Source organism: Enhydra lutris, unplaced genomic scaffold (assembly GCF_002288905.1).
Source record: "Enhydra lutris kenyoni isolate GAN:26980312 unplaced genomic scaffold, ASM228890v2 scaffoldscaffold7, whole genome shotgun sequence".
Lineage (NCBI taxonomy): Eukaryota > Metazoa > Chordata > Mammalia > Carnivora > Mustelidae > Enhydra > Enhydra lutris.
The window spans coordinates 17,326,931-17,399,019 of record NW_019154091.1 but is presented as its reverse complement, the minus strand read 5'-3'; the positions used below and the strand labels follow the sequence as shown (position 1 = coordinate 17,399,019).

Below are 72,089 nucleotides of genomic sequence, written 5' to 3'. Positions count from 1 at the left end.
TCTAAGGAACTGTAATATGGCTATCCTCACTGATTCCAACTGGTTGTCACTAAATGACATTATAACAAACACTACTAATCATTAAATCTGCTCACTAAGTGACATTTTAAGATAAACCATTTTAGAAAAATAGAGTTTTTATCCAATAAAAGAATGATTATGAATAAAATACCACTTACTGAATTATTATAGTTACTAGTTTATCACCACATCTATATAATATAATGGTAAAGTGTGGGCCCTGACATCAGTTTGTTTGAACTTGCACCATGACAATTTCCTCATCCTTAAAACAGGAATGCTAAGACAAGTACTATACCTACCTTGAGGAGTTGTTGTTGGGTTAAAATGTTGAGCATTTAAAACAATATCTGGCACAAAACAGTACTTAAAAGTCTTTATAATTGCCACTTACACACAGACATAAAGAAGAATAATTTGAAGTAAGATATTAAAGTCACTAGTATCGCAGTGCATGGCCTAACTAGCTCACCTTATAAGAAACCTACTCTTAATAGTTACTTAACTAAAGAACTTTGGGGAGCCTATTATCCACAGAAAACTTTAACCATCAATGTCCTTGGTTCCTAGGCCTCCATGGCCCTGGGCCAACCCTGTACAGCTTTGGTATTTTGAAAGCTCTTTTTCCTCCAGCTTTTTCTCTCTCTTAAAAAATTTGTCACCTTATTAAAACTAAAGTATTTCTTTTAGCTTTCCAAGCCAAATCTAGAGAGTAGTTTATGGACTGCAGCCATAAAACTCTTTTGACCTTTGAACTTTTCTAGATATTTCTCTTTTTCTACTGTTATAATATTTGTATCAGGTATTCTGTAGAATCAGATAAAGTCAGGTTTAAACTCTCAGTTCCTTTATCACACATAAGTTGTGTGACCTTAACTCTAAGAACAAGTTAACTCGGGAAAATGGATAATAATGTCTATCTCATTGAGTTTGGGTGAGGAAGAAATGAGTAAAAATATAAAGTATGTGATATATTGCCTAGAATATAATAAGTACTTGTTTATATTATTTTTGTTGTATGTTTTATGTTGCTGTTGCATAATTTTAAATAACTTTAAAGTAGAATTGTCTGCCTTCTCTGTGTGTCAGATAACACCAGAACAGCATACTTTCAGCATCACTCCAGTCATCTCAAGCAAAACTGTCTTAGAGAACTTCCTAAGTTCTCTTCCTTTTCTTTTAGGTCTTTCTCCTTTCTTATAAAAGGCCAAGACAGTCTTCTGCTATATGGCATTCTAATCTAAAAGTTAGAAGAGGTCACATTCTTATTTTTAAAATACCATTTACAAAATGAGTATGCAAATAAGTTCCTCATTTAGACAATATTTAGACAAAATATTTGATTTCCTTAAATGACTTTGGTTTTCTCAACTAATTTTTCCATTTGATACTTAAAGGATGCATAATAATAATAATAATAATAATAATAATAATAATTTTACTGCTATAACAATTTATAGCTTTACACATTTATTTTAATGAGCTTTTCTTATTTATACTAATTATTTTTCTTTGACAGCTAATATAAATAAGACTCAGAGTTTATTTACTCTGCCTTTGGCCCAAAAAATTTAGCAAGGAAAAGCCACAACTTGAACCTATGTTTTCTTATTCCAAAGCCAGTGCTATCTTTCTTCCATGCACTAACATATAATAGCTTAACTGTAACAATAGAACATAATTAATGTAGTTCTTACACATTTACTAAATGATCACTGCTCACTATATACCTAGTTTAGGTTCCCGGTTGCCTCCTCCCAATAATTTCTGCATGTTCTAGGACGTAATCCATTTCCAGAGTTAGCTAGGGATTGAGAATCTACAGTACTCCTGTAATTGTGCATAATTAGCCCAAAGTCAATTTTTTCTTTAAGTATATCTAAATTCTCTTGAATATAATGCCTTTTAATATGGTACTTAGTTTTCTGAGTATGGAAAAATGTATTTATTTTACAAGCGAAGCAGCTAATGTAGTTAAAGTGCATGAGAAAGGCTTCTCAGAGGAAAAATATTTGATTTGTACCTGGAATGACATTTGGGATGTAAGTAAGGAAAGAAGTAGAAGAAAGCCATCTTAACAAAAGCAATGGATAAAATATGAATATATGTTTGTTGAACATTGAATAGTATGTCTGGACCAGAGCTTGTATACACTGAAGTAACGCAAACTAAGATTTAATTAAAGATGAAACCTAGTTTCAGGTAAGCTTGAAAGTAAAGTAGAATTTTGAAGGGCTTGTTCCCTTGCGGGGACGAAAATCTCTCTCAGTAGTACTAATCAGACTTCCTTTAAGATTTTATTGACCACAGCAGTATCATACTGATTTTTTTATGTTTATTGTTTATTCTCCTTCTCCCCTGCTAGCATGTGTGTTCCCGGAGGGCAGGGAATTTAATGTAGAATCCTAGGTACCTAGAACAGCTCCCTGGCATGCAAGCCCTGTAATATGTATGTAATGAATGAATTAATGGATGGATGACTGACTGACTGAATGAATGAATGAATACGCTTCACTGTGAAGCAGGAAATGCCAGATAAGTGCTAGGAAGAGAGTATTTGACATTTTACTACTCCATAGTGAGAGGCAGGCTGTTCTGACAAAGAAGGAGAGTAAAAGATTAACTGTTTGATAGACCTCAACAGTATCTGTCAAAGCTTCTAAGAGCACCTGATCTGTCCAGAATCCTGGTATGTACAATCTATCCAAACACTAAGGGTTCTCTTGCAAGTAAGTCTTTCAAACAACCGATCGTGAGATTCAGATTCCCATGGATCCAACTGACTTGAAGAAAATCCTGTCATATGTTCAATCAAAAATATTTATGAGTACTCTTGAAGTCTCAGTGCATCACACAGGTGAGAGAATGCTGAGCAACAACAGTGTATCTGGCCTTCATGGAGTTTATGATTTATATAAACATATGCTGTAACAGTCTGGGTCCAATCAGAAGACAGCTATCATACAGTAATTTAAACAGGGAAAGTTTAAGTCTTATTATCTGTACTGAAGTATTATCCATTTCGGCTATGAAATATAAAGAAATATATGGTACCCTAGGGCTGAGGGAGAGCACCCAAGGAAGGACAAACTTGGAAGGGGTTCAGACTTCCTTGGAGAAGGTGTGGTTCAGCCACCAGATTGCAGACAAGTCCCCTGGTTTGGCTAGACCAAAGCTGGTCTGGAGTTACTGGGCAAACAATAGGCAATTCTCTGGAATAGAGGAGGGGGAGTAAGTAATGAGCAATTGGTAGCATAGGCATGCAAGGAGAATGGTTCTGATAAGGCAGAAGGTGGTTTCCCTTTGATTTCCCTGTGGAGAGGATAGCATGCAGATTATTGCTCAGATGAAGCTGGGGGCTTGTAGAGGAATCATGTTCTGGGACAGTGGCTCAGGAAGGCTGCATCAGAGGTCCTGAACCCACAAGGCCAACTCCATCCCCATCTATGCCAGAAATTACAAAACCCTTCTTCTAGCAGTGTTCCTTCAGCACCCTCTATTGAGAAAGCGTAACATTTTTTCTCACTTTAAAGGAGAAATGCTTAAATTCTTTTATCACAAAACATAATGAAAAGTATAATTATTGCTTATAAATTGATAACAGACATATATGCATGCACTAAATTACTACTTGCTGAGTATAATAACTTATATAGGTATATGAATTATCTATATTTTATTAATTATAGGATATAAATTATTATATATAATTATATATGTACACATATATTTATATATGCAAATGTATCATATATAATTATGTGAATTTTATATATTTTATATATATATAAAACATCTTTACAAAAGTAAATTGGACTCACTGTTCTTCTCTTCAAAACAATCATAACTTGGACCAAATTAAGGCCTAGTATTATTTTACTCATGGCATCTTAGGCTGGGAAATATGCTTGGGTGAGGAAAATTGTAAAAAATTTTCACAATTGAGAAGAATTGAGGAAAAGCATAAGAAGACCTCAAATTGTTAAGAGAATGTCATTCCATCATTCTTTTTTGCTTTCTGCTAAATTTTAGAGGCTACTTCCAGCCTGTAAAACTATGTCATTAACTAGGGAAAATAATTAACTAAGGAATGACTTTATTTTTTTTTAAGATTTTTTATTTATTTGTGAGAGAGAGAGACAGAGAGAAAGAGACCATGGGGGAGGGACAGAGGGAGAGAATCTTGAATCAGACTCCCTGCTAAGGGGCAGAGCCCCATGTGGGACTCCATCTCACCACCCATGAGATCACAAGCAGAGTAGAAACCAAGAGTCTGACACTTAACCGACAGAGCCACCCAGGCATCCCAGGAATGACTTTAATAAAGTGTAGCATAGCCCTTGCTAAACTAGAAGGATGAAGTCCAGAGTAAAAAATAATTAATATGCCAGTTGCATTTTTTTTAAAGATTTTATTTATTTATTTGACAGACAGAGATCGAAAGCAGGCAGAGAGAGAGAGAGGGAAGCAGGCTCCCTGCTGAGCAGAGAGCCCGATGCGGGGCTCGAAGGCAGAGGCTTTAACCCACTGAGCCACCCAGTCGCCCCTGCCAGTTGCATTTTTAAACACAGTGAGAGAGAGTGTGGCATTGATAAGAGTATATGTTAAGAGACAGGGAAACAGACTTCTAATCCTGTCATGGCTCCTTACCAGATTGTGACCTTAGTTAAATCCTTTATAACTCCTTTGTAAATCTAGTAGGTAAAAGGCAGCCTGAAATAAAGGAAAGAAATTTCGAGTAGGCCAGATCTGAATCTGAATTCCATTTCTCACACTTTTGTTTTTGTGAGCTTGGATGAGATATTTCAGGTTCTGTTTGTCCATTTAGAAAATATCATGAAAAATTAGACAAATATATTCTTATTTATTTTTGCCCTCACGTGAAAAAAGATGGAAAAAGAAAAAACAAATATAAAGGAGACCCAAGAGTCCTGATAGCTTTAGAATTCCATAATTCCACAAATAGAATGATAAAACTTTGTGACAATTTCCCAATTAAAAAACAACAAAAGCTATTATTTCTGGTATTTTATAGTATGAAAATCATGTTTGTAACTGAAAATTTTCTCCACACCATAATATTTATGACACTGATTTCAAATGTTTTCAAATTGTCTCTATTAGTTTAGCTAAGTATACTCAACTGAGATGGGAAAAAAATGTTTTCCTTTGAATGTTTTCCAAAAAAGATCAGAAAACCCCATCATTTATAAGAAATGACAGCTATTTCATAAAGTCAAGTTGAATCTTAAAAAGCTAGAAGGGATTCTGAAACTCAACATGCCTATTGTAAAAATTTGGCTTAAGGATATTGTGCTATAAATACTTAGTAGTGGGTATCTTGATGTCCTACTACCTTTTTTTATTAATGTGAGAAAAGACAAAAAAAAATTCCTAATAAGGACCCAGTCAGCATTTCATAGGGTGTACTTGGAAATGATCTTTAGCTTAATCCTTAGCTAGATGTTTACTTTTTAGGAAGAAGTTGTTTGTAAATTTAATATTGAAGACACTAAAGAGGAAACTAGGTATAGACATACAGCTACAAGATAATTTAATGAATAGGTTATCCTGAAAGTAATTAATAAAATCTATGATGTTTTGTACCAATGTAAAATGTTATGATAGGAAAAACAAAGGAATAACATGTTAGGCAGCTGTCCTTTATAGGAAAAATTTCAGTTTTTTCATTTATAAGACTTTGTGAAGGGTGGCCTTGCTTTTAAATCTGATTGTTTTCATGCAGAATATGAGAGAACCAGGGCTATAGTCCCTTCTGAAGTATGTTTTGAAGATAACTCTAGTATATTTATAGTCCAGAACTAGAAGGAAAGAGAGGCAGTATCTTTTTTTAAGGGTTCTGTTTTTGAAGATGAGGTTAATATTAATAATATTTTATTTTAACTTTGAATGAATTGTACCTTGGAAGTGATTTGTGGCAGTCTTAGTCAATGAACATTTATTGAGTACTTAATATATATTAGGTAGGATGCTATTTTATAGGTATAATTTCAAATTTAATTTAATTCAAATTAAATATCAAAATTCTAAACTTTTAAAAAATGCAGGTCAGCCTCTCTACCTTAGAATTATACTTAATATAGCAAATGTTTTAAAAAATGTAGGTTAAATTCCACATATGAATAAAATCATGTGGTATTTGTCTTTCTCTGACTGACTTATTTCACTTAGCATAATACTCTCTAGCTCCATCCACATCATTGCAAATGGCAAGGTTTCATTCTTTTTTATGGCTGAGTAATATTCCATTGTAGTATATACCACATCTTCTTCTCTAATTAGCATTTTGACGTCTTTGACAGCTCTGCTACTTCCTACTGATCCTTTACATTGTGTCACTTAAATTTACAAATCAGTGGATTTTCTCACTGGATGTCTAGAAATGTTTTACATATAACTTATATTCTGTCACATAGAGCAGTCAAAGGTGAGTAAAAGTTACATTTAATCATGTACATATTTGTATTTTTTTCAGCATAAGCTGAAACTATACATAAAAAGAATAAATTGAGTTTTGGTTCAATTGTCCATTAATTAGCACGTTGGTTTTACTTGTACCTGGCCTTTAAAAAAATCTAGATAGTTACGTCATTCTGATATATTTCTTCATATACTATCTTGAAAAAAAAACATGTAGTCTCTTGTATTCCATATCAAATTTTGCTAAGTTCAAAGGAGACACTACTCATTAATATTACTTTATTAACATATGTGTTCATGTAAAGCCAAAATCAACTCAAATATGGGAGTATTCTTTGAACAACTTCAAAACTTCTGGTAACAACTCATCTACAATGCCTTGAGGGGTAAACAGAGAGACAGTAGCATAAGTAAAGGGTAAGAAAGTCTGAAAAAAAACTTTCAGTAATTCTTAAATTTAAAAAGCATGTTAGGGTTTATGAAATCATATAAAAATATAGGCGGGCATAGATATGGATACACCTATAGAAATATCTTTCTCTTATATTTCCTCACTTACAAAAATTGAAGACCATATTGTTTTTCATTGATACATTTTATTCATTTTTAGTTTCATAGGCCTTATTTCCAGGTAATGGACAGTTCTTTCCATTCCAAGGCATAAAAAAACAGATATGCATCTCACATTGGCTACCTAATACTCATAATAATTTTGAGAAGAAAAAGTAATATAACTGTGCTCAAGCAAAAAATTTTGTTAGGCTAAATGCATAATAAAGAGCTGTTAAATATATGCACTTTTAATTATCTGCTATACAAAATGGCATAAGTGATAGTGTTCTATCTACAAAATCTTCTAATAAAATAATTCCATGATACCACTGTCTATGCTGATTATTGCAAAAATTCATTGTAAAAGAACTAAAAACTGTCATATTGTCCATTTAAATTATTCAAACTTCCATCCCACTACAGATGATATATATTTTCCAGATAAAAAGAAGGTGAAGATAAGACTTTATAAACAATTATGACCAAGTTGAACTTTTTTGGTTCTATATACGAAATCTGGCTTTGCTTATCTTCTTCTTCTTTTTTTTAAATCTGAAGTGTTTGCTTTAAAGTAATATGTCAATAAAAAAGCTAGAGCTGTATCACATAGAATTTTTAAAAATTTTTGTTCAGCAAGAGTTGGTCTCTAACGATGTAAAGTTGTAAATTTTAAGGCCCTTTTTATTATTGCTTAAACCATTAACTCTGACTTTTCTTGGTTTCAAGTTTTTTGACAGAAGCCTTAAAAATACAAATTTGATAGGTCTTTTTTTTGTTGTTGTTCCTGAACTTTGACAATTAATCAAACACTTCAACACTTTAACTCTTAAAACATTCCCACAACCTGAACTAGATAATTAAACTCAATTATACCAAGACCATATTTACATGGTTGGTGATCATCTAATACATATGTATTAAAAGTCTGGTACAAAGTAGGCACATAATAAATAACTGTTGATTTAATGTCCTTCAACAGCTTAATACTGAGTATTTCCAAACCTAAGACAATTTAATGAAACAGTCAACAATGATTCCACAGTTACACAGTTAGTAACCACAGAACAGTGTTTACAGATCTAAAACAGTAGTTTCACCAGCATCTGACATTATCCAGAGAATGACAAATTTCAACTCTACTTGTGTGAGAAAACTAGTTGTCCATATGTCAATTACATTTATTTGTTGTAAAAAAACAAATAAAAAAATACATTTTTAATATTTTTTAGGACAGGATCCATGTATGCTCTATTGATATTAGATTAAAGCATCATGTTTCTAACTATAGTATTCTAGTTCTTGTGCTTTTCCTTCATGTTCATTTCCTTTTTTAAAATAAACTGTGATACTCTGAATTTGGGGGGGGGTTGTTATTGTTGTTGCTTTCAAACCAATTTCTTACACTAGCTAAATTGGTGAGTAAATAAATGGGTATGGTCAAATGTGAAATGCATTTGTCAAATGAATGAAACTGAAGTGCCATAATACAATAAATCCTCAGGCTAGTGATGTTTATTGTTGCCAAATGTCTCCCTGCTAAGAATTAATAAGCATGAAAAGGGATAATGAAAGTTTCCATGAAAAGTTTTTGGGAAATCTATCCACAAGTCTTCACTATCTGGGAATGTGGAAATAAGTATTTGTTTTATACAAGTTCCATATGAGGACTGTAAAGATGAAATTATTAGAACAGAGTAAAATGGAAAGCAGCTACAGTGTGATAGTTACTAACATGATTTGGCACATGGAAGAAAATTGACAGGGAAGGTCCACCGTAAGACAGAAGAGAACAGTGTGTGCTATAAAGTGGGCACTAAATAAAGACATGTTGAATGACTGTGTAAATAAAAGGACAACTTTAAGATTTATTTATTTATTTGAGAGAGAGTGAGAGAGCTCTGTAAGGGGGCAGGGTGGAAGGGCAGAGGGAGAGGGAGAGAATCCAAGCAGACTCCCTGCTGAGTGCCAAGCCCTAGGTGGGGCTGGATCCCAGGACCCTGAGATTATGATCTGAGCCAAAATCAGGAGTTGGACACTTAACCGTTTGAGCCACCCGGGTGCCCCTAAAATGAAGATTTTAAATTAAAGCTTTCAAAGACCCCAAGTGATCTCAAAAATCTGATTTAGGTTTTAAATGTTTAAATTCCAAAGGATAACTGCTTACTGATAAACATTTGAAGATTTACTTAAAATGCATTTTTTAAAAAGATTTTATTTATTTGACGGAGATCACAAGTAGGCAGAGAGGCAGGCAGAAAGAGAGAGGAGGAAGCAGGCTTCCCACCAAGCAGAGAGCCTGATGCAGGACTCAATCCCAGGACACTGAGATCATGACCGGAGCCAAAGACAGAGGTTGTAACCCACTGAGGCCCCCAGGCACCCCTAAAATGCATATTCTTGCTAAAAGTTTACTTTGGCTAAATTAATTAACATGAAAAAGTGGGGGGTAAGACAAGATTATTAGAAATTAAAATACAGTGTTACATAAGAACTAGGTTATTTCAAAGGAGTATACATATCAATTAAGGGTAGAAATTACTCTCAATTATTAGCTTCATTTATGCCATTGTTCTTTAATTACAAAGAACCATGGACACTTGGTTGTAAATATAATAAAATTGAATAGAGTCCTGAAAAGAACAATAAAAAAAAAAAACTATTAAAGGAGATGGGAATAGACCTTACCTGAATTGACAAGAGTCAATTTGTCCCTTGTCATATGTCCAATCATATGTCCCTTGTTAATATGATAAGGGACATATGATCTGATTTTTAGAAGAAACAGTGTGCAGTAGAAAATGGATAGCTGGGTAGCTTTTAGATTGTTAAGTCCTCAATGAGTTACAATTTTTATTTCCTAGTCAGTTTAGAAATTTAAACACTCAATAAGTATCTACTAGTGTAGTAGGAAGCCATAAAATTGCATTAATCAAAGTTACATAGAATAGTTACAATGGAAAGAAGAGTTTTAGTTAATTTAAAGGCCACATGTCAGAAAGCAAACCCAGTTCTGAAAAAAAAATCACAATATCTATTTGTATTTTACAACCAAAAATAAATCACTCAAAAACATTCCTCTAGAAAAAAAATAATATTGAACAATATTAGTATGAGAACCACAGAAGTTATAGAAATAAGACAATATTTTTAGCACCACATTTTATCCATCTTTGTCTGTATAGAGACAGCCACAAGGTATCTTCAAGAAGAAATCAACACAATAGTGTGTTACAAATAGTAAAACCTGGCAGACAGTGCATACAATAAGGAGGCCTTAAAAATTCTAGATCAAATATGAAGCATAGCTAATATAAAATTAAGAAATAGGCAAAATACAAAAGTAAAAATCTGTACAGTATCTATTAAAATAAAATTCCTCACTCTATTTGATATGTACTAGCTTCTATGCTCATTAAGTACTGTTTTTCAATAAATACATGTAGCCAAGGCAAATTATATGTGTCTGATTTAGAAATAGTAGGCATCATGATTTTTACCAATAATAACAAATACTGTGGTTATTTTCTATCAAATGTACCAGACCTAACTGATTTTCTTTGTGACATATGTGTCACTTAAATATTGGGTAAGATGAATAATTGTAAATGTCATTGTCCAATTGAAATACTGAGAAACAGAAATTTTATTAATAGTTTTATAAGTTATAGAAAAAAATTATAGTCACTGAAAAAGCTTGAAAACAATTTGAGAGACAAGCAAAATCACCATGATTTATTGAGGAAATCTGAATATAATACAGAAAACTTGTTATTTGTTTTGTTTTCATTTTCAGCATTAGACTTTAAACTAACTGAAGTTGACTGTAAGTGGTCATTATAATTCAAGGTTGGACATAGCAATGACCTTAAGAAGCCTCTGTTATTTGAACACTGTGATAACTACTTCAACCTCAAACTTACCCAGTGTAACTCATTCATAGCACTTAAAGTGATGTAAACGCTTTGCTGCTAAAAATTTGTTCTGGTCACTTTCATTAAAATGCTGAATTTTTTTTTCTCCATGCTTTACTTGTGCTGTATCTGCTGTTAAGCAGTACAATATGGGAAGGACTTTGAAAGGATTTCTATATCCAGATACACAGTGTTGGGTGTATTGATGAAAATCCAATGACGTATTACTATACATCATGAAATTTCTATTTTGACCGGTTTAACGAAGTTTTTTTTATACATACCAGAAGAGTCATTCAAAGCATTTTACATATTAAATTACTTATCAAAACACAGCATATATAGACCTTGACATTTGTTAAAGAACCAAGGATTTAACCAAAAAAAAATTTTAAAGGACCAGAACAAATCTTTAGCAGAACACAGATTATGTGGCAAAGAAGTGACTTATTGGAAGATAGAGTATACTTATCAAGACATACTTTCAGCATATATGTAAGAAATGGATTGGATAATTTGTATGATCACCTGCAAATATGCAGCAGACTGTTGTTAAAGAAACATAAAATCTATAACAATAATGTTGCAGGAAAGAGACAAAAACTGTAAAAGTCCTTTAGTCATTTTTTTTATTCCAGGAGCCCATCCGTAGGTCTAGCTCTAATGTCAATTTTTTGAGGAAAGATTCTCTCGCTATTGTATTTTCATGGGGGTAAGTAATTTTAGAATGATTATACATTGACTGTATTAAATTGCTTCTTTATTTTCTTTTTTTCCATTTCTAGAGTAGTTACAGGACAAGGTAATAATAGCTTTACAATAAATGCCAATATGTGGTTCCTTTATAAACGTGTTGTTTTACTCCTTGATTTATGTTCCATGTATTTGGTGGTTCAAGAATTTATATGACAACACAAAGCGTCTCACTAAATGCAATGCGAGAATAAGCTATATTGATTACTGCCCAAATTATTTTTGTACAAGTAACAAAAAAAATAAAATGAAAGCTTTTAATCTCATCAAAATGTATTTTTTAAAATTATATGTATGCATAAGTATTTATGTAATTTTAAAGACTAATTTCCTATAGCATTTTCATTCCACTGAAAATATACTTCAAAATTACTATACAAGTGTTTTAAAATATCACACAATATGTATGTGATAAATTATTTGCTGAAGGGGGTACAAGAAACAATGAAAAATTTATAAGCTGCCCTTTAAATGCCCTTTAAATATAGGGTTACATTGTAGAAAAGTACAAAAAGGCTTGAAGACTCATCAACAGCTTCAAAATAACAGAGACAGCAGAGCAATAATAGGAAGAAAACTTGTACCATACAGTAAATTTGTAGCCAAATGAAAAATCCTTTAGAATGCAGAAACACTGTTAAGAATGAGGATTTGGTAAAAGCCATGTTTTAATGCAATTCAATTTATTTCATTTTGATATAATTATTTTAGAAGTATATGAAATTATAAATATTCCAATACTTTGTACAGAAAGTGTCTCCCTCCTTACATATTATTTGCCATCTTTGATAAAAAGCTTATATTAAGAGTAAAGGCATTAAATAATACATCTTTATACTATTAAGATAACTTTCATAGAAAATATTAACCAATAATGAACTATATGATTGGATTATATTTTAAAGTGCATACTTGTACATATTATCTTGGTTAATGCTTGCAAGGAACTTGATTTAGCTTTCTTTATTGGAAGAAAACATTTGTGTCAGCCATTTGTAGAAATCTGCTTACTTTTTTTGTTTTTGTCTAAAATAAATATACCTGAGGTCTAAATGTGTCCCAGTAGCTCTTCAGTTCTCAGACCTCCCTGAGGTCTTCAACCTCAGCTTTCTCCCCAAATCATGTGTTCTGCTGCATACATACTTACTACCCAGGAAAGAGTTTATTCATTAAAGAATTTTTACTGCTGGGGCAACGTGAGGGTTTGCTTTTACTGTTCTTGTTTTCCAAAATAGAACAAGAAGACTTTCCATTCTGTTATTTGGGGAAAAAATACATTTTCCATCTGTAATAGCAGGTAGAAAGATGATAAGTTTTTAGGAGACTTTCTTACATTTTTTTAGGCCACTATTTTATCATTAGGAAATTCTTTAAAAAATGGAAATTCTTGCTTTTCTGAATTAGTAATATTCCTGTTGCTTGAAAGAGTTCACGCGGTTTTGCAAAGTACTCTGCCTGATTACAGGGAGTAGCTTCATGCAGGCTAACTCTGGCCAGCACTTGGAAGCCAAGTTTACCTGACATAGTCTTCATCCCTCTGTCTTTGACTGCCTGTAAGTGCCAGCTATGAAAGTCTCTAAACTTCTGAGCTATGTTCTATCTCTAACTCCATTACAGAGTTGAGCCTGGATCCCTAGATATTACTCTCTGTCTAGCATACCCCCTCTTAAGTCGATAGCTTTTTCCCCTGCCTTTCACTATATTCTTTTTGTAGACTAAAAATAAAATATGCTACCTTTATAGAAGTGCATTAACTACCTTGCCTTTGTTTTCACAGTTTTAGTATAAAAATCCAAAAAGAAGTATAGTGTTTTTTTTAATTAACATATTTACCCCAGAGGTACAGATCTGTGAATCATCAGCCTTAACACGATTCACAGCACTCACCATAGCACATACCTTCAAAGAAGTACAGTTTTAAAAGGGCTTTTTAAATATAAAATGGGTTTTACAATCAATATTTACCATCATGCTGCACCAAATTTGAAATTAAGGCAAATTTCCACAAATGATCTAATGTTTCCCAACCTTTCTATTTAGACATTTTTAAAAAATATTTTAAGTTTTAGTTGGAAAAGCAGTAATTTAAAAAAAAAATTATATATTTCCCCTCCTAAACTTATTTAAAGCACAATAGCATCGCAATGGAAAGTAATGTGGTTTGAAGCTTTGCCTCAAGACAGTACTATAGGAGCTCTGAAATTCCTCACTCTGCTGCTTTTCAAACCCTTTCCCCACACACCCAGCCCTGTGCTTGTTTAATCCTCAGGAGATTTAAAGCAGATGATCATAATTCTTTATTAGCATTTTTAATATGGCATCTTGGGATCTTGTTGAGTAAAACATTCTTAATCCACCATCCTATTCTTTCAACAACTATTTATTTAGACTCTAACAATTTTTTATATATTTTTTTCTGGATAAGTTCTAAATTGTTGACTATAACAATTTCTTCCATTTTATAGCACCTGTTTACAAAGCACTCTCATAGGTCTTACCACAATTGCAATATAACCAGAAAGTCAGTACCCTTCACAATAAACTGTGCAATGCACAGATTGTTTTCTTCACTTATAAAACTAAGGCTTAGAAAGGTTGTAACCTGTTCGGAGTCACAGAACTGGGTTTTATGCAGCCAGGTTAGAACCCATGACTATCTTTAGATTCTAGATATAATGTGTTTTCTGTTTTACCAAGAATTCTTTTTTCTGAAGAAGTCCTTAATTCAAAAGAACTATTTCTAAAACTAATCATAACATACTCATTTATGAAAGCACAGTGATAAAAATTTAAACTATTAAAATATAAACAAATTTAGATATCTAAAACTAGGAAGATATATAATCTCAGTCTTGAGATACCAGTTTTGATTTGTAGGTAGAAGAAAACATATCTATTTTTTTCAATCATTTCCTTTTATTTGAACAAAATGTATTTTATACCAAACTTTGATAATTTTGCAAACAATAAGGAAACTCAGTATGCTTTTTAAAAAAAATTCACCATATAGTTCTAAAATGTGTGTTGTTGACAAATATATTTCTTACTTTAAAATGTAATTCTACTTGAATCAAGTTAAGTGAATGTGTCCATTTAATATCACTGTCTAGGTTTTTCAGTTAAGGGAATATTTGCACCCGTGATAACAAATACAAGACCTTCTAAGAAAGAACGTATATCATTCCGTGACTATCCCATACAACTCAGTGGTGGATGGGGAAGTGGCAAAAAGAAGGCGAAAACTTCAAACTAATTCTTCAAGCTTCAGCATTCAAAACATATGGCACACGGTTTTCTCAAGAGATCTCTGGATATCTGGTCATGTTACCAATTGAACACAAGGTTTTAGAGTACTGCATTTAATTTGTATTATTATACATATTCCACAATTTTGTTTGCTGATGGAGTTATCTGATTTCCAATCTATAAAATACAGTTTTGCTATGGTCCCTTTGTTTACGAGGAATGGCCTCCAGAATTAATACTTAAAATATTTGAATGGAATTTGCATATCCAATTTCTTCTTTTATTTAAAGATTTTATGACATATGTATTAAAGATGGTTTTTGTTACCAGTAATAAGTTGTAATACCACACACATATTGTAAGAGAATATAACTATAGTTTATTGACACTGTCCATAGTATTAGTGAATAATTAATACATTGATAAATTTTTATTTGACCAGATTATTATCATTGGATATTTCAAAGATAAATTGATATATAAAATATTTAGAGTAGACAATGAAAATGGCCTTCATTTTTTTTTTTACTTTAAGTCATCTTAGAGTTAAGAAAATATACTTTCTGTTTAAACTAGAATGAAATATCAGTTTAAATATTTATGTTGTTATGTATTTTATCATTTTAATTTTAGTTAAGGTGCCTCAAAATTTATTTAAAAAATATTTTCGAAGCTCCATCTTAAAATTTTATAATATTAATCTATTTTAGTTATAGACCAGTTTTATTAAATTCTTACTATTTTGTGGTTAATATTCTGTGATGTCTTAGTAAATACAATGTGCAAAATACTGTATTTACCTCTCCTGCTCCTTAGGATTTTTATTTTCCTGAGTCTGGAGCTTTTTTCACCAAGCTAGGTTCTCCAGTGACTTCCCAGTGTGATGCTGTGTAATAGGATCCACTAAACTTTGGTTTTTTCCCCTTTGTTTTTCCTACTCACTACTGAAGTATTTAATCTAAAAATGACTAAGCAGATTTAGAGATGCATTTATTTGGTTCATGCCCCCTATCGACTTTTAGAGCTCTATTGCATTTCAGACCTATAAATCTCTTTTAACTTGATTGAGATAGAAATATTAATGAACCTTGAGCTGTCAGTCAAAGGAAACAGAGATTCATATGTTGTGGCCTAGAAATTGAGCTTCGGAGCATAAGCTCCATGTGTAGTTGTTTTATGAACATGCTGTTATGTCGTCCTTTTCCTAAGAGCATCCGCAGACCAGCAAAACGTAATGATGGAAAATGTTTTATCTCAACTTATTGTGAACCCTGCAAGAGAAAACCACATCAAAGCTGAAACTGATGGGGTTTTATGGTTCATATGTTCAAATCAATGAAATGGAAAGGTTAGTATGAAAAGTGAAATGTTTGTGATTAAACTGTTTTAGTGCCTAAAAACAATTTAGTCTATAGTTTCCTTATTCTGTGATTTGTGTAATTGTTTCATGATATTAATTCTGAGGAAGATGATGGGTGCTGATGCTTCTTCAATTTGTGGATGATAATTGATGAAGATGTCAATAAAATAGTTTCCTAATTATGGTGTTAAATTGGAAGTTCTTTGTAGTTTTGTTTATTGTGTCTGGCCTTAAAATGTTCATTTGCAAAATCAGAGTTCAAGCATCATTTTTAACATTAATTTATTTGCATTTGTGAAGAGACATTAAGGCAAATATTTGTCTTTTAAGATTTGGGAAGGCAAAAATATGAGCCTATATTGTTGCTCAGCTGACTGAATTTTGGATTGATAGTGATGGACCCAGGCAATGTTACTATTCAAATGCACAACCCCAAATGACATTTTGTATTTCCTGAACCCTTCCCAAATCAATTCTCACCTTCCTACCTGTCCCTCACCCCAGTGCTATCACAATCACCAGGCATTTCCAGTGAGAATGGCAACGTGAATCCCTGATCACAAAAAGACTGGTAGAAGTGTTGAGCAATATTTGGAGATTCCAGAACGTTTTGATATGAGAGTTAACTACATTGGTTTATGGAGGTATCATCTTCCCAAGGTCCAGTCTGCCAACATCTTTGTGCATATAGTGCATTATAGGAGAGCTCATTAGGTATTTTGAGAAGCATTCCAAAGCCTAATTTCTTGTTGTGCTCATAAATTAATTAAAGGTATAACCACTACATTAAAAAACAGAAAAGTCAGAATAGTATAACAAAAGCCAAAGCACTGTTAAAGGCAACGTTCTACCTTAAAGGCAAAAGGGAGAATACACAAAGATTCCTGGAAATTAGTTTTTAGTTTTTCTTTTTTGGAGAAAACAATGGATAATGTGTTTTAGCCAGAAAGAATAAGTTGGAAGGCACAGACAGGGATTAAAAGGTTTTTACATGAAAATTGCAAATGAACAATAAATAGTGGTGTTTTAAGAGATCTCTGTCTAATTTTAAATCCTCACATCATCAACATAAGCAGCTTTGGATGTTCCATGTTGTGATTATGCTGTTATTGAATTGGCCATTGTCATGATTTTCTCTTGGTTGCTTGTAATTTACTCATATTCTCTCATTTTTCTCAAAATCTAGGTAACATTGAGCCAAAGTTCAGACTAATAAAATTAAATACGTAGGGTATATTTTAACAATATCTTACTGGTAGTATGCTATAGTTGAAGGAGCTATAATAAGTTTCTTTAAAAAGAGAAACATTTTTGCTTATTTTTTGAAAAGAAAAATAAGCTGGTAAGGTCCCCCCTTATTATTTCCTTTATTACCATATTTTCTACCAAATGCAGCTTCTATCATCTTTAAGGCCCAGAAAATAATTCACCATCTGAATTTAAGGTTTACATGACTCTACTAGGAGAAAGTGAGTAATCCAGTGAATACTCTAACTTAGGGGAAGAAGAACCCCTTCTCATTCTTTGGAATAATGGTTGCCAGGGCTAATTTCTAACTCATCACAAAAAGGAGAGGTAATTCTGTCTTTCCCCTACTGAATGAAATCCATTATCTACCATGATATCTTTGCTTACCTAGATGCAGCTGTTTTTGTCACTGAATCTGTGAGATTCAGAGAAAGCCTCTTTCCAGAAGCTAAAGAACTGTATTCTAGACCTATGGCATCTACAACCTTAGCCACTAGCCACATGTAAGCTACCTGGTACTTTAAATACAGTTAGTCTGAATTAAGAGATGATGTAAATGTAAAACGCACAGTGGATTTCGAGCATTTAGTATGAAAAGAGAATGCAAAATTGCCCAATAATTTTATATTGATTGTGTTAAAATAACAGTATTTTGGCTTAAATAAAATATATTACTGATTTTTTTGTATTTTTTAAGATGTAAGTACTAGAAAAATTTGTAATTACATGTATATTGAACATAGTATTTATATTGGATAGAACTGATCTGGAGGCTCTTCTCTGAGGTAACTTAGGTAGGGTGTTATTGATGCAGAAAATAATTGGTGAGATGGTAGATAAAATATAGTGACCCCAGAAAACAAGGCACAAAATTTCTAGTTTGTAAGAAAAGAAAACTTTGATTCTGCTAAACAGAGTGAATATTATGAAATAAAAAGGAAAAATAACCTCACTTGTGGTTCTAGACTTTAAGATAGTAAAATTAAATTTAATTCAGTTAAAATTAACATATATATATATGTTCATTTTGTTTTTATTTGTTTTTAATAAGAGACCATCTTATAAAGTCAAGTCAAAGTCTTTTATGTTACTGGTGGCAAGCACTCACCTTGTAGTCTATGTTATCTCAGGTTATACATATGTACAGCTGTTAATTTTCAAATGGCATGATTTGATCTGTGACATAAATAAGGTCTTTTAATGGGAACAATATTATATTTGGCATCTTACTGTATTATAAATCCAGTTTTATTCTAATACATAAAACATGAAAAGCCACGAACATACATAAAACATGAAAAGCCACTAACATTTGCATAAATGAATATGATACATCTGAAAACAGCACATAGAGTGTTTCTAAGTTCTAGAAAGCATATAATCAACATGTGCTTTATGTGGTTGTGCCTGACCACCATTTTTCCTTCCTCTCCAAATATTATGCCATTCATGTACTGTTCCTAGGAGCCAGAATTTCACCTGAGTCAAAATTGAAGTGAAACATTTCAAGTGACTTTTCACTTATGACATATCCCTACCAGCACTTTAGAGCGAGAGACCCCTCTAGTAGATCTGGACCAACCACCTGCAGAAAGGACCATAAGGACTCTAGAGCTCCGTGAAGAACTCACGGAGCAGCAGGAAAGACTGCCATGACTGGTAAGTTCTGTTCTACACTGAGAGCTTAGAGTAAGGGCTTCTCTGGCCCTTGTCTGTCATCTTTGCCTTCAGACAGTAGCTGGCCAAGGTGCTACAGGAAGGACATCCTTTCTAGGGAAGTTATGAGAAAGTGAACTAATTCAATTATATAACAACCTTTTTATTTCAATGTTTATTTTTACCCTGACTGAGCATATCTTCATAGCATCCTTACATTTTAGGTATTGGCATAACCACTTTTCCAATGCAAAAGGAAAGATGAGAAACTACTTCGTCTATGCTTTCTTTATGGAAGTCTGAATGCATCTACCAGGGGTAACCAAGAGAGTAAATGTAAAAGCTTTTTTTTTTTTAGTGTCATTGTGATTTCCTAAAAATAATTTTGTCTTGCAAAAACTGTAATAGAAACTTCAAACTTGTTTATGGTCCTCATAGAATTGTTCTAGATCAGCATTGTAGAGTACAAATAAAATGTGAGCCACATACATAATTATAAATTTGCTGGCAGTTCTTTACAAATGTAAAACATTGATAAAATTAATGTATTTTATTTAACCCAATACCTCTGGTACATTTTTTTCATCAAATAGAATTATATGGACATTATCTTACAGGGGAAAAAAACAAAACAAAACAAAACAAACTTCAGCTATCCTAGCCCCTAAAATTAACACGTTTGGGGAAAAATAAAATGGTATAAAAATAAGATGGTTTCTGACTGATATGTATCACAGACATAGTAGGGGTAGATCTGTTTCTCATCTCTCTCTGAATCATTCAGATTTTGTCTAGCCATGGACTTTCTATTAACTTTGAAATGAATCCAGTGCTTAGAATTACTCAATATAATACATAAAAGAAAGTAAGAAGTCAGCACAGCAATTTTGTTCTGTTCGGTACATGCTCTGGAATGAAGCATACAGAAGAAAGTGAAGAGAACATATTCTTTGTAATCTGTCTTATGTTCTTTTTAAAAAGATTTTATTTATTTATTCGAGATAGAGAATGAACTGGACAGGAGAGCATAAGCCTGGGGAGGGGCAAAGGAAAAGGGAGAGACAGATTCCCTGCTGACCCTGGAGCCCCACATGGGACTGGATCTCAGGACCCTGGGATCATTATCTGAGCCAAATCTGTCCTATGTTCTAATCCTCACTCTGATATGTCATCTTTAAATTTTTTTTTAAAAAAATTTTTTGATTTATTTATTTGACACAGAGAGAGAGAGATCACAAGTAGGCAGAGAGGCAGGCAGAGAGAGAGGGGGAAGTAGGCTCCCCACTGAGCAGAGAGCTGGATATGGGGATCGATTCCAGGACCCTGAGATCATGACCTGAGCCGAAGGCAGAAGCTTAACCCACCGAGCCACCCTAGGTGCCCTGATATGTCATCTTAGACAAGTAGACAAGCTCTCTGAGTCTCCTTGCTTATCACTAAATTAGGCTTATAACTCCTAGGGTGCTATGAAGTCAGGTGACAAAGTATATGAGAAACCCTTGGCTCAGTACTTTGGGTATCATAAGTACTCAATAAATGCTGACTTGGCAAAGAAAATCTTTCCAGACCCATCTTCCAAAATTAAGCCAAAAATTGGATTGATTCTGCATACCTTATTTAGCAAGTATTTCTATGAAATAATGGAAAATATTTTTAAAAGATCTTTAAAACTGGCTTCTCTAAATTTGCCTCAAAATGACAGTAGAATTTTATTTTTCAAATACATATATATTGAAAAAAAAACACTTTCATATTGAGTATTCTCCACCGAATGTATACAGAATACTTTGGAAATGTAAAAGGCATACATTTCTAAAAGCATGTAGTTTATTTCTTCACATGGACAAGTAAAACATGTATTTCTAGAAAATAGGTTAATACGCCAGAACCAGAACTCTGTAGGCAGTGCTCTATACTCCAAAATGGAACCATAACATGTTTCCATTATCAAGTCCCAAAAGGGATGCCAGGTAACTGGCTAGATGGGCGCACATGCTCTATTCTCTCATATTTCTCCACTTCTCATCCCCTCCCCATCAAAGGGAAATATTGGCTCATTGTCTCTCTAGGAAGACAAAGAAAAGCATAACCATCCCTTGGTTTTATCTCTTTTTTAATCTTTATTCATTTTTTGATTAATAAGAAACTTTTTTTTTTTTAATCTTCATGAATTTAAACTAACTTCAAAAGATGAGTGTTAGCCTAGATCCAATAAACAACAGTATAAGGAACTTCTATTTTAGCATCCCAAAAGGGACAAAAAATGTTTTGAGTATGCGAAATATTAGTTTCAAATGAGAATGGACAGGAAAAGAGTGCTTTCACATTCTATTTAATTGGCCTCAAAAGATGAATTGATATTGAGGAAAGCATTTTAGGCAAAGGATACAGACTGAATAGATACCTGGGACAGCTAACAGTGACATGTCCAGGGATTGGAAAGAACAATCCAGAGACTGGATTACTGGACAGAAAAGGGAGAGCCTGGTGAGAGAGACAGAGAGAGACAATGACATTGAGAAATGTCATTGGGAAGCAGGATTGGATAAAGTACCCTGAGATCTGTCCTACCTGTAGATTTTAGATGGAAAATGCTGTGTGATGGTTTTCAAAAATAGGAAGGCAATGTTATTATTACCAATAATTACTGGGATAACCTCAAAACAGACATGATCAGGGAAAAATTTAATTTGATTCAAATATGACATGATAGCAATAAAGTTACTTTCACCAAAGTCTGTTGAGAGTTGGTTTCACATATGCTGATATACTTCAATCTGAGCGAGGCTGCTTCTGAGTATAGACATGGGCTGTACTCTCTGCAGAAGCTCCTCCCACAGGAACATGGATACGGACAGTGGTAATCTGAACGAGCTGCCCTGCTCCAGGGACGGTGCTGAGACTTCTAAGTCTAATAATGGCTAGAAAAAGCTAGAATTCCTACTATTTACTCTGAATATATTAGAATCAAAGAACAATGAAGGTCTCTGTCCTAGTTGGCTTGGGTTCCTATAACAATACCATAGAGTAGGAGGCTTAAACAAGAAACATTTAATTCTTACAATTCTGGAGTCTTCAATTCTGAGATCAGGGTGCCAGTATGGTCAAGGGGCCTCTTCCTGGTTTACAGGTGGCCATCTTCCTGCCATATTCTCTCATGGTATGGATTGAGACTTCCCATCTCTTCATCCCTTTGTAAGAGCATTAGTCTCATCATGAAGGCTCCACTCTCAGGACCAAAAATAAAACCCTAATCACCTCCTAAAGGCTCCACTTCCAAATAGTGTCACAATGGGAATTAAGGTTCCAACATACGGATTTTGAGGGGATCATTCCGTCCATAGCAGTGTCTTAGAAATCATGTAGTTTATTTAATTGATTTGTATCAATTGTATATTCTTTTTTCAATTCATGGCTTACAATAGGAATATTCTAACAAGAGAAGCTGAAACTTTAAAAGGTAACTGTATTTGTTTGAGGTGTATGCAAATAGATGGTTATTAATAGACCGGGGAACAGGAAAACTTGTTAGAGGTAATACCTATGTTTACAACCTGATGGAATTGTAGTTTGCAGCAGCACACTTGCCTCAAACTAGTACACACATGTCAGGACATAGAATCCTTGTGGAGATTTGTTTCTCATGTGTGATCCTCTCTCTCTCTTTCTTAAATAATCGTAATTGCATGTTTCATTTTTTCAACTTAGTTGAATTTTCTTTTTTTAAAGTTACATTTCATTCTATAACACCACTCATTTATTTTTGTTGTGTCCATAATCTTTATTAAGCTCTTTCCCATTCTGAATTTAAAAAGTCATAACAGTAAACACACAGTGCTTCTAATATGGCCAGGCATTCTCCCTAAAGGTTCTAGATACATTAATTCTTTTTATATTTACTCTCATCTGTTGAGATAGGTACTAGTCCTAGCCCCCTTCTAGGGAAGATGATACTGAATCATATAAGGTTACATACCTTCTCAGCATCACACAACCAGCAGGTGGTAAATGTGGACCTAAACCATGTGAATCCGAATCTAGTCTGTATTTTCCCACAAGAAACAAATACACACACACCCATTACCACAGACACTGTGTGTAACCACCTAGCCAAAGCTGTTATCAATAGGTAATTGAAAAAGCTATCTAAATAATAAAAATATGGGCAGGCCAGAATGATACTATGGTAATCTGACAGAAAACATTTGCTTTCAAAACGTAGTCTTTAATTTCAGCTCATTATTAAAGGAAAATATGGAAAAAGTTATTTTTTTCCTTAGAGAAAATTAATCCTAATTTGGAAATTAATAGTCCAGTAATTTGGGGGTGATGGAAACTTCAGAGAGATAATGATATGGTAAGCATGAAGGATGCCATCTGGAAGCTTTGATCTGCAAGAGACTTATAGAACACAGATTTACCTATGTCAAATCTCTTGCCCAGAGTATGCAGCTTTGGGAATCTGCTCACTTTTTAGTCACAGAGAACTTTCATTGTTAAAAATCTTGCTTTTTGCATTAAAAATCTTGTCTTCTAACTGAAGCCCATCCATCTAGTTCTATCGCTGAATAAATGTAATCAGACTTTTGCACATCTTCTCTTAGCTAAAAATCACTAACTCCTTTAACCATTCTTTGCATGACTTTTCCAAATCCTCTTTGACTCACCCACTGAATGGCTAGAAGAGCTCAAAATGATCAGTTTCTCTAGTTTCCAGAGCACTTCTCAGTTCTGGAGATTTCTGCATAACACAGTGTACAGTGGGGATTAATCTTTCTCTGTGTGTGATGCTTCACTTCTGCTAATGTAATGTAGGAGAAGTTTGTTCTAACTACCTTAGCAGCTAAATCATGCAGTGCACTTAAAATATCCTCAGATATTTATTGTTTGGTCCCTTATAAGCTTTGCTTGCCCTCTTCTATATTTATTTTTTAACCTTAATTTGAAACTTTATGTTTGTCTCCATTTGTTTAATTCCATCATTCCACTGTCTCCAAAAATATTTGCTTCCCAATCTTTCTTGTATTCTAAATCTTTATCCCTCCTAAGAATACCTACTTATATAAAACTTCGTAAGTGCAACACCTGTGTTTCAGCTTTTGGAGAAAATATTACTAGAATTAAGGTCCAGCTTTAATAAATAATACTGGAAGGAAATTTTAAAAATGATGAATAGGATTCTTGTGTTCACTGCTGGAACTAAAAAGTTGCATGAGATACTTCAGAGAAGAGCTGCTATCCTATACCATTTGCCTCAACTTTGATCCAGTAGTTAGAGATACCCAAAGAAGTTTGTGTAGCTCAAATGAGACACTGCTCATACATCTATTTCATTTCATGAAAAATAAAAGTACATTGATAAGATTTTTAAATTCATTTTGTCAAGACATATTACTTTTTAAACTCTCAGACAGTATTCAATGTTGTATTAACATTAGATAGAATGCAGAATTAAAGGACATAATTAAAACAGAATAATCACTTAGATTTTGCTTAATTCAAGTATTGAGCAATTCTTAATGTAGCAAAAGAATGACGGTAAACCCCTCTCCCCAAAAGTAGCCCATGTGAATCAAAGATAGCACATAAGAAATAATTTCATTAATGTTAATCAGAAATGAACTTTATTGGAAATATTTAGATTCTCTGAAAGTAACTACATGAAAGAGATTACCCTCAAGTCAGTTCCTTTTAAAATTAAAATGCTCCTTAAGAACGGAGTTTATTATATGAATATATTTTGCATGTGTATATGTGTCTATATTGCACAAGTGGTTGAAATCTTACAAAGACTCTAAGTAAACTGTTTAAAGCCTTTCTTTCTTTCTTTCTTTCTTTCTTCCTTTCTTTTGTAACTTGAAAAAAAAAATGCTCCCTTAAGTATTTGAGAGAATAGCAGTAAATTTTAATTGCTTTTTATACTTGAACTTTATTAATAAATCGTGCGTTCATGAGGTTTGTGATCTCAGACAGCAAACTGTGAAGGTAAGAGTTTAATTACTCTGACTTTATCACAAAAGTCCATGTGATGTTGGGAACTGAAAAATGACGTAATCCGTTGAGCTCCTGGGATTCCTTTTTTAGCAGCCGGCTCCCCACGCATTGGGCGACACCCTGCTCTATAGGTAGTGCGTCAGCTTTGTTTAACAAAAAGGATATCCAAAAATCCGGTAAAGGTTAAGAAATGTTTGCTGTAAAACAAGATCCTCAAAGAGACTAGACTGTTGCCTGTTACTTAACGCGTTCACTGAGAACCTCTTGCGTTCAGGCTGAACCCTGGCTTTCCGCAGCCAGGACAGTGAGCGGCTCATTTCGCTGTGGAGGACAGGTAGAAGAGTGATGTGTGCGTTACTTTACACACTCACACACTCACACACGCACACACGCTGTCAAAGAGTCCGTTACAGGTCTTCTGCTTTATCCCCTAAATCTGCAGCAATTTGAGATATGGATTAATTCTGATCGCCAACTTGTAAAACAAAAAGGGCACTGTCCTTACCAGGGGACGGCTGGATGATCTATTTGCCAATATAAATATTTGGATGGAAAGCTTAAAATATGTTGTTTTTCCAAGAGTTAGACTTTAAAGGAGGGAAAGCACCACTGGTGAAATATTAGCAGCAAATCGGTTAACCACTAACTTCTTTCTGTAGTCGTGGAGGCTCTTTTAAGTTTACCGGAGAAGCGAAACTGCGTTCTCTGCTCAGAATAGACTCCCCCATACTTGCACTATCCACCACAGCGTCCTCCCTGCTCGTAGGTAACTTCGCGTACAGCCTTGAGTCACATCAGGGGGTTGTTTGGTGACGCACCCTTTACCCCCAGAGGCCTACCAGGGCGGTCCCTTGCGGCGCCCCCACCTCCCCGTGGTGGTCCCACGCCGAGGTGCGCACCAGGTGGCGGCCCACGGGTGCCCCGGGACGGCTGGACTTGCCTCCAGGAGTTTGCTCCGCTCACAGACGAGGCACAAGTTCCTGACAGGAGAGCTTTGGCGTGAGGTCGGGCCGCGGCAGCCACTGGGCGAGGGAACTGGGTCTGGGACGCGGGTCTGCGCCGCAGGGGCGCCGCTCGCAGCCCGGGGTGGTGCAGGCATCCCAAGGAGGGGGCGGCCGGCGAGCTCGGCTTTCCTGCTGAGAGCCACAGAGAGCATTTTGTTCTCAAAATCTGCTCGCGACACTTTGCAAATTAAAGTTCACTTATCAAAATTCACATCAGGAATTTACGTTGCCGGGTGGGGCGAGCAGGACAGGTTGGAAAGGAGAAGTGAGTGAATATCAGTCTTTACCTTTCTCTATGGTTCTTTAATTTTTCCGAATAAAGGAGTCGGCCCCCACCCCCACCCCCGCCTGTCTCTAAATAAACCAGGGTGTAATGAACATCTCTGTATTTTTCGTCTTTCTTTCGAATTTGCAAAGCACCACGGCAAAGAGGTTGAACTAGATTGCGAATGGTTGTCAGCAGCTTACAAGGAGGTGCTTTCTAAGCGCACAGCGTTGGCTTTGTGCAAACTGTCCTCCTGACCTTGTCGAGAGGTAAAGGGTATTCGTGGGCGCAGGAGAGCCGCAGTAGGTGGGGGTCTAGCCCGCAGAGAGTCTGCTACTTTCTGTTTGAACCTGCCTTGATTCCGTCCATTAATCCGTATTACTCCTACCCTGGTGGGGTTTGCTTAATGACCGTGGACTTTTACACTTATATTGTATAATTCCAGTCCAAGGGAGAAACATCCGTCAGGTTATTTTTGCCTCTGTCTATACTGAGATGTTCTTTATGTCTGTACCTGAAACGTGGATACTTAATGCGTGGGTGTGTATGCGCAACATCTTGAAGAGAAGCGGCTCTGTCTTTAAGACTTATCAACATAATCAGGGAAAATAAGGTATATAAAATGCAATGGATAGAACCTTAAACAACTAACTCAAATATAATAGTGGAAGATGTGTTAGAAGTAAATGATTAATTACTAGTAAAATCTAAGTTTATGACCTGACTACAGTTTAGCGTAATTATAAACTATTTAAAGGTATATGTGTCACAGAGGAGATCTTACTTTAGTGATCCTTTATTTCACATATTCAGAATTTCCTGGAGCAATGACAACAGCCATAGCGAGGAACAAAGGTGACTAGACTATCGAGGTTGAATTAGGATGTTTTTATATTTGTAAAATGCATTTCTATAGCAAATGTAAACAATGTCATAGTAAATGTAAACCATCACATATGTTAGATAAGTCAAAATATTTCCTCGTGGGGGAAAATACTCAGATTTTTATATTTAATTTGGATCCTTTAGGAGAAGATAAGTCAAATCTATTTCTCTATTTAAGAAAAGGGCAACTATGTGAAAAACTATTATTGAAACAAGTTGTAATTCAAAGACAAGCATATCTCTCTGAAAACTCATGTGAGTTTCTGAAATACCAAAATACTTAATGTTACTATTGCAATTGCAGGTAAATTTAATCTATTATAGTTGAGAGCTTTGTAATAGGACACTTGACAGACTGACAGGTTTGATTAAAATTCGAGTAATTGTTTTTTTCAAGTTGAAATACAGAAGCTTCAAAAACATGACAAAGTTATACATTAGTCTGTAGGTGTGTTTTCTGGAGTAGATGATGATGGATTGGGACATGTATTTAAAAGAAAAGCTTAAATAGTTCTTCGTGTATGTATATATTTTTATTCTGAGGGAAACCTCTTGAGCTGCTTCAATGCAAAATGTATTTCTGTATCTGTTATGTCTTTAGAGCTCTGGGAAGGCTGAAGATGAAGCCAGGGAAGGGAAACAGCAGCAGAGCATACACAAACACGAGGCCACCTGGCTTCTTGCCATCATACATGACATTCAATTATTTGAATACTTTTTCATGAGACTTTTCCTTCCACTCAGCTTTCCCTCCCCTCTCCAGACCCTTGCTTTTCTACATTTGGCATAGTTCATCTGATTCAGCACGCATTTTTCCTCATTGTACTTAGTAATAGGTCTCAAACTCTCACCACAAAAAGAAAGTGCTAAGACTAAAGTCCTTGCATACTATCTTGACATTCCCACTATTACTCTATAAGTGTGACGTTTCTTTCAATAAGCTGAGAAGGAAAGGAACTAGAGTGGTCTACACATTGCTTCAACTGCTGCTTTGATGTATGTACTCAAAATATTTTTCATTTCCCAGAATATATTCTCATGGGGGAGGGGAACATTAACTGCAGCTTTTAGGCTGTGAGAATTTCTTTTAAATATAAAATAAGTAAAAAAAAAATAATAATAAAATAAAATAAGTCAAGCTGACAGATGGCCAACCTCTTACCTGAACTTGACTTATCTGAATTTACATATGTGTGTGTCCCTGTCTGGAGGAGTTAAATAGTCACTTCAGTGGGCTTCTCAACTAGTTTCAATGTATTCAATTACTTTACTTCTAGGCTCTACTGGGAGCTAAATAAAGGAAAAAAAAAAAAAAGCCCACTCCAAATTGCTGTGTTTGGGGAGTTGGCACCTCACAACAACAGCAACAACCACAAACTGATTGCAGGAATGTTAGATGTAACTTCAAATCGGAGCACTGGAGACCCTTCACAAAATAGCCTTTCCCCTGTTAGCAACTGATCCTACCAGAGGAATGAGGAGAAACCCACGTTTTCAAAGAGGTTGCAATGCAATCTACAGTAGATCCCTTAACCCTCATCCTTTTGCTTTCTGGACTAGGGTACATTACTTACTGACGCCCCCCGCAGGCACTGCGTCGCATCTGCCCCCCACCCCCCACCCCCCACCAAAGCGATGTGAAGAAACATCAATGTCTTCACAGCACCCAGAGACCTGAAGGTGATGGGATTCAAAGATGTCCTTAATTTTGTTAGGCTTTAAAAGAAATTGATAGTTCCCCATCTCTGTCCCTTCCCTACCCCTCTCACCGCACTCCCACCACTTCCAGCGAGGGCTGGTGCCCACTGAGAAAGTTCAGATTTGAAAAAAGCAGAGGAGAAGTGGAGGCACAGCAACTTTACTCTTGTTAGATCTGACCGACATGAAAGACGGGGAGCAAAATCCTGAGCTTAGAACCCAGGCTCAGAGTGCAGAAAGAGATCACAAGTAGCCTCAAAGACAGAATAGAACGGTGGAGCAAAGAAGGGAATGGTAGCCTGGGGGCGATAGACTGCGCCTGCGCAGATAAAATCCCAATTAGAACCTGACTTAATAAACTGGGTCTTTTTGCCAGCCGATGGTTCCTCAGGACACTGACCCTGCGGCCCTGAGCAAGCTGACTGGTTGGATTTGCAGAAAGGAAGGATAAGGAATGAAGATTAGGGGTGGCTTTAAAAGCCCGCTGAGGAGGGAAGAGTTATGCCGGGTTTGGGTAGAAAGTATTTATGGAAGTGCTACGGTCAATTTCCAGGAAGGTTATCCTCAAAGCATCAGGCAGAAAAAGCTCAGGTAGATCTCACAGAAGGAGGGATAGCCTCCAATCTTATTTTGTCCCTCTTCTTGTGACTTTGAGAAACGATTTAATTATTATTATTTCAATTAGTATTATTTTAAGTGCATTATTAATGCTCCAGGGGCTAAAGCTGTGTCATTACCATAAACTCCATCTCAGCCTCTCAAAATCTATTTAATGCAACTTTTGGCAACCAGAGACCCGACATCTTGCCAAAAACTGCAGATTAAGCATTCGTTATGGGAGTTTGCCATTAGCTGTTCCTTCTGTTATGGGCACAAGTGGTTACATGTCCCCAAACACAGCATTCCGTGTAATAGATTTGCGTTTGCAGGAGGCTCCAGGGATATTAAGTGTGGTTGGTGACACCTTGCACCCATCCCTCCAACCACCACAATCAAAAATGGGTTTGAGGTGTGGGATAGGAACCGTTTACTAAGCAGCTATCCTCCTTGGCTTCCCTGTAGTTTTTCTTCTATGAGCTGTATCTTTATTGGTACACAAGTACCCCAGAGCTTGCATCATATGTCTTTCATTTAAAATACATCGAATGTTTTTCAGGAAATTTAGCGTTCTTAAGACGCATATTTATAAACAAGCTGACAGAGCTCTGCGACGTAACTAAGTTTAAGGAGTTGTTTTGTGTTTCCTCAAGTCAGCAAGGCGTTATTCTTGCTGCTGGGAAATTTTTAAAAACCTATTAAATGACCATTTCTTTTATCTTCATGTTTACTACAGAAGATCAGACTTGCACAATATCTCTGAAGGTTAGGTACAGAGGGGACTAGGGGAGAATAAAAAATCATCACCCCACGCAGAAATGAGTGGATAAATGGACACCCAACTTTCCGGCAAGGACAGCTAGAGAACTAGCTAGAAAGTGCCAGGGAAGAAGCGCAAGGCTGCTACTCTGCCTTAAGTGTGGTTCTGTCGCCTGGGGTAACCTCCTGCCAGCATTTCCTTGTTGGGTTTTTGTTGTTGTTGTTGTTGTTGTTTGTTTTTGTTTTTGTTTTTGTTTTTTCCTTCCAGCCTTTGGTGCCAGGGTTGTTCTTGCGTCCCGATTCAGTCTGGCTATCTCCTGGAGCTCAGCCCCGGGAAAGTTTTTTGACCGCGCCCCCTTGAGATTTAACAGTGCGCTGTTGGTGCCGGCCGCAGGGCTCGGGAAATAGTAATAAGAAGACAGCAAAAGCTGTGTAATTCCAGGGATAGTGTCAACTCTCGAGAACCCGACAGCGCGCTCAAGGCCACGCTGAGCGCGGCGCCACGTGAACGGAGCTTGTGCCCCCAGCCCCCTCTCGGGAGAAAGGTCCCGGGCGCAAAGAGGCTGCTCCTCCCGGCGTCCGCTCTGGCTCGGTTCGCCCAGGTCTGGATGTTCCAGGCCTGCCCGCTTCCAGGGCCGTGCTAACTAAGAAGCCCCGCAGAGGTGCGCAGAGCTCCAAGGTGGTTCCTCCGAGGCTGCGGGCCTGTCCTGGCCTCGAAGAGGGTCTACCAGGGAGTCTTGCGCCAGCCAGGGCCGCAAGAAGCTGGACATTTCCAAACCCATCGGAATGCTTGCCAGGGTTAGATCTGGCTTCACTACTCTCAGAGTCGGGGCTGCCCAGCGTGTCCAAGGCCGTGGGGTCGTTTCCAGGCTGGCCTAGGGAAGCGCCACGGGCGCTGCGAAGGCCTGTGCGAGAAAGGCTGTCAGGACCCTCGAACGCAGTCCTTCCTGGGAAGGTGCAGTGCATAGTCCCAACTTGTGGGAGCTTTTCACCGTATTTGCCAACTCAAGAGCCCGTTGCAAATGGCTGCCTTTTCGTGCCCAAGGCACTGAACATATTTCCCTTAGACGCCGCGGGCTTCTCGGAAGCCAGAGTCAATCCCAAAGCCACTCATAGGGGATGTCAACCCCGCAGTGCTGCCCTGCCCTCAGGGAGCGGCCAGCTCCCCGCCCAACCTAGCATTCCCCACCACCCTTCCCCTGGTCCAAACCCAAACCCAGGCCTAGGCCGTGCCGGCGCCCGAAACGCCGCCTCGCCAGTGCGCCCAGCTCCGCGCGCGCCCCTCGCTCCCGGCAAGCGCAGTTCACAGTAATTCCACCCCACCCTTTAAAACTAAGTGTTTGAAAAACCGCGCTGAAGGCCTTCCTCTTTCCTAAGCCTTGTGTAACGAGCGTCCCTCTGGCCTATACTAAAGGCCCTTTGGGGGAGGCTCTTTTCCTAACAGGTTTTCCTAAAATCTGGATCGAATGATAAAATCGTGGGTCAAAGGGAGCGTTGGGAGGGGAGTGAGGAAGTAGATTGGTATTGGCATATTGCTTTCAATGCGTCTGGCTCCGCTTTCCTCTCCTATCCATTGCAAGCACGTCCACAAGCCGCGGCGTTCCAGAAAGAAAGGAAAGGCCAAGGCTCGTGAGCGCTGAGAGCGCCGGGACGCGGAGCTCCTCCGGGTTAGAAGCAGAAGCCGCCCCTGCACCGCGGCCGACCCAGGGAAGAGCTGCCAACGTAACTGGCTTCTTGCGATTCGGGTTAATGTGGATCTTCCACATAAACGATTTACGGATGAAATAAAAGCCCCTTAGAGTAATACTTCCTTTCAAGTTCTTAAGACGCCTCTAAATCTTTCTGGTAGTGAGTGGCCGGCGTGGGGGCGGGGTGGGGAGCGGGTGTCGCGCAGCCGGCCCGGAAGGGCGCAGAGAGCAGCGAGTGGAGGGTTAACTGCTTTGCGATCTCACCAAGCTCTTCCGAAATGCCAGTCCGCTGTCGCGGCGACAATGTTTCTGGGTGTCGGGGGCCTCGTCCCTCCTGGCATTTGTCTGAAATGGAGCTGTCTGTCTAACCTAGGCCTGGACGCGCCCTGCCCGGGTAAGTGGGGGAAGGTGGGGGTGGGGTGAGGGCGGAGGGGGACCCTGGGTGGAGTTAGTCGCCTGCCTATTTTCATATTCATTAGAACTGGGAGGTTGCCCGTTGAGCCCAGCTGAGTTTCAAGATATAAAAGCAACTTCGGGTGCCCCCTTTCCATCCCGGACGTATTAAAGGGCTCGGAGCCGGGAAGCTCCCGGTGCCGCAGCGCTCGCTTCCCCTTCCCTCCTCGGCCCTCCCTTCTCCCGCCCACTTGCTCCCTCCCCCAGCGCTCTCCAGCCTCTGCGCCCTAGGAGCTCCGCGACAGCCTTCCAGGATTATGGAGTTTCTGAGCGAGAAGTTTGCCCTCAAGAGCCCGCCGAGTAAAAACAGTGACTTCTACATGGGCGCAGGAGGCGCGTTGGAGCACGTTATGGAGACGCTGGACAATGAGTCCTTTTACAGCAAAGCGTCCGCGGGCAAATGCGTGCAGGCCTTCGGGCCCCTGCCCCGCGCCGAGCATCACGTGCGCCTGGAGAGAGCCTCGCCTTGTCAGGAGAGCGGCGGTGAGTCGCCTGCCCGAGCCTCGGCCACCCTTCCGCAAACCCTAAGTGCGGGGAAGTGTCGGGACAGGCAAGCGGGGAGGAAGGAAGGAAGGATGGAAGGAAGGAAGGAGGGAGGGAGGGAAGGAAGGAAGGAAGGAGGGAGGGAGGGAGGGAAGGAAGGAAGGAAGGAAGGAAGGAAGGAAGGAAGGAAGGAAGGAAGGAAGGAAGGAAAGAAAGGGGGAGCGAGAGAGTCCGGAGGGCGGAGGAAGGCAATGGAACAGAGAGCGTTTTAAGAAGCGGTGTTCTGGCTGCCGCCGACTTGGAAGGGCAGAGGAAGGACGAGGCGCTAGATTGCCTCCGCGCGGTTCTCTTTTAGCTGTCGAGTGCTGTCCCTTCTGGGTCCCGGACTCCGTCTGTCCAGGACCCAAGCGTAAACTGATAGGGCGGTAAAGAGAGTGTAATTGAGTCAAGACAGCGCTCTTCCTCTGAGAGCCCGACGCGCTGCCCTCGCAGACAGAGCAGAAATCGATCATAGCTTGTTAGAGGATGTCACTGTTGTCACGAATAAGGAACTTTGAGTTCCTTTAGGTGAAAACCCTTTTAAGAAAAGTTTCCCAAGACGTAGCAGTATTTCTCTTTGTGAAATTGGAAGATTGGTGGATTAGCTTGTGTGAAGTTGTGACTTCTGATTCTTTGAGTTTGCAATACAGTACACATAATTTTTTTTTTCCTAAACACCACATCACTTTCAGTAGCTTTGGATAAAGAATTCCCAATATAAGCACTCACTCCCGAACTCTGTATTGTCTATTTTTCTGACTCCACATTAAAAGCCACCTAAGAGCCCTCTCTCGGAATGCTTCTGGGTGAAGTCTTCAACTTTGAACGGCCAAGTATCTCAAAGTCAAAATGTTATCAAAACAAACCATCTATCTTTTCTATCTTGTAACCCAATACAAACCTATTTTTTTAAGATTGAGACAGCTAAAGCAAGTTTACAATTCCAAGAGGACTTTTCCTTATCATTGTATATATTCCACAGTTAAGCTGTAAGGAGCGGGTTGCTTTAAAATAACAAACGAATTAAGTGTGAAATATTTACAACAAGCCTCCCGCCCCCTGTTTTAATGGAGAGTCAAAATCCAGCAAGGTACTGGCTCATAGGATCTCATTTTCTAAATACTTTGTACACAGTAAGTTAAAAAACAAAAAAATCTTCTATCTTTTACTAATTCCGCGTTGCAAATTACTTTTGACTTGAAAGGTTGAACCGAAAATATAGGTGGGAAGGACAGAGAAAATCAGTTAAATCGTTTGTCATTTATTTAGAAAGACACACGCAATTAATTTTTATTTTTGGTATGCTAATTTTTGGCTTTCCAGTTGTATTTCAGACTGCAGTATCTTTATTTTTGGAATTCTTACATGTATATGTAAAATTATTCGAATGGACAGGATTTAAAAAACAAAAAAACAATTCTCTGGCGTCCTAACAACTGCTGGATAGGACTACATCCTATTTTAAATTGTCGGGAATCCAAAATAAGAAGAGAAATAGGTGATTTTTGATACCTTAACAACTTTTTAACAAATAGCACACTTTTAGGTTGAATTTTATTGGAAAGTATTAAGTAAGATGAATGTAGGCAAAGTTCGCTAAATTTAGGAAAGCTCCTGTCTTTCTCCTGAGATGCCCTTAGCCTCACGGCTGCTTCCCCTCCCCCATCCCTAATTACCGAAGTTCCCCTATTTAACTCAGCCCTAGACAAAACCTTATTGTTAATCAGTCATGGCTCTTCTTTATATCTAGTTTTACATCACATCTTTTGCATAAAAGATATTAAGCATTTAAGTTATTTTAGGTCTTAAAGTTCAAAACATTGGTATAATGATTAGAACAGTTGCTAAAATACATTATGAGACAATTTAAAAACAGATAAAAACGAAAAAAGTATGGCAGCTCCTTGGAAATTATTGTTCCGGCTCGGTTCTTTACTTTTTCAAAAACTCTTTCCAATTTCATTACGTGCGTCCATTGCATGTCTGTGTGTGTGTGTGTGTGTGTGTGTGTGTGTGTGGGGCACCATGTGATAGATTTTTGTTTTATATCATATTGCAAGCATGCAATCAAATCTGGAGGAAATCACTGAGAGTAAAACACTCCTAAACAGAATGGAAGATGACATCTTTTATAATCTTTTAATAGATGTTTTAATGTCTCTGCTTTAGGGAAAAACAAAGCTTTTTGTCTTAAAACATATTTTATGACCTAATCATATATATGACCTATTGAGAAAGAATCACAAGTGAGTTTTTACACTAAATAAGTCAACTTAAATCTTATCCTGTTCTAAAAGAAGCACTTCCAGAAACTGACATGAAAGTCATTAATTTAGCAGGTCACTTTTTGAAAAAAAACATTAAAAAAGCAGACATGAATATACAGTCAAAATATTCAACATACAGTAGAAAAAAAACATATCTTAAATATGTAGTCCATACCTTTTGTGTGGAGCAGGAAGATAACTTTTGGGAAGAGTTTGGATTTGGGTTTAGAAAAATTATTTTTAAAATTGAAATTTTTCAATTTTTACAAATTGAACTGTCTTGAGCCATGTAAGTAGCTCAATTTTGTCTGCTGTGAATAAATACATACACTACTTATATTAAATATGGTTCACTTTTCAAAGATTAAGCTCAATTTTTTAAAAAAATCTAGAACATCTTTTAATTTGATCACGTTATTTGATTCTAAATTATGTGCATAATCATTACATTAGCCCTGTAAAATAGAACTGTAAAATCTGGTAAATTATATGACTTCCATGTCACACATTTTGAAATGGCTTTAAACCTGCCCAAAGTGGATTAATAATAGTACAAGATATGATGTTTGATTAATACTGGCATGTTAAATCATTAACAGACTGTCTTCCTGATGCTGTAAATGATTCAACTTAATTTCTTCATTGAAATGTTTCACAATCCTCAGAACTGTTGTTTTCCCCCCTCTGGGTACAGTGAACTATGGGATCACTAAAGTAGAAGGACAACCTCTTCACACCGAACTAAATAGAGCTATGGACAACTGTAACAGTCTCCGGATGTCTCCCGTAAAAGGGATGCCAGAAAAGGGAGAACTGGATGAACTTGGGGATAAATGTGACAGCAACGTATCCAGCAGTAAGAAGCGGAGACACCGAACCACCTTTACCAGCCTGCAGCTGGAGGAGCTGGAGAAGGTCTTTCAGAAAACCCATTACCCGGATGTATATGTCAGAGAACAGCTTGCTCTGAGGACAGAGCTCACGGAGGCCAGGGTGCAGGTAGGAGCCAAATGAAGGCCTTGGGTGTGTGTTGGGAGTGGGAGATACTGTTAGAATAATTCAGCGGTTGCATTTTGTCACAAAAGAAGAAACTGATTTTCCAACTAAAGGTATAGAACAATGTACTATATGCATGTAGGTCTACTAAAATTTCTTTTTCCTTGCAAAGAATTTAATCACTCACACAAAAACCTAAAAGAACACTTGACTTATTACATAGGCATACAAATTAATGATTATTAAAAAAAAAAGAACATCATAAATATCTCTAATTTAAATATTAATTTTTAAAGGGCAAAAACCCAGAATCATAGCTATCTATTTACTAATACATTTATTTTATTTTATTTTTTTCTATTTTATCAGACATTAAGGTTCTTTTTACATTACACACCAGGTATTGGTAAATTCTTTGTGTAAGGGCCCATAGATCTATAATTTTATTAGGTTGGGGTTATAATAAAACAAAGAAAAAAATGAAACAATCTTACAAATTTGCAATTGTTACATATACAATAACTTATTTTTACTACACATAAAGGTCATATAGCTCACTTATAATTTTTCTAGCTCTAATAGTTGTCTTGCCATTCCATTTTAACTTTTAAATGTAGATAGTTTGTATCTTTTTTGCAGAAGCAATAGAAATAATGCTCTTAAAGTAATTTAAAAATATATACTCAATTATATTTTAAGTTATACTCGAATCATCAAATTGGGTGGCACAATATACTAAACTTTTTAAATCATTTAAAAAATTATATTAAGTAAATTTCTATCTCTTAGGCATATTTTATTTTTACTAGAGGTGGTATTCTTAAACAACATTTTATTGGTTCTCAAGTAACAACAATTTCAGGGAATCGCCTGTTTCTTTGTGCGTTTTTACTATGCCAAACAGGAGAATATTAAAGTTTGCAATTCCCATACAGTATAAGAATAGAGAAATGAATAAGATAGTGAAGAATTTTGTCATGAGAGTAATAGTGTTTCTTCTGAAGATTAAGCCATTGCAAGGCCATTTCATCATTAAAGGCAACATTTTGTGGTGTGGGAATACTAAGCAGCAGGATTTTTCTTTAGCTTGTAGAGAGAATAGTTACTTTATTTTAGTTCAGGAAGTAAATATACAGAAAGTTGATGCTAATGAAGAATTCTGAATTGTCAAGTTTTAACATCAGTCCCGTGTGTGTGCTGTTTTATTATTATTATTTTTTTTGCCTTGTGTTCATCATATATTTGCATTAGTTATACTTGTAACCATAGAAAAATTTGTTTACTTATAGAGTGATCAGCTATGTGCAATGGTTGTTTTCGCCTTAACATTTCATCAACCCCTGATTAATTTTTGTCTAAAAACATGCACAGAGAGCCAACCTGAATGTAATTTACTCAGGTTTTCTCTTTCTGGCTTTTCATATCAGAGCAAAAATTCATACCTATGTTAAGGAGATTGTAAAGATCTCTTTTCTCAATGAAAAAAAAAAAAGAAAAACTTCATTACTAAATTCCCTTACTATACTCCTAGTGTCTGTGAAGTCAGGGAGAAAATATTTTATGTTTTGTTTTGTTGTTGTTATTATGGGCCCTAGGCATTGTGTGTAATACACCTTTACCAGCAGTGTTCTAAGAAACCATACTGAACAGGTAGCTCTCATAGCCTTATTTTAATTGCTGGAAACTAAAGTCCCACCTTAAATTTGCAGCACATGCTTGCATATTGAACTGAGGCTTCATATGTATGCATAAGTATGATGGTAAAGATAAAGAAGATTATAATTGATTATGAAAAAGTAAAAATTTTAAGTAAATTTTAACAGTCTGCACTTTGATAATGTGATTTCCAGCTTCTTTTGTAAGTATTTTGTATTCTGAACATAGTTCAGAAGAGCCGAAGAGCTTCCTGACAGCTGCTTGTGAAATGTCTACTCAAAAATATCAAATAACACATACTGAATATAACTTTTTGTGTTTCCCTTTAATCCATTAAAATATTAAGTGAAGATTCTGGAGAGTTCCATGTGTGAATTAGTGATGAGGAAGATGGTTATTATGATAAATATTATTAGTATAGAAATAGAGAAATTTGGATGAGAGCTTAGTGATTCTATAGAGGCTCTAGTAACTCATAGGCTTTCTTGAACGTGGATATATCTTCCCATTTATCTTATTATTTGTGTTACCTATAAGTCTCTTACATGATTTGGAGATTTTTGAGCATTTCTTATAAGGGAAGATAAGTATTATAAATGGTGTAATTTATGTAATAAGCACATTTGTATATTTTAAAACCAGAGTTCAATTTCAGATGGTTCCATTTTACCTATAGTCTTTATCATGCTCAATCTAATATGTGATCTTAATATTTTCTGTTTCTAAATAATTATATTTCTGCCAGTACCATATGTTTGGATGTAATCTTTGTGTTTAAATTTTTCTAAGATTATCTAAGGTATGGGTACAACCCAACACAGTCTTCACTCTGTGACATGTTCTAAAGATAATTGTTTTGACAGATCCAGATATTAATTTGGTTATAGTTTGGCTGGGTTAATGTTATGTGCATAACCCCATACTAAAAAACCATGAATGGCTTCCAGATTTGCAGCATTCTCTGAGAGGAAGATTATCTATGATAATTTGGAGACATAAGGAGTCTTCAAAATCATATAATCTAACTCCTTTTTATTTTCCAAAATGAAAAAAAAAAAACCAAACCCAGAGTCTGAGACATAGTAAATATATTTTTTTAAGTATCTCCTCCCTTTCTATTAATTTATATTGCCTCATGGACATACCACTTACCAGGGTGAAATAGAAAGTAAAACTTGTGGCTACTTTTGTGACATAAATTTCTTTCTTAGTGATTTTGTACACCTGGTTTGTTCTTTCTGATCTGTGTCTTTTAACAACACCATTGCATTTTCAAATATTCCTCAGCTAAAATTCTACTTTTTAAAAAAATTAGGTTTGGTTTCAAAATCGAAGGGCCAAGTGGAGAAAAAGAGAACGTTATGGCCAAATACAACAAGCTAAAAGCCATTTTGCTGCCACCTATGATATATCAGTTTTGCCAAGGACTGACAGCTATCCACAGGTATGGTAAACGTCACAGAATACTGATCGCGAAAAATAGATGTGGTTTGTATATTCCTAAAAAGAATATTATTATTGGCTTTATTATGTCTGATGCAATAGTCAAGAATGAAAATGTTAACCTCCAGAAGACTTTTTGCATGTTTGTTAGATGCTTATTTTACTAAAAAATTATTTCATTATTATTTACTTTTAGAGCCATTTGTTCAAAAATATTTTAGGGTCCCTTCCTTATCACACATTGCCAACAACTGAAGTAGCATCATTCACAGTATAAGCCTTTTAATTAGTCTACATTTTAACTATTCAGACTCATTTCCTTTGTTAACTTTTTAAACAAATAAATAAAGCATTGCTTGGCATGCTGTCTCTGTGGCTAATGTTTTATGAGCCATCCCCTAACCTAGTGCCTGGTGTGGTCTATGAAACCTTCAGTTCCACTTAAAAATATCCCTTTTTCTATGTTGTCTTTCTAGCTTTGTTTCTAGTCCATTGTTTCAGGGAAACATTAGCCTTTGGTTACTTAAAACATCTATAGGATTAGTACTGAAGATCATTTAAAAAATTTACCACTTTTAAAAACACATCCACCCCTTTCTATGGGAGTTCTCATCTCATTTTAAAGAGCATGTAGAAATTCCTTTTCTTCTCGTTATTTCCCTTTAATTTTGAGTTTTTTTTTCTTTCTCACAGTTTGTAATTCATGTAAACAAGATACATTTTATCTTTTTAATTGGACATTCATTTTTCTTATTACTGAGTTACAATATTCAGAACTATATTTGATACATGATAAGGAACACTTGTATTATAAGGAGCGAGATATTTGTTATTTCATTCCTTACTGTTTAAGGATATACATTGTTACAGACCATTTTGAAAACAAATATGTAACATATATGCTGGGGGAAGACCTTGACAGTCCAGTAACCAAATCTTTGCAACCTCAAACTGAAGAGTATTCATTTTCTTCAACTCTAAGTTCATACCTTGTGAGCACAAATTCAGTCCTTTAACTTTGTGCATCTATTCTGATGCTTTTTATGATTCTTAAAAACCTATTTTGAGAGCTTCACCCTTCCAGATAAATTCACCAAATTTATTAATGTATTATCATATGTGAGTAAAAGCCTCAGAGATCACCTGGTTCTGTCCTTCTAAACGTTAGGAAACGAGACCCATGGGGAGTTAAGGAATCAGCCCGTGATGACAGCAATGACCCGTGATCACAGGAGTGTCCTCACAGGACAGCCTGTGAAGGGCTGTTGCAGCTAAGCCTTGCCACTGCAGTCTACTAGAAGAAGACAGGAGCTTCCGGAATAAAGGTCCATACCTGCCCTCAGGAGGACCTTGTTTTTCTTACTCTAGGAATTTATCTTAAAGGAGTTTCTTTTCTCCTTCAGTTTAAAAGTATATATATATATATATATATATATATATATATGCCTTTAAATATATAATAAATATTCTACATATATATACACATATGCCTTTAAATATATAAAAATATATAAAAATATAAAATATATAATAAATATTATATATATATATATGTATATATATGTATATATATATATTCTGCTCCTTATCAACATAGGGCAAATGAGCTTTGATTCACCCAATAGTTTTGAGTGTCCTAGTTGAGTAGTGAACAAAGTGCTGTGAGGAAGTCTCCCTGGTAGGTTCTAAGCTCCATGAGAGCAGGCACTGTGGTGGGTTCGTGATTGTTAACACAGCCATGACCCTTATAGGATTAGGCCATGTTCTGAGAGGGTTACATGGAGTAACTCGTTTCATCCTTATCACGATCTTACACAATAGGTGTTATTGATGAATTATCCTCATTTTCCATATGAGTAAACTGAGACACAGAGAGGGGAGATACTTACCTTCATTAGGGACGAAGCTGGGATCTATCTCATCTCAGGCAGTCTGGCTCCTACATGCAAGATCTTAATCCATCCAATAGACTCTCTCCCAACGGCTGTATTGAAAAGATTGAATAATTAATAAATGAATACCAAAGGAGCGTAAAGCTTAAGTTGCATTATGCAGGTTTTCAGTTTCGCTCAGGGGAGCAGAAACTAAACACAGAACCAGTAAAATAACAATGCATATGACCGAGATGGTGTGTATTGGCAGGTATTTGAAATATTTCAAACTACTTCACTGTGATAAATTTAGAAATAGTAAAGTTACAAATTAATGAACTTTTTTCAAATGGACTTCATATACTCTTACTAGTCAAGTGTGCTCCATCACACCTGACTACAACATACTTTTTTTTGCATCTTTTTATTTCGGTTTTTGTTTTTTTCCTTGGAAACCCCATTTCTGTTTGTTTGTGGGTTTTTTTTTCCCCCCACTTCCCTGTGCCTTGCTGGTGGTTGCCTTATCTCTAACTTACCTTTCTTCTTCAGTGCAACATAAAACATTTAGAAGAGTGCTGGGCACGAACTAAACTCTTTATAAGGGCTTAATGTAACTTAATACACTCTTAGTCATTCTTTTTTCCTAGGATTATCTTGCCATTGTGTTACTTCGCCTCATAGCTTTAGAGATGGTCTGTTAGCACACCGAGGTAACCTACTAGTACTTCCGGTATTAAGTACCTCAAGCAGGAAGGGAGATGGTACAATCAAATTATACGTTTGATAGTCTTTTTCACTCCAACAAAGGATTAATTTAAAAATTTCCCTTCACAGGTCATGGGAATTTTGCACTAATTTTCCCTGTGGTTTTTCCAAAATTTATGTGCATTGGTTATACCAACTCTTAAGTATGGCAACACAGGCATCACATGCTGAAGTTATTGTTTTTGAAGTTATTTTGACAGTATAATTCATCAACAGTAATAAAACAATACTGTAAAATCTATTGTAACTTTTTATATTGGTAAGTCATTAGACATTTGGTTGCCAAAAATACTGAAATCAGAATGTCTCTCACTCCCCACTGTGGGTATTGGATAAAGTCAGGAAAATTCCATCTGAACTTAAAAATATGTAGTTGACTTTTTTTTATTTTGAAGAAATAATTATGCCAAGATCATGTCTCGCAAGCTTCAGCCTAAAGGAAACTTTTTTTTTGAGCATGTGCCTTGAAAATAGAAATTATAATCAGAAAAATAAGAACCAAAACAGAATCCAACAACTTAGTGCAATAAGACACTGAGCTTGGTTACTGTTACTAATTACAGAAAAAAATATTAATTACCAAAAAGTTGGAAACTAGAAACAGGACAGAAATAAAGAACTAACAATTTGGCAGGAAAACAAAAGCATACACAGAAATACATGAAAACAGAAATGGTTGAGAAAATGGTCTCTTCAGGTCTGTTCAATGCAGATAATAATCTTGCCAACTATAAAAGTATCTCTATATAACCTATAATAGGTTTATTTATGAATGTAATTAATATTTTCTAAAGTGTTCTAAATACCTTGTTTCCATTGATCTTATTAAAAAATTAGTAACAACAGCCCTACTGGTAAAATTAATACCTAGCAGTTGAGGGCTTTTTTTAACCCAGGCTTCTTTCGTATGGCCATTAACTCATTGAACTTAAGTCCAGATTTTCTGAGTGCAGCGGTTCAGAGCTCTTTAAGCAGCATCACTGAGCAATGAAATATTTCAATTTTGACCCTAAAAGACCAAATCATGTTGGAAAACAAGCATGCTTTCATTTTTTAAATATATAAAATAATGATATAAAGTGTTTAAAAAAATGTAAACACTTTTTAGACTGTTTTCAGGTATTCTTTTTAAAAAAGTATTTATGTTTCAAAAAAAGATTACAACAGTATTAAGCAAATTATGTATACACTGAATAGATGTGAAAAAAAGTCATTTCACTTCAACATTCTGGAATATCTTATGAACCCCAAACTAATCAATTCTCAGTAAAAAGAGATGATTTCTGGATCTCTGGGGTCCTTAGCAGTTCACTTTCCCTCTCTGAGTCTCAATTTCTTCCTCTGTTGAAAGAAATAGATTACAAAGATTTTGCAGAACACTTTCAACTTAATTTTTTTTTCTTCCAGAGTTATTTGCATTTTAGGCAGCAAATATATGCTAGGTACTGTGTGAGGCATGGGGGTTATATAAATGATCCAGAAAAAATATCTTCCTTTTTGGGCAAGATTATAAACTAGGTGATATTCATACCAAATTCTGCAGACACTTCTTAATGCAACCCACACCCAGCAGACCAAAAGGACCTATGTAATTTTGTCTTAGAGTTGAAAAAGCAAGCATCTATCAAGAGTAGTTTCTAATTTATTTCTAGTTTATGGACACCAAAGCATTTTTTAAAATAATTATTTTGTTGAATAAAATAGTTTTCAAGATCTAAGCATTTTCTGGAGTATTAGAGCCAGCCTTCATTCTTAAAAGAATCTCTAGTTTCATGACCTTAGGTTTGGCTTAGATCACATGTGCATCAACTTTATCATTTACTCTCTGGGTAACTTTGGGTAAGTCTCCTGACTTCCTTGATCTTCAGATTTTTTTCTTTGTAAAACGGAGGTATTATCGGTGCAAGAGTTGGTGGTGTGGAGGATAACTTTTTCTTATTTGTGACGATTATTTTGTGACAATTAAATTGATTTCCAAACAATCGGTACAACCAAGTCATGGAACTTGAGGAGGACCAGGTGTTAATGTTTGACTGTGGGCTTCACAGCCAGGGACTTGTGGGTTCAGATCCTGACTCTGCTACTTAGTAGATTTTAGAACTTTGGCAAATGAATTAACCTCTAGGCATGTTTCTCCTCATTTATAAAATGGGAATACAAGTTCATACGATGTTTGTGAAGATTAGAAACAGTAGTTTCTGCCAAGTACTTAGGACATTGCCTAGTACATAATGAGTGCTCAATAAATAGTAACAACTCTATAATAGCCATTAGTCATTATTGATTCTACAGTAGAGAGGTAGCTAAGGGGTGTGAATGTTCTGTTATTGTAGCATTTAAACTAATCCGATTTTTGAGTAAATTCACTACTTAAAGGTCTAGGGAAGATCAGATTTAGTTAAATGTACTTTCCTCTTTAAATTAAGACAACCAAATATGGTACTTTATGGAATGTTTGAGTGTATTCTTAATCCACCAAAATTATTTTCTCATGAAGAAAATATTTTCATCAAAAATTTTTAAAAGGTTTGAAGTTGTTTCCCACCAAAATTTTCCATAGGGTTTTACTTAGTGTATAGTGAGAATCATAACTAAATCTTTGTTTACATAATATACAACAGGACCCACGCAGTGTCTTGCTTTCTGTTGTTTAATGACTTAATAAATGTATGCCACTGGGAGTTTGAACATACCAAAGATTGGATTCAAGTTATAAATAATTTATATATGTATATTTATTTATATTATGTATATTTATATATATATAGTCATTGGAGCAACTTAAAATACAGATAATGCTGTACAGTATTTCTAGTTTAATAAATTCTGTTTCAAAAATTGTAATTTACAGTTTTTTAAGGAAATGTTAATGTTTCTATAAAATAGTGATTATGAAAATATTGTTCACTCTGCCCCTCTTAAGAGTAGCATTAGCTCTCTACTAATTTTAAAGGTTCCCTTAAGCTAAAGAAAGAATATGGAACTTGTCTCCTTCAGCCACTGTGGTTTAGCAATTGAAAGGCATCTGAAACAGTAAATAAATAACCAAGAATCTTTTTTTAATGTTAGTAATGTAGCTATACTTGATGCATTGTATAATAAATATTCTCATATTTGTGAGACAACCAATGAAATGGTCCCATAGTGATACAGTGAAACTTCTCTTAGGAAGAATGGAGGGACAAAAATATTAACATCATTGGGTCAACAAGTCATATTAATATGAAATTGCTAATATAATTTAATGTATAAAAATATACAAGCTGTATAACAATTTTTATGAAGAATATTTAATATATATGTATAAGTACATATTAAAAATAAGTTACATGTAACATGAAGCAGGTATTGTCAGCATTTGAGTATATTACCAAAATAAATAATAAGGCAAATGCAAAAATAAATTATTGAAGAGTGCTATTGTTGCTTATACATATAAAAACTATCTTACAGGGGATGGAGAAGAACCGGGAGGGAAATTAAGCCTGAGAAGTCTATGACAACGATCTGTAGGTTAAAATCTGCAGCACATGCTGTTATTGTTAATGTGAACTCACAATATATTTTATTTTATTTTTTAATTTATTATTATTTTTTAACCTAATTTCATTTTTTCAGTGTTCCCAGATTCATTGTTTATGCACCACACCCAGTGCTCCATGCAATACGTGCCCTCCTTAACTTAGAATATGTTTTAATTCAGAGGTTCTGCTTGTCATATTTATTAAGCCTCATGTAACCTCTAAATTTAAAAATATTCTGTGCATATTGGATTTATATTTTAAATTATTAATTCACAAGGAAAACTTAGTTTATATTTTAATCTTTGTTTCTTATAATTGTGGATTTTGTTTTAACTGGAGAATTGTGTCATTAAAAATGAATCAAGCACTGTCAACAATGGCTATCATGCATATATTAAAATACATTAAAAAATGTGACAGTTAATTGGAAAATACTCCATGTTGATCATTGTTGCTGAATAATGAGCAAAATAGCAAATCCTATTATTTTATTCCCTCCTTAAGTGAGTTGATTTGAAAAGTGTCATTTTAGGAATATAAAGTGAGATTTCCCACTAGTCTTTTTAATGACCATAACTACCATACAGTTTAAGAATGCATCCAACACTAAAAGAAGAGAAAAAGTATGTCCTTAATGTTTCTTAGGCTTTTGACTTGGAGCACCTATTTCAAATAGTATTTAAATAATGCAAAATTTAAACACATTAATGTGATGTCATTCTGAAAATTTCCAGACATTACCATTTCTTATGAAGATTAGTGCTTTTAATATTTGCACTAAAAAGATATATATATATACTTACTTTTCTGTAAAGCAGTTTTCTCAGATTTTTGTCTCATATGATTGTTATATCTTATAGTGATTTTTTTAATGGAAAATTCACTCTTCCTTGTTCCAAATCTCTGCACATATTTCTAAGATGGAATTTTATTTAAAAAATTAAAGTAGCAACCAATATTTAATATATGACCTTTTCCTGATAAGTAATTTCTAATCACTACATCTTAATGATGCTATATGTTTAAAAGGTATACTTTTGAAATTTTTGAAATGTAAATTGGTTCCAAAAAAATCTTAATAATTTTATATTATCTGTTTTTTTAATGTGAAAATTACAGCTAATAAGTAGGCACTGATGAAAATGTACCCTCATTTCTATCTTAAGTATACCTGAACATACTCAGATAAATCTTTTCCCTTTGTAATTAATTTAATTGGGATTTTTTTTTTTTCAGATGGACAAACTGTCAGTGTTTGAGAATTATTTACTTATTCTCTGGTAGCGAGTGAGACTTACTCACTGGTAGCAAGTTCACTATTTAGAAAAACATTTATAATCTTTCTCCCTGCCAGCAACTTCTTGATGTAGTTACTAGAAAAGTTATTAGAACCCTAAAATCAGTCAACAGCTAAAAATATCTTCAAGTTACTAAGTGTATGACTCTTATTAACATTTTATCACCCTAAATTTTAAAGAGAGGGTTATGCTAATAAAGAATTTAATGGCCTTTTAAAAAATTAAACTGCTTTTGCAGAAAGTCATGTTAGCATTTTTTAAAGAGACCATATAAAAATCTGGTCAATTATAGAAGTGATAATGTAGTAGTAAATCTATATAATAAGTTCAATAATATACAAAGTGGTCAATAAATGTAAACATTCTCTCAAAGAGGAAAACCAAAAATCAACTTTAGGATTTTAATGCAAAGAAGCTATTGCTAAAGCATTATTACAGATACCTCTTTGTGAATCCCTGACCTGTGTTTTTTTAAAGCAACCTTTAACTCCCACAGGGACATGTGTAGGCATATGGTGTGAAGGTAGTATGAGTATAGCATGTGTGTGTGGGCTGTGTGTGTGTATGTGTGTACATATGGATGTTGGTGGCAGGTAAGCGCAATCTATATATAGAAAAGGAGTAAGGTTAAGTAAACTTGTTTTAGTGGAAAAATATTTAGTTTTAGAGTTGCTTTAAAATTAGGGAATGATTGTTACTCATTGATTTCATGTTATTAAGTGTGTCTCTTAGATACAGATTAAATTCCATAGGGTAGTGGCTTCTAAACTGCAGTAACATTAGGAAATAGAATATGTAATGCTGTCATGAAACTGTTTTTTATACATCATGGTACTTTACAGCTAATGCAAAGAGAAACAAACTTGCATTTCTTTTAAAAGGTTTTTTTCAAATATGAAAAGTTGCTTACTATAATAAAATCAGTAAATATATTAGAAAAATACACTAGGTTTAATATATTAAAATTTTGTTTTTAGTTTTGATTATAAAAGAATATATCAAGTTTATAAGGTGAAGGTAAATGAGATTTGTAATTTATCATTCATTATTTACCATATGATTTCAACACATGAATATATATCCACAGTGAAAAACTCTTTGTGTGTTTGTGGTGTGTATGTGTGTGTGTGTGTGTGTGTGTGTGTGTAAAATACAAATACATGTTGACCCTTTCTTTCCTATATATTACTTTTTAATTCCTTGGAAGAAAAATGAGTGTTAAATGAATTTTATTTCTATTTGGAAAGAATCAGACAAAACAACAACAACAACAACAACAACTTTCCTCCTAAATTCAAAGTCATGAAGTAATTAAATTTTAACTTTTCATTTGATTAGAAAAACATTAAGGGGCACATGTTCAAAGTAGAGTGTAGTAAGTCATCCGAACCTCCATTCATGCTAATGGGATACAGTTGGCTAAGTTCCTGGACAATGCTTTGAACGGTACCCCTAGAACTTTCGTAAAACGTTGTGAAGCACGTTAAAACATGGAATGTTTTTAGATTTTCTACTTCTTTTAAATACAATAAAGAGAAAAAATGTAAAGGCAGTCTTTTTTTTTTTTTTTGGCACATTGGAAAGTAAGACATGGATATTATTTAATAATGGTATTCCTGGTTGTGAGGCTACTTACTATTTTGCAGTTAGAGGCCTGAAAAAAAAAAACAAAAAACCTAAAATTTATTTGGTACTGAGCTCCACCATTGTAGGTGTCTCTGAAATAGTCCAAAAAAGAAAAGTAGTGATCCTATTTAGGAAAAAAAATGTATTCTTTCATTCCAAAATCTAATAGCAAATCTATTTCTTCTAATGAGTTGGCGAAATTTTTGTGTGGCTTCTCTGTTAACAAATATATATACAGTTTTAGACATTAGGCCTTGTAGGTTCGAGAACATAGTTTTAACATGACCACTCGCATAAAAATAGAATTGGTGGAGGGGTGAAGGCCCCACAGACTGAGCCTACCTTGACAGCAGATTTATTCAACCACAAGCTCTAACAGCTTTCTTATTTGATGAAATACTGCCTTTGAGGAATGTTTAAGAAAAAGAGACTTGTGTCATAATTGCCTAAGCTATTTGAAGATTTTCACATGAAAGAAGGATGCTACCTCTTCTGTATCATTTTTAAAGAACGGAAATGGAAGTGATAGAAGAAGATAACAGCTCACTTTTTTACAGAGCTCCCCTAAAGGGAATGAAAATTTTTTAAAGAGGTGAGCTTCTTATTACAAGAATTAAATATAATTGAAAGTGTACAAGGGTTTTTTTGCCTTTTGAAGGAAGTTGGACTTCAGTAGTGTCTTCTAATCCCAGGTGATTTTCAGAATTCCTGTAATATTGTCATTGCCCTCATTTTAATACAGATCCCATAAGCCACACCCCATGCTTAATGGGTTGGAATCTCCAAGAAGATGTATCTATGATGAAGAATAAGTACTTGATGGGAAATAAAACTACCTAGAGAAATACAGTCAATAGTGTCTGGGGATGAAATTTTCATAATTGTCAAGATTATACAGAACAGTGATTATGGAGCTCATATCATGAAACAAATTTAGATATATTAGCATAAATTGTCCATAAAATTTTGGTTATATCTGAAAAATGGATCAGTTCAAATTTCATATTCCTCAAGTGTTTTTCAGTCACATAATAAATTTATATTAAGTGCTTATTATGTATTGTGTTAAGCTGAAGGATGAATAAAAAGTTATGAGCAAACATTGGGGATTTTGCTGTCAGAGTATAGAGCCTATGAACCCCCACAAAGCTAAACTTAGAAATAAGTAAATAAATAATTTCAGCTTGTAAGACTAGTTTTTATATCATTGTTGCATTTCTTAAGATTTTCTGGGTTCAGATTTGACCTCTACCATTGGAGTCATTGGAGTTACACATTTTGTGGAAGGTTCTTAAGCTCTCTGTATCTGTAGTTTTACCTTTTACTAAATGGGGCTACTAAAAGCAAAGAAGCATCTTTTAGTGTGTAGAAATGATGAGGAGTCTTCACAGTACATCTAATACCATGCATGCAGTAATTAATTGATAGCCATTAGCTGTCATGAGGATGATTTTGATTGTTGTTATCAGATCTTTAATCACCCAGAAGGAATGCTTCAGAGGAAGCAAAAACTCAGTTCATTGGGGATATTGTCTTTTTATGATTTGGATCTAACTTTCAATATCAAAACCAAATAAAACCCTAAAGTCAGATGAAGACAAGCCAAGAATTTTTAAATGAAAGAAAGATATGGGGTGGAGGAGATAGAGATCAGGAGATAGGACATACCAGTAAAAATGTGCAACATTATCACTACCCAAGGGACTATATGGGTATCTTCTCAAATCCGACTAAAATATTGCTGTAGTAACGTGCTTTACCAGTCTGTTCTGTTAAGAAAACATTTCTTTCTATACGCTAGAAATTCTGTCACCAAAAGTAGCACATTTAACTTGTTTGATCATGTCCAGATAAGAAGTTTTGATCAAACTAAAAATACTTGTTTGTGCCAGGGAAACTGGAGATTAATATGAATTATTATGAATTATATGAATATGAATTATAATAGATTAATATGAATTATTTTAGGGAGATTAATTAATAGATTAATATTAATTCTTTAGGGAGAGAACACTTTCTTAATTTACATTCATAGATTACTTTCCTTGCCTTTATCATCCTCATTTCCTTTTTTTAAACTTAGTTATTAATTACATTTCTATGCATTTGAAATATGAGTAGATGATTTTAATAATAAATTTCAGCAATACTATGTATAAATTGAGGAATCCTTTAACAAACTTAAAATGTAAATAATCTTTCTCTACCGCTATTTTGCCTTTCATTTATTTTTTCAAAAATAAGCAAGCAAGTTCACTTTCATTTCCTGAAAGCCCTTTTGTCAGACATGTGACTGTGGTTTTTGCAGTGTAGCACAATGTTTGATTGAATGTCAGAGGAAAATCACCCAGATCAAGTTAGAAGAGCTAGGTTGACAGAGTAATGACATTAACAGTCCCTCTTACTGGTTTGAGATACATAACTCAGCAATCAGTGGCACCAGTCATTGTATTTTGGCTAAAGTGGGATCCATTTAGTAGAATCAGCTCGAATTAAAACAACATAACCCATGGTGACTTAAAGATTAATAAAATGTGCAAACCATTATATGTATCTATAGATATGTCTCACAGGTTTAATATATTTAAAGCAGCTTATAAATATATTTATATAAATAACTATTTCTGAAATAACACTGAAGTGAGCATTGTGCCAATCTTTGAAGTCCCAACTAACAGATGAAATTAGTCGTTCAGATTTTCTCTTATGTTTGAAACTGGTTAAGCAGTCTTTTCTTGAGTGACAGAGTAACATCTCCACCAGTGCCATGTAGAAGATTCAGTGACATTTTATGCTATTTATTGAAAATCAGTTGTCCTAAAAAGAAGGATTTAAGTGTGAGTATTGTGAGAGTACACCAGAGGTTATATGCAGTAGACTGGGATTTTTATGTAAAAATAAATATAAGCAAACATTATTTGTATATGTGTTAAAAACAATTGAGGATATGATACTAATTATCCTGATTTTAAAAAAGGAAGCCAGATGTGATAAACATAGGTATTACTGCTCTGTTGTAATTCAAATTTTTGTAATAGTATTGCAATTTTAAAGTTTTGTTTTCTAAGGCTCAAACTCTCATTTTCCCTTAGCTACTACTGTTGGCATGATTTTTCTCTGTGCTTCTCAGTAATGCATGTGATCACTTTTTTTTTTCCTTGTCTTAGTTTGAATAGCTGGTCTAAGATACCTCCTATTTAAAACTCGTATTATACTAATTCTACTTAGTGTCTCCTTTACCTGCAAGTAAATTTAGAGAAATTTGTGTCTGTTGTTTCCTAATACTAAGAAATGTGAATTTTCTGCACACAAGTGACAATCTAGTTTTCAGTCTTACATAAAATGTTATATAGTACTTTAATTGTACTCTTATAATATTTTTGCTAGTACCCGCATATTTTTCTCAGTTGTTTTCATTATTTGGTAATGGTCATGTTTTAGAATTTTAATTTATTTTACATGTCATAATTCTGTTGTAACCTCACCATATCATAGATAAATCATAGAAAAAATGTTTAAAATATGTATATATTGCTCATATTCACAGAGCTATATATTTAAGACTATAGGAAATAGAAGGCAATGAAAGACTAAACATTCCCAATAATGAGTTTGATTAAAGAATCTACAGAGTAACTATCAGGAATGGTTTCCAACAAAAGCTGCCACACTGAGTCCAACTGCAGAACTTCAGATATTGCAATTGTGTCATTGAGTTTAGAAAGATAAGCTATATTTAAACTTAAAACCGTATTTTAAACTGCTCTTCTAAACACATGAATTTGTCGTGAATCATGACTAAATCTAGATTTCATTTTAAAAATCATGACTATAAAAAGAATCCTCAAGAGACTGACATGTTTTGAGAGTATTTGATGTCAGATATGTGGGTTTTGGTGATCTATTACAGTATAACAGATTGGAAGAATCTTCCAAATAATTACTTTTTAGTAATCACTTTATGTACTCAGAATGTCATTACAGACCACCCAATGGGAGCAAACAATGAATAGTTGACAAAATTGAGTCAACGCTGTTTAACAAATGTGAGGCAACAAAAGTGAGAATGCGTAAATGTAATATTTGTTGTTTTATATGTTCCAGATTCAGAACAATTTGTGGGCAGGAAATGCGAGTGGTGGTTCTGTGGTTACTTCATGCATGTTACCGCGTGACACGTCCTCCTGCATGACACCTTATTCTCACTCGCCTCGGACAGATTCCAGTTACACAGGGTTTTCAAACCACCAGAACCAGTTCGGCCACGTGCCCCTCAACAATTTTTTCACTGACTCGCTTCTTACTGGGGCTACCAATGGACATGCATTTGAAACAAAGCCAGAATTTGAAAGGAGGTCTTCCAGTATCGCAGTTCTTCGAATGAAAGCCAAGGAGCACACTGCCAATATTTCGTGGGCCATGTAACATACAGTACTCTTTTATTTTTCCTTTAATGGCAAAGTAAAACATTCTATTTCTCATATTTAAAGGATACCACAATAAGCTGCTGTGTGTGGAATTGCTAAAGGTCAAGATATACAGTGAGACCAGCTTAAATGAATAGTTGTTATTATTTAACATTAAAATCTAAGAATGAACCTCTGAAAAGACTAAATAGGTTTACCATCCATCAGTCTCCACAAACTCTGTTTTAGTAGTAAATTTTTTTTCTATTGTACAAGTCGATGAAATACGACCATGCAACTTCTTAAAAGAATAAATGTATTAAACAAATTCCTCTGTTATAGATTGATTTATGTCAGTTCTGTATAACAAGAAATCCCTTGTAAAATAATATCTGATAAAGGAGGAAATGCACTGGGAAAGTGTCAAGATACCAAAGCTGTCAGGTAAATATTGAAGCAGGGTGTTTTGGGGAGTTGACTGTTATTTCTCTTTCTCTGGCTCTAAGACACAATGGGTATATCCCCTGTTGCTGAGAATTTATCTGCAGGCCTAAAAGATTTTTTTACTTATAGATGTTTTAGTGAATTTCCCATGAAATAGAACTCTTCTGAAATGGCCAGCATTTGCATGAAATATTTGGGCATACTTTCCTGAAACCATGTGGCTAAAGGTGATAACTGAAATATTCCGGTGTGATTTAAAATACAGTCATGAGAATAGTTTCTATAAATGCTACCTTTTAAATGAAAAAGTCAGCACCAACTCAGTGAAAAAGCCAACACCAACCGACTTAGCATCACACACTAGGAAAAATGTAAGTTACAAAACCTGCTGCTGCTTTTAAACTAAAAGTATGTCAATTAAAGTGTACTCACAAACTTCTAATAAATACACCAGAAGAAACTTTTTTTTGACATGTCACATTATGCCTTATTAGGAAACATTTTCAGTTAAAAGAGCAGCAAATCCAAATTTATATTTATTTCTTGGGCTTATGCAAGTGCACATGTGTGTGTGTTTGTTTTTTGATATATAAGCCGTAAGCATTTTTTTGCTACTGTGGTTTTGCATAGGGAATTAAAATGTCAGAAGGCTCTCTAAAATTTCTGGTGGAAAAGAAAAGAAAAATACATTGCATCTGGAAAATTGCTAACCCCTTTGATTTACTTCTCCTCCCTTTCCCCTGTCACATTCCAAGCTTTTTCAGATGAGTGAAATGTCAACCTCCTTAAAAGACTCTTAATTCATAAAGGCAAAGTAAATTAATTGAAATGAAGATGGCTCCCATGGCTTGGATCAGAGCAAGTTCTGCTCTTTGTACTCCTTTAGAATCTTCCTTGTGGTTCCTGCAGACTTTAGGGATATGCTTGGAAGCCCTCTAGACTAAACGATAGGAATAAATGAATTCTAAAAACTAAATTTCAGAAAAGGTACTTAAATCCAGTGTCTCTTCCTAGTAGGAAAAATATTTACAGCAGTTAGATATTTTTTGTAATAAAACTTTAAAATCAAGCAGATGATGGAGATGAGTGATGTCCTAAACAAACATCCCTTGACTTCATAATAACTCTGTTCTTTATTACTTTTGGGTTCTCTCTTTTTAGTTTTCTTCCCAGGACAAACTTGTTCAACTTTGGCCCTGAGAATTATGCTTACATGCAGGAGCTCTTGTTAGAGGATTGTTTAGGCAGCTGTTAAATATCCTTCATGTTTTAAAAAAGAAGGACTTCTAATACACTCATGTGTCTGGTCAATAGGAGGTTGGTAGCTAAAACTTAGAGCGAAAGTGTAAGATTTTCTTTTTAAAAATTCCCAAGTTAGTAGTGTTCGTATTCGTTTTCTCCTGCTTTCTTAATTGAAATTTTAATGTCCCTCAGCTAATACATTATATTTTTAAAATGAGGGAAAAAACTCATTTTTGAATCAAGTGTGAATTTCACATCATCCCTTAGTTTTCTTACTACACTTTTTTTCTCATTGTATTCTAATAATTAGTTAGAGCTTCTGTAACTTATTCTTTTTAAATTTTAACATCTTTTTAATTGAGGTTCTACATCTGCAATGCTTTGTATAAATTTAATTCAATCAGCACTTTTTTTTTTTAACACCTACAATGTGTGAAGCACTTTTGGGGATTAAAAAAATAAATAATAGAACCATGGCTTTGTCCTCTATGAGTTCGCAGCCTTCCTGGACTGATGCATCCATGAAGTTTACCCTCTCAGCCATGCCTCACATTTTATGATGGCAATTAAGAATTGAATGCAAATCTTGGTGAGAACATTCTAACCTTTCTTTTTCATTGGCTGGATTTTATTACATATTTAAATAAAGATATAAGAAAACGAACTTTTGGTGCAATGGGAAAGATAAAACTAAAACAAAGAATGCATAGAATGCACTTCCTGAATTTTCTCATGCAATTTTTGAACTTAGTTAATCTCAATTTCATATACTAGAATTCAGATCACTCACAAATCTCAGCTCTGAACATAATCTCAGGGTTGTGGGATGGAGCCCTGAGTTGGGCTCTGTGCTCAGTGTGGAATCAGCTTGTCCCTCTCCCTCTGCTCCTCCCCTGCTCTCTCTTTCTCTTTCAGATAAATAAGTAAATAAATAAATGAAGTCTTTAAAATAAAAATGTTGAGCTTACACACCTAAGAGAGGAAACATTAAGGAGTGTTTTAATTTACTTTTATTTGGGCTCAAATTACTAACAGAAGTGATCCTGGGAGTTTGGGTCCTTGAAGTAGTTGATCCACTTGGACATTTGTTCCCATGCCATTTTCATCCCCTACTTATCCCTTTCCCACTTTTTTTTTTTTTTTTTTTTTTTTTTTTTTTTGCACAGACAGTTTAAGGGATGATTCTTGTACTCTTCTCTTTCTCCTGAGCAATTTGGTTAAGATTTGGTCCTCAGGAGATAAATTTATTGGGGAATTAGATAAGGTCTGCAATTTCATTCGTAAACATAAAATGAAATTTCAGAAAATGGGTTGTGGATTTTTGAAGACATAATTTCCTTGAGAATATTAGTGATTATTTTCTCCTTAAATAACTTCTCATGAAAAAGAAAGCCACTGTAATCTTTGCCCTCATTCTTGACAACTATCCCCGAAGAATAACAGAGTTACTTAACCTATATAACCTTGAGGAAACTCATGAAATTGAGTATATAAATTACTGGAATGTATTAGCTTTGTTGTTTCAATAGGCTGTTGATTTTCTTTTTTTACCTCCAAGGAAGGGAGGAAAAGGCATACCTATGCATTTAACAGGATTCTTACAAAACTGATACGTTACTCTTTCCTTTTAGTATCTTTGCTTTCTTGTCTCATATACTAGCTGCTTATTTGACCTCCATCTGCAATTCTTTTATCACCTCCCTATGTTTTATATAGTGCTGTTTTCCGTATAATGCTGTAGTTTTAGTCTGTCAACAGCTAAACCAATGCTTTGGCTAAAAAAGAAGTGGAAAGATCAACTACAGTGTTTGCATAAACTCTTTGAAATATTTAAATAATTTTCTGAACGTACCAGCAACCCTGGCCTTTGTTTTTCAATGTTTAATTCAAGGAGAATTATAAATGATGGGTATTTTGTTAGATATAATTTTTAATTTTTAATTCAGTCATTTTTTTATTTGCTGCCAAATATTTTGGGAGAAATGTAGAAATGATCTTATTTTTAAAATCCTAGTTGGGCTCACTTCTTTTCTCTTTGAAATGTAAATGTATGTTTACTATTTAAAACGTAATTGCTAACTTTCAGCCATCCCTACTTTAAGAAATCGGGCATCAGAAATTTCAGCAGACATGATTTCCTTATAGCTATTCATATTTTGCATTGAAGAAACTATGGCTTTTGGTAAGGGATTCTTTTAATAAAACACTATATTAAATAGTATTTTTGTTCCTAGCGTCTAAGTCTCATTATATATATTTTATGCAAGCCAGGTGGCAATGTCACTAATGATCCAAGTGAAAACAAAATCAGAAGTGAAATGCTTAGCAGTCGAGTCCTCATTTATGGCAGGAATCTTCAAAAACAGATTAAACATGATCCTTGTTTTCCAGGGCATGGAAAATGCTCAGACCGGATTTTTTTGTCTGTTTTAATAACTGTCCTTTGTAAGTGAACATGTTGCCATTGTTTATCCTAGAAATATATTGAAAAAATTGTGAACAAGGTTTCCAGACTAGGGGTAGCTAATTCTTCAGTTCTGCTGCATGGAAGAGGAGAGAATTGAAAAAAGTCTTTTCTTTCCTTGCTAGCCTTAGCACTGTATACCACTATGTGTTCTTTCAGTTCCAGGCAAATAAATGACTTCACTTGAGTATTTCATGTGCATGACGTTATTCTGCAGCATGTTTGACTTGAGAGGCATTACTTCCCGAAGTTTTTCATGCATTTTCACATCATGTTCACTTGTATTATTTTCTTACTTATTTCCCTTAACATACACTCTAAAGACTTAAGAGAATAATTCAGAATCATCACCAGCATTGTCAAAACACCACAAGTTTCAAGTAGAAGGCAAAAGGAGCCCCCTACAAGCTATTTATGCTGTTCAATTGGTGAACATACAAAAGATTCAAATCCTTAAAAATCTTACTAAATCACTAGAGGAGATTCATGACTTAGGTGGGAGTGGAGGTAGAGAAGGATGTATCTTTGTTTAGAAGTCAGAGAGAGTCCTTATCCTGAGATAGGAAAATAGGCCCTTAGTTTCCCTAACCCCTAAAAGAAACTTGGCATTTTCTTTTATTTATGACTAAGAACAACAAATCTCAGTGGTATTAACAGTACTGTGATTTTGTCACCAAGAAAAGGAACAGGTATTTGCATATTACATTAGAGTTAATACAAATATCTTGAAATAATTATAATTCAAGTTTATCACTTGATCAGGACAGTTTTCCTTAAGATAAATTTTAGCTCTGTTGCTGGGTTTTGTTATTTAATCTATCAGTAAAGATACACAAATATTATGAATTAATATTATAAATATTTTGGACACCTGTGTTTCGATATAATTGGTTTCCTTCATAAGCCTATACATTTTATTTACTAAAATACCTTCTCTAAGAAGGGGTTCACAAGACCACTAAACTGCCAGAAGGGTTCAAGGAGCAGAAGGGATTAAAAAAAACCCTTTTTATGGGTCAGCATTATTTCCCCATGTCCAATAATTTTTCACGCCAGAGCTTAGTCATACGTTATGGGAGGAGTAAAATCAGGTACTTAATAGTTTGCCAGGTTATCTCTTACTAGCAGAGGGTAAGATTGAAAGAAAATGGGGCTTTCTAAAGCAGGCAGCTCCACAGCATTCATGGACGAATGAATAAATGAGGGATTTTTTTTTTTTTTTTAAATGAGGGATTTTAAGGAGGATCACTGAGAAGCCAGGATGCACCAGAGAGGAATAAGGCTTTTTTTTTTAAGACTTATTTTTTGAGAGAGAGAGAGAGAAATGAGAGCACATGAGCAGGGTGAGGGGGCAGAGGAGGAGAGTTTTTATCGGACTCCCCAGTGAGTGCAGAACCCAAGGTGGGGCTTCATCTCAGAACCCCAAGAGCATGCCCTGAGCTGACATCAAGAGTCAGACCCTTAACCAACTGAGCACACAGACAGGTAGGGACCGGGCTTTTGAAGAAAGAGAGATGTTTTCGGGTGGTATCATGGAAGGAATATGGCCTTAGGATTTCTAGTTCTACCACTTTTTAGCTTTAAAACTTTAGGCCTGTCATTCAGTCCCTCTGAGCCTTAGTTTTTTCATTGAAAAACTTGCATTGAAAACAGTGAAAAACTTACATAAAGCTTTAAGTTAACAAGGCATTTTCACATTTATTTTCTCCTTTGACTTTCACAATTTTGTATCAAGGGGCTTTCTTATCATCTGCATTTCATGGAGGAGGTAATTTATAGTCCGAGAATATAAGAAATTTCTAAATCCAAAGTCTCTCCTTCTGCCTTCTTATTCTACAGACTTTCCTTAAGGCTACGCAGGAAAAAAAAAAATTGAAATATGCATTTAAAAATAATTTATTGTAGTTTGTGAGGTGCTTAAATGACATATTTTTTTTTTAACAGATTCCAATTATTCCTCCTATTGAGTCAATGTTAATTTTTTTCTTCCTTCTTTTTTTCTAATCTTCAAATTCAGTTTTATTCAATTAACAAACAAAATTATTGAGAACCCCTTTTGTGCCAAGACCTTAGAGAAATTAACATGCTGCCTGGGGAGGTGAACAGTGACCATAAAGAGCTGTAATAAGACACGGATGTAGCTCCTGCAAAATATATTGGAAAACAGGTAAGTGAGCAATTAATTCAACCCTTTGTAAGTCATGGAAAGCTGCAGAGAAGAAGTGTCTTGGGTCCAACACTGAAACATGAATAGGGGGAGCGCCCGGCTGGCTCAGTCAGTAGAGCATGGAACTCCTGATCTTGGGTTGTCAGTTCCCGTCCCACGTTGGGTGTGGGGACCACTTAAAAAATAAAATCTTAGGGACGCCTGGGTGGCTCACTCAGTTAACTGTCTGCCTTTGGCTCAGGTCATGATCCTAGGGTCCTGGGATTGAGCCCAGCATTGGGGGGGGGGGGTCTCTGCTCAGTGGGGAGTCTGATTCCCCCTCTCCCTCTGTGCTCTCCCTTTTTCAAATAAATAAATAAAATATTTAAAAAAATAATAATATCTTTTAAAAAAAGATGACTAGGAATTTACAATAATGTATCATTTTACCTCTTTTTCTCTGAAAGAAAACCCAAATCCGTTTTAAAAAGCTGTGTTCATGCTAGTTAAAATATTTTCAATTTTTAAAAAATTTTATTTTAGGGACGCCTGGGTGGCTCAGTTGGTTGGACGACTGCCTTCGGCTCGGGTCATGATCCCGGGATCCCGGGATCGAGTCCCACATCCGGCTCCCAGCTCCATGGGGAGTCTGCTTCTCCCTCTGACCTTCTCCTCGCTCATGCTCTCTCTCACTGTCTCTCTCTCAAATAAATAAATAAAATCTTTAAAAAATTTTTTTTTTATTTTATTTTTTCAGTGTTCTAAGATGCATTGTTTAGGCACCACACCCAGTGCTCCATGCAATACGTGCCCTCCCTAATACCTACCACCATATTTTCAATGTTTTGTTTATATCATACCACAATTTCTTCTCTAATTTTAAATATTTATTCTCCTTATTTTGTTAGTATTATTTTATTAATTGAACCAAAGTTATCAGATTCACCAGAGAAATAATTTATCTTATTCAATGAGGTTTTATAAGTCTCTACTCTCAAGTAATACAATGAATGGGTACCAAACTCATAATATTACTTAGTGGAGGTTTTGAATAAATGTAAGCTATGGCCTTTGTGTTCAGGGGATATTCAGTTTAGTTGGATAGATGACATTTGTTAAAATTTGTCTCTCATGAAATTATAGCACACGTATTTTAATAAGGTTTGTCTATAAATACATAACAGAAAAAATGGGGGAAAAAATTCCCAAGTGCAGCTTCAAAATACACATCTGCAAAAAGCTGATAGAAAAGTTCAGTAAGGAGAAGGTTTCACCCTGGTATACCCCTTGATCTCTGACCAAGAAAAAGACAGAAGATTCTGAGGTCACTGCAGGAAAAATACTCCCCACTCCACGAAAGGGTAAAGAAAAAGAAGCAGCAGTTGGGTGTTGCTTTTGTGTCTTTAATTTAACTCTTTGTCTGCCTCCGTACCGTCAAAGTTTGTCTCACTTTATACAAAACTCTTGCCTAAATTCTATAAACAGAGGTTTAACGAGGAATTGCTCTCTTATCTTGATCCCTCTTTTCCCAGCTGTGAAATTGATCGATGTTTTTAAGCCCTAAGACAGCTCCCCTTGTAGAGACGTTTTCTGGTTCAAAGGAGAAAAAAGGCAGGAAAAAAAATTATTCTGAGAAATACCTTAGAAGAAAATTGTAATGATCTAGGAAGAGAGCTGTGTAGCTAGATGTTAGTCAGACAGTGAACCCTTAAATTAAAGTATTAAGAGTGAAAATACATGGCAAGAGAGAATTTGCCAGGCTCCCGTAGTTATGTGACTCAGATTAACTTTTTGTACCTATGTGCAAATTTCTTAGATTTAAAATTGTGTAATAGTTTGATTGGCTTTCGCTGAGATCACTAACAATTTAGCAGAAGAGAATCAAGATTCTGATCCCAGATGTGTCACTAATGATCAGTGCCACCTCACCTCTCCGTTCTCAGAGTTCAATTCAATTGAGCAAATATTTATTGAGTGCTTATGGCTGCCGACTTTTGTAAGTCAGAGAAAAGTAATGAGATGTGAGTAAAATGTGACAAGTCTTGAGGAAGACAGCACTACTTACAGAAAGCCATTATCATCGTCGGTGTTTTAAACAGAAGTTTGATTTAATTGCATTAATAACACCAACAGTGTACATTGCTTTGAGGTACAGTAATTTCCACACCGGATTTTGATTTTTATCTGCATACTGAATACAAATCACAGTCCCCAAGGCTTGACTTATAAGTAAAATAACACCATCCCCCATCTAGCATCAGTTATGCACATCCCTAATAGCTCAACTGAAGGACAGCATTAGCCATTATATAAACTAATTGGGTTAATTCGGCTCTGGAATTTAGGCAAATAATGTAACTGAGATAAACAGAGGGTCACTTATGCGTCTACTTGTACACATTTATCTACACTTCTTATTTATACTACTAAATGCTTAAAACAACACTAGGCTATAAATTTGCCTTTTCTTTCTGATTCTCTTGGCAGGGTTTCTTACATGCTTAACTTTTAAAGAGTGGAGTTCGGTCTCCTCTCAAATAAATAAGAGAGCAGTGGAAGGAAAAAACTGCAGCTACAAAGTAGTTCTAACCCATTAAACACAGATGGCTCACAGGGGGTTTAATCATCAGGAGTGAACACACATCACGCTGAAATATAGAGCTGTTTTCTATCACTTGTTACCATTTGAACGTCTGTCTCAGGAAAGTGAATTCCATATATCTTCCTGGCCATCAGTTGCCCTTTGAATACTCCTCTCTCTGATGTAGCTAGATTTCTCTTCAGAACTTACTGAGATGAATGAGCTCTTGCCACACGTAGAAGTGAAAGAAAACATTTCTTTCTCTGCCAGAACAGATGAGATTCGTCATTAAGAGAATGGATTTGACCTTGTAAAGTAGACCAAAGCAATTAACAAACAAACCCCTTTGGGGCAGATTGCCTTTATCTTAGTCTTCCAATAGAAACTTTTTTTTTTTTTTTAAATGCCCTCACAGCCACATTGCAAAGACCAGGGTATCTGATCACCTGAAAACCTGAAAAGAAGCTGAACTCTGGGATAAGAATTCATCTCTAAAGTTTTTCCATGCAAAGAGAATTTCATGGACACCTAAAAAAAATCATACGGATTTAACCTCAGCTATCATAAGTCAATTACCATTATCAATAGGTCGTATCGATCAGAAATTATTAAAGAGATTCATAAAACCAATTTGATAGCAATGTATAAACCAAAGGTAGAAATAAGCATGACAGCCTATATAAAATGACGGAAAACTCCATTCGAGGACAATTTATAATATCTAAGGAAAAGATTGTGCTTTGCATCTTTCTCAACTCACTAGTTAATTGATTCATTTCCTGATGCCTGGTCTCTTTTCTATAGTTTCTCCCCGCCCCCACTCCTTATCTTTCCCTTGTTCTTTTATCTGTTTTCCTCTTTCCCAGAGCCCATACCTAGCTAAAACCCATTCTTCAAGTCTAAAGTCTTAGGTGATATTCAGGGAAAGAGCCACTACCAATCGCTGGGACAACAGCAATAGTAAAAAGCAGCCTCCTTGCTTCCCCTGCAGGGCATGTTCAGCCAGTGCTATTACACTGATTGACAGAATCTTGAGTAAACCCCGCTGATAAGCCATAGAAAGGCTGCTCATCGACCTGCAACACTTTGGTCTTGCTATTTCATTTGTCTTTCTGCCTGAGTTTGTAAACCACTCAGCAATTTAGACACTTACAGATTAAAAGTTATCGTTTCATCCCACAAATGATATTTTGAATGTCATCCTTTCTAAAAATCTTGTGCATGTATTTTGCTCAGTTTACGTTTTAGTTGACAAAAATCTACCTTTGGAAAAATGAACAAAATATGGGTAAGGGGGAAGGATATCAGACTAGCAAAAGATCTGAGATCTCAATGAATTTTTTAAAAATTCAGAAACTGCAAAATTTATTATGGAGGGAAATATTAAATTCACATTATTAATATTATTTTTATAATTTTATAATAATAATAATAATAATAATTATTATTATATTTACCAGTAGATGGCACTGCATGGGTGTTGAAGATGTCTACACCCATAAAATCTGGAGAAAGAGCGGATCATCAATCATGCTCACTGGTGTGAAATGTGCCCTCCACTTGAGTTCTCTTTTGTAGTGAGTATATTATATCCAGGAGTCCCAACAGGTTATGTGAGGAAAGAACATAAATTCATTAACACTCATTTTATTTATCAAACCCTTAAACAGGGCTTACTACATGACAAATGGGTAGGTTCTCTTATTTCCTTTTTCAGATAAGAAAACTGAAGCAGAGAGAGTTGAAGATTCCCTAATGTCACACAACTAGTAAATGGTAGGACAAGGACTGGCCCGGATATTTGATCTAGTTGAACTCTCTCTGCTTCGCCCTCTCTCAGTTTACCCACATGAATTACTTATTCACCTAGTCAACATTTTTAAGAGAACAGACTCGAAAATCCAAGGTATACAGAAACAGATAGATTCCAATTAGAAAACTACAGAATCTTAGGGGCTTGGAGGTACTGTTGAGGAAAGCAAAGGGGTCCTTGGGAAGGAGGGGTTGTGTTGGTCTATTAGGAAAAACCACCAACAAAGAAGAAGAGAGGATCCCTACATAAAATTCACCAGTTCACAACCTTGCTTATGGCAGGATGCTGCATATTTTTAGAGCAAATATATTCTTAACATTGTCCAACTATATTTTAACATTGTCCAACTATATTTTATTTATGACTGATGTAGAAATACTTCAAATATTTTAAAAACTGTAACAAGCAGATTATAACTTGTTCAGTGTCTTGAAGCATTAACTGCAGTAACTCTTGCCTCCCCCTCACTCCGGGCATTTACGTCCGTGACAGCTCAGCGCTTTGGCCAACCCAGAATTGTGCCGTCATGGACAAATGGAAGCCCAGATTCTCGTCCTCTGGCAGTCCCCCACACCAGTCAAACATTTTAACTTAGTTGCCTCAGTGTGCCTATTATCTAACCTCATCAAATCCTCCATCCCTCGATCTTAGCCTGTTTTCCCTGACACCCTCTTCCATAGCTACTTCCTTTCTTATCCTTCATACACCTCACAGCCCGTCTTTCAACTACTCTTTGTCCAATATGTTCAAAGGCCTGCTGTTTTCCTTTTATCACACCTGCCTCCACCTGGGCTAGTGAAGTCGCTAAAAAGGAATGTGTGCAGATTAGCTCCATGAAAAGAATGTATATTATCTCCACTAAAAATGTGTGTCTTCCGTCCCAAAGGGAGCTTTGCCTGGCCGAATATAGTCATTCCTGCTTCCTATTTTCCACCATACACATTTCGCAGCTTGTCTGCTCTTCAAATCTTTAATTTAATTTAGTGCTCTCCCATCTCACTGCACCTTCTTCACAAGAAAAAAGGTGAAAAAGAGCCATCCTAAGGGAACTGCCAATTTCTTGCCACTACACCTACAACTGTACCTATATCAATAAGTGTTGTTTTCTTCTGGTTTATTTTAAGGGAAGAGACATTCCCTTCTAGTTCTAATCCTCATTCTGTGCTGTATCCCTCCCAGTTTTGTCATGGTTTTTCTGCCATCTCCTGTCTGTTTAAACTTCTCCTTTCAGCCATTTTCAACCCATCTCATTTGCTAAAAAATAGTGATAATAAAAGTTGGCAAAAGATCTTCATGCTCCTTCACTGCTTCCAGATTTGCCCCAAAACATCCTATGAAGGTATATCTGCACTCAATATCTTTACATTTTCATTTGCCCCTCACTGAATACTCAAACCTTTGCCATAGCCTTTTGAGTTCCACCAATTCATAAAAATTACTTTTTTCAAGATCAACAAACTAAATCCAATGATTGCTTTTCAATTCTTTTGATCAGTTCTGTATTTGGTTGAATTGTGTCTTCCTAAAAGTCCTAACTCTCAGTGTCCACGAATGTGGTCTTACTTGGAAGTAACGTCTTTACAGACTGAATCAAGTTAATATAAGGTCATCCTGAGTTAGGACAGATCTTAATCCAATAACTGACATTCTTAAGAGAGAAATTTGGATATAGACAGATAGGGAGAGAATATCATGTGATGATGAAGGCAAAGTTTGGAGTGTGTCTCCAAGCCACGAAACACCAAGGATTGCCAACAACCACCAAAACTAGGAGAGAGGTGTGGGACAGATTCCCCCTCAGACCCTCCAGAATTGCAATGCCTATCAACCCCTCAATTTCCGACTGAATACATCCCAGCCGACTTAAACCTCCTGGCACGTGGTGCTTTGTTACAGCAGCTCGAGGAAACTAATACAAAGGCTCTGATTCATTTGGTACTTCTGATTCTGACTACACCTTCCTTCCTGCTCAGGAGAGCCTTCCATGTTGGTTTCTGTGGCACCGTACTCACCTAGTCACCCTACTCCTTCTCCTCTTTGCCCCCAGCCTACTCTTCTATGCTTAAATGTGATTCTGGTTGCTCTACTCTGTCCTTTTCTCACTATCAATATTCTTTGCAGATGTTTTTACCACAATAACCATATCCGTGATTGCATTCAATGTGGTACAAAGTAGAGCTGTATATCTGATCACTTACTGGCATGCTCCAGACACAAATGCAGAGGGAAGCTCCACTGACTGAACATAAAATCCCAACCCGTTTCTGCTTTTATATGTATATATATATGTATATATATATATATATATACACACACACACACACACACATATATACATATATAATAGATAAATATAAATGCTATATTTAATATATGTAATCATGTATATAACAAACAATTTATTTTTTAAAAAAATTTTACTTGTTTGAGAAAGAGAGAGAGAGAGTGAGCATGGGAGGAAGGGTAGAAAGAGAGGGAGAGAAGCTGACTCCCCACTGAATGGAGCCAGACACTGGGCTCATTTTCAGGACCCTGAGATTGTGACCTGAGCCGAAGTCAGACGTTTAATCAATGAGCTACCCAGGAATCCCAATATAATTTATTTTTTTCAAAGCACTTTTAGGTTCACAGAAAAACTGAGAGGAAAGTACAGTGTTCCTGTGTACCCCTTCCTATTATTCACATCATCTTGCCTTAGTGTGGTACAAGGGTTGCAATTAATAAGTCAATTTCAATATATTATTATTATAAAGTCCATAGTAAGTTTCACTCTGTGTTGTACATTCTATGAGTTTTCATAGTTAGATCTACCATTACAGTAGCGTACAGAATAGTTCAGCCGCTTTAAAATCCCTTTGTGCTCTACCTCATCATCCCTCCCTCCATCTTAACTACTGGCAATCACTGATCTTTTTAGTGTCACTTTCTAAATGTTGCATAGATGATTATACAGTAGGTAGCCTTTTCAGATTGGTTTCTTTCATTTAACAATGTGCACCTGAACTTCCTCCAGGGTTTTGTTTGTTTGTTTGTTTGTTTTTTGTGCTTGATGGCTCATTTCTTTTTGTTAAATAATATTGAGTGGATGACACACTGTTTATCCATTCACCTAGTAAAGGACATCTTAATTGCTTCTAAGTTTTGGCAATTATGAATAATGCTGCTGTAGGCATTCATGTGAAGGTTTTTATGTGGACATAATTATTCAAATCATTTGGGTAAATACCAAGAAGCATGATTACTGGATTGAGTGATAAGAGTATGTTTAATTTTGTAAGAAATTGCCAAACTGTCTCCCAAATGACTTTGTAACTTTGCATTCCCACCAGCAAAAAGCCAGAGTTCCTACTGCTCCACATTCTCACAGCATTTGGTGTTGTCAGTGTTCTGGATTTTGGCTGTTCTCATTGGTATGTAGTGGCATCTCATTTTAATTTGTGATTCACTAATGATATTTGATGTTGAGCATCTTTTCATATGTATATTCGCCACCTATATATCTTCTTTGGTGAGATGTCTGTTCATATTTTTCCCCATTTTTAAATATATATATATTTCAGAGGTTTTATTTATTCATTTGTCAGAGAGAGAAAGAGAGAGAGGGAGAGAGAGTGTGCACAAGCAAGGGGAGCAGCAGGCAGGAAGAAGCAGTTTCCTCGCTCAGCGAGGAGCCCGATCTGAGACTTCATCCCAGGACCCAAGATCATGACCTGCCAAAGGCAGATGCTAAACTGACTGAGCCACCCAGACATCCTGATTTTTTTCCCCATTAAAATATTTTTGTTGCTTTTTAAGAGTTCTTTGTATATTTTAGATGCAAATCCTTCATCATACGTGTGTTTTGTAAAGATTTTTTTCTCCCATTGTGTGACTGGTCTTTTCATTCTTTTGACAAGCATCTTTCACAGAGAGAAATTTTTAAGTTCAATAAAGTCTAACTTACCAGTTTTTTCTTTCATGAATCATGCTTTGGTATATCTAAAATGTCACTGACAACCTAAGGCTACCTAGATTTTCTCTTATATTATCTCCTACATTATCTCTGAATTTTAGAGTTTTGTTGTTTATCTTTTGGTCTTTGGTCCGTTTTGAGTTAATTTTTACAAAAAGTACAAGGTCTATGTCTGGATTCACTTTTTTGTATGTTGATGTCCACTTTCCCCAGCACCATTTGTTGAAAAAATCACCTTTGCTCCTTTGTCAAAGGTCAGTTGACGGCATGTGTGTGTCTATATCTGGGCTATTTCTGATTTTCATCTTCTATTATTTTCACTTGCCCACTAGAAGCCTGAGGTGTATTCTTTATTCTCTTCTCTCTCATAAATCCTGTGCTAAGCACTTCACACTTATTATTTAATGGAACACTACAGTAATCCTGTTCTGTTATTAGGACCACATTAATAGTGAGAACTTGAGTTCAGAGACAGCTCTATTTATATAAATAGACTGAAACATCTTTATTCTTAACCCCCGGGACGTATTACCACACACAGCTCACAAGCAGCCGGCCAACTGGACTTCAGGAAACGAACCCTCAACCCTTATGCTAATTCCTACATATATTTTGAAATCATAATGTCTCTTCAACCTTATGGCCATCGTATTAATTCAAGCACCATCAATTTTCAGAAAATTTACTAACAATACTCTCTTAATGGGTTTCTTGCATCCAGTCTGGCTCTAGTCCAGATTATTATTTCTTAAGCACAAATCTGATAACACTAAACATAAAACCATCTCATGGCTCCCCATCACCGCTAAAGAAAGCAGACATTCCAAAATATGTTTACAACTCCCCACTCCATCCAAATCTCAAATTCTGCCATAACGATCTGTTTGTACTTCTCCACGGCACTGCCTATAGTCTTAAATCTGCACCTTTCTGCATGTGGGTCCATTTGCCACTGACGATTTTTTCTATTTCTTTGTCTGACTCTTTTCCTTCAGGTTGTAACATAAACATCAGGTCTTAGTAGCGTTGCCAGATTTAGCAAATAAAAATAAAAATACAGGATACCTAACGTATTGCATGATCATACTTATATTAAGGAATTATTCACTGTCAAAAATTAAAATGTAACTGTGTGTCTATTTTATCTGGCTCCCTATGTCCTGGGGAAGCCTTGTCTGTAACCCCATCACCTAAGATTGGGTTAATTCCTACTCTGATCTGCTCCCATAGCCTCCTATGTGTACCCCCCTCACAAGACTCACTTCCTCTCTATTATTCATGTAATACTTCCATCTCTATCGCCATTCTTAAGGACAGAAGTTGTATCTTTTTTCCAGCAGGATGTTTCCAGCATCTTGACATCCCATGCTTGGTGCTCAGCAAATGTTTATTAAGTGTTTTTAAATAAATGGATTCAACACATTTCATTCCAACCCATTGTCATGGCAGTTGCTATTAGCTGTATGTACTATTAAGATATATTTCACACCTAATTTTGATACATCTAGTAGGGATGGCTTTTTGTATTTAGCTTTGAAGCTCTTGGTTTAGAATTTTGTGAAATTGCATAAATTACCTTCAAGTAATTCCTGGCCCACTTCATATCTTCTAACCATAGAGACAAAAGTGTGCCCAATGCAGTGGTAGGCTGCCACCTACACAGCAACAAGGTGGAGCTCTCTCTCCTTCTCAGAAGCTGGAAGTGACGACCAAGATGACAAGTGTTGCTCATTTACCTCACCTAAGGGGGAAAAAATCCTTACTTTCAATATTAGTCATCTACATTGATATTTGTTCTCGATAGTGTTTCAAGGAACACTAATTTCCTAGGCTGATAGTAGGCTTTCTTCAAATGCAGACATATGGTTAACTTTGGTTTTCAGCTGGGTAGCATGAGTTTGAATAGATTTCTGTCCTCTAGGGGTTTTCATAACTTTTAACATGTAAATAGTGAACCTTCAGGAGGTGATATATAATATAGGGGATTTTGCTAATCTAACTAATCACAGAGTCTTTTTGTTAGTTATCGCCTTATGTGGAAATACTAATGTAGATTTTGACACTCTCCTCAGGGTAAATGAGTATATTGACCAGATTTTATTGTTAAAAACAGGCTCTTTGGAATGCCTGACTCAGAGATGTGATGATATAATTTATCTAGTAGACCCAGCTTTATTAGGTCACATTCATCTGTTTTGAGCTAGAGCTCCAAAAAGTTTCCAAAATAAATGTCTTCAGGACTTAGTGTATATAAAGTAAAGTTTGTATTTGACACAGAAATTGGTAGGCCCATAAGGAGGTATGGAAAATCCTAGAGCAGTTATATATAATTCAGATTGCTGAATATTTAGTATTATTGGATTTTAAAACAAGAACTTCAAAGGTAAGATACACTTCTCACTAATGAAAAGCACATGTGATATGGCTGAAGTCCCTCCACCCCCCATAGGCAATAGTCAGGGCCAAGCTGGTGTGTGATCAGAGTACTGGGCCACCTGGGAGCTGCAGTTTGAGGTCCCTACCTTCCACATCATACTTAACTCCATTATTTGAATGAGGTTGTTACCAGAGGGTTAATATATATCATGTTGTATCTGAAAGGTGGCACATCACCTATTAACCCAGAAGTAAGCATGAATTTGTTCCTATTATTGTTAAATACTATAGCACTAAGATTTAATAATAATTTCCATTTGTTTAACTGCATATGCCAAGTACTATGCCAGTTGCTTTATGTGATAATTGTGATAGCAGCTAATACTTGTGAGCACTCAGTGTGTTATACACAATGCTGAATTTTCTATTTGCGTTATTTCCTCTAATTGCTTCAACAACTCTTTGAAATTGACCTCACTATCTATTCCATCTTACAGATGATGAAAATTCAAGTGACTTACTCAGAAGGTATAGTAAGAAGCTCTGAGATGGGCTTTGGAATGATCCATGTCTGGGACACCTGGGTTGCTCAGTGGGTTAGGCAGCTGACTCTTGATTTTCACTCAGATCCTGATCTTGCCGTCATGGGCTCAAGCTCTGCAGGGAGTCCCGCTGTCAAGCCCCTGGTGGGACTTCGCGCTGAGTGTGGAGCCTGCTTGGGATTCTCTATCTCCCCTCCCTCTGCCTAGTCTAACCAGAGGTTGACTGGGTCCGCTGGTCACGGAAGAGCCTCACGGAGAAGTGGGGTCCCACCCACCGCCACGGGGTCCCACCACCGCCTCCAAGTCTCTCAGAGCTGGTCCTCCACACCTGCTTCCTGCTGCTCTGTTTTGTGAGGTTTTCCCCAGAATCGCTGTGCAGTCTTTGGCCGCCAGGTGAAGAATTCAGGAAGGGCTCAGCTGGATGGTTTATTTTTGCTTCGCTGCCAAACCGGCTTCATCACTCACAGGACAAGGCCTCAAGCACTTCTTGACCTCTCTCTGCAAGTGATGCCATACCCTCCAGGACTCCCCCACATGCTTTGGGTTTCTTACAGCCGGTCATTGCAATTCAGAACTCCCTGGTTTTTTTTGTTTTTTTTGGGGGGGGGGTTATTTAATTAATTAATTAACTTTTTATTTTTTATAAACATATAATATATTTTTATCCCCAGGGGTACAGGTCTGTGAATCGCCAGGTTTACACACTTCACTGCACTCACCATAGCACATACCCTCCCCAATGTCCATAACCCCGCCCCCCCTCTCCCAACCCCCTCCCCCCAGCAACCCTCAGTGTTTTGGAATCACAAGCCAGGAAGTCAGAGCCTAGTCCTCTTGGTGCCCCAGCCTGTGAAAGAGAAGGCTTTTTAGTGGCAACTGTATTGGCCTGGGCAGCAGAGGACATGGTTGCAGCCCTGTTTCTGACCCCTTTCTGGCTGTCTGGCCTTGAGAGGATTCCCGTCTGTGCAACTGGAAAAAAAAACAAAAACAAAAACAGAAACCAACCAAACAAACAAAACCTCTCTCTCTCTCTCTTAAGGGGGGGGGGGGAGAAGAAAAGGAAGAAAGAAAAGAAATGATCTCCCTGTCCTGTGTGCCTGCATTCTTAAGCAGCACTATGCTATTATAATGTACATGATGTACATGATGAACATGATGTAGATATCCTTAATACCTTTTTCTTGTGGAAGAAACTGAGGCTGAGAAAAGATATTTACTTTGCTCAGAACATTGAGGGACTGGGTACTACCAAAGAAAGCAGAAGCACCAAAGGTAAGGTCTAGGGCAATAAGAACACAGAGTTTTTGACTGTGTGGAGAGGTGAGCAGAATTAGAACAAAAACAGAGTTGGATGAATCCCAAAGGGCAAAATGTTCTTCCTAACAGTTCTGTTTCAGATTTTAAGGAAAATCTCCAGCAATTTAAACTTGATGATACTTTCTATCTAATTTACCAACTGTATAAATAGTAAAATAAGTTTGATGTAATATGATTTTTTTTTCTGCTAAAAACATTAGGAAATAGACCACTTGAGGTCAGGGTAACACCAAGAAGAATTTCCCAGCACTAAAATGAACCACATTGCAAACTCTTTCTAAGTGCTTAGCAACGTCCTGAAATGGCT

The 72,089-nt window shown here is 35.8% G+C and overlaps 1 protein-coding gene across 1 annotated transcript; it reads left to right on the top strand.

The window, feature by feature from the left end:
* The first annotated feature begins 32,788 nt into the window (after nucleotides 1-32,788).
* LOC111142354 (ALX homeobox 1) lies at nucleotides 32,789-53,211 on the top strand. The gene is made up of 4 exons (XM_022495381.1): nucleotides 32,789-33,014; nucleotides 36,015-36,319; nucleotides 39,288-39,416; nucleotides 52,604-53,211. Exons 1-4 carry the CDS (start codon nucleotides 32,789-32,791, stop codon nucleotides 52,922-52,924), a joined length of 981 nt encoding a protein of 326 aa, XP_022351089.1. The 3' UTR covers nucleotides 52,925-53,211.
* Nucleotides 53,212-72,089: the final 18,878 nt, after the last annotated feature.

Bases quoted from the DNA above. Each gene is read 5' to 3' on its own strand.
- LOC111142354 (XM_022495381.1), top strand. From the start codon at position 32,789: ATGGAGTTTCTGAGCGAGAAGTTTGCCCTCAAGAGCCCGCCGAGTAAA. The intron at 33,015-36,014 runs GTGAGTCGCCTG...CTCTGGGTACAG, and splicing joins GCCTTGTCAGGAGAGCGGCG to TGAACTATGGGATCACTAAA. The intron at 36,320-39,287 runs GTAGGAGCCAAA...TAAAAAAATTAG, and splicing joins TCACGGAGGCCAGGGTGCAG to GTTTGGTTTCAAAATCGAAG.